Consider the following 72,089-nt stretch of genomic DNA (forward strand, 5'->3'; position numbering starts at 1 on the left):
GCAGAAGCGGTTTGAGGGCTGCGATCAGCGAGCAGCATATATCAGGCGTGAGAGAGAGATGGAAGAGGAGGGAGGAAATGTAGTGGGTTCAACAGCAGGGCAACGACTCCCTTCCCATTCTCCATCACACACATACACAGACACATACACACACACCCTGGGGGCACGCAGCACAGCATGCCGCCATGCATTAAGGTGTGTGTGTGTGTGTGTGTGTGTGTGTGTGTGTGTGTGTGTGTGTGTGTGTGTGTGTGTGTGTGTGTGTGTGTGTGTGTGTGTGTGTGTGTGTGTGTGTGTTTGTGTGTGTGTGTGTGTGTGTGTGTGTGTGTGTGTGTGTGTGTGCAGATATACCAAATGAGCACCTTCTGGTTGCTCTGGCTCTCAGAGAAAAGCGAACGTGGAGAGAAAAACATGAGAGCTGTATAGAAGACAGCAGAGAGGAAAACATGTCCACCTATAGAAATTTACAAGACTGCACGTTACATGTTAGAATACATTCAGTTCCTTTACAGAAACTTAGGTTTCATAATCAGCACGGAGAAAAGAAGAAGAGGAGGACATACAATTTAGGAAGGGTGAAAGACATTGGACACAAGAAGGAACAGAGGAGAAATAAATAAATGTATATACAGTGTGTGCAGAATTATTCAGCACAGTCTCACGGCGGTTCGTGAAATAGTCACCAAATTTAATGTATTTGATTCGTCTACGTACACACGAATTCCCCTTTTTTTTCGTGCGTTTTCCTGGGAACGTCCAGCAGCACGTGTCAATTTTCACTCCAGTCTTTTCAAAATAAAACTACTTAGTTTAGGTTTAGTAATAGATCGACTTGGTTAGGCTTAGGCAACAAAACTACTTAGTTAGGTTTAGGAAAAAATCGCAGTTTGGTTTTAAATAACACCTGAAGTGGCATAACTTAAGTACGAAAGTTACGTGACAATTGCATACAAATTGATTTTGTGCTGACCATCACGAAAATAAAGTGAAATTCATGTCTATGAAAAAGGCAGCAGGAATGTTTTCAGACACACCGGAGGTGAACGACAGACGAGAACAACACGGATGTGTGGCGAGACATCGAGGTGCGGCAGCTGCTGGCCCTCCCCGGTGAGGAAGAAAATAGCGGTTGATGAAGGGACGGTGAGGGAAAACTTAGTGTAACGTTAAACAAACATAAAAAGGCTGCTGAATGAGAGAGATATCCGCCGTTACGTTACACGGACACAAACCGCGTTAGTAATAAGCCGACCTCCTCACGGTACCGCCAGCTGTACGCGCATCTGTTTTTAAAGCGTGTTTGCACATCTTCTATTTGTAACGTTACCTTTTTTTGAACTTTTCATCTTTCAAAATAAACCTGCGTAAAGATCCATCTGTCGCCTGTTCCATCTGTCATAAAGTCACAAACCCAGTCCCAGTTCATTACATTATCAATCAATTTCAAACTAAAGGAAATATAAACAAATTGTATTATCTGATTTTCCCGCTTCTCAGCTTCAGCCACGCCCACCTCATCAAGGCAACTCTGTTCACCTGGTCCTGATTGCTCCCAGCCTGTATATGAACTCCAGCCTCACACACACTCTTTGCCACATTGTTCTTTACCACCCATTCAAGACTCTCCAGCACTTTATTCCGGACTGAGTTTTAAAGGGGTCCCTTGACCTCTGACCTCCAGATATGTGAATGAAAATAGGTTCTATGGGTACCCACGAGTCTCCCCTTTACAGACATGCCCACTTTATGATAATCACATGCAGTTTGGGGCAAGTCATAGTCAAGTCAGCACACTGACACACTAGGCTCGTTGGAGATGAGCCTGGAGAGTAGATGAGATCAGGGGGCGGACACAAGAAGCTGCGGTCAAGTCGGACAGTTTCCAGCAGCCTTCATAGAATTTCCAGGAAGTCAAAGGAAATGTTACATCCTGTTAGATCCGATCTGTAGGATACTTGTAGTTTTCAGACCACATTCAAATTTATTTATATTTGTTTGTATCTAAATATATGTGTAAATGTGCCTGTATCTGGCATTGGATTCTATCCTTTAATATTTTATGTCTGCCTTGTAAAGCACATAGTGAGCACTCGTTTTGATAAGTGCTATATTTAGATAACCTTCATTATTATTATTATTATTATTATTATTATTATTATTATTATTATTATGATCAACCACACAAGATATTTTTGTCAACAGATGAAACCGTCATTGCACAACATGAGACTAATGTCCTACAATCTAGCGTTAAATATTACAATTACACAGAAAGTTCAGACTTTCTACTACACTACTGTCTACTACTACGATCAAAGAGCCAATCAGCTCTTTGATCAGGCGACAGCCAAGCATTTCCCATAATGCCCTGGGTCTTGCAGTCGGTGGAGAGCAACTGCGGCGCCTGGCTCCAAAAACTGCGGACGCCTCGATCTCGTAAGGTTATCATTGCCCACGTGTGCGTGACGTCAGAGCAAGTCAGCATCAAGTCGGACACAAATCTAACCGGCATGCATTGGGCGGCGATCACTGATGATCAATTCTGTGCAGGACTGGCTCATCTCCAACAAGCCTACTGACAGCTGTTGTTGCCTGTTCGGCTTCAGTTTGCCATCTTATGATTTGAGCATATTTTGTATATACCTGTGAGGGTTTCTGGACAATATCTGTCATTGTTTTGTGTTGTCAATTGATTTACAATATTAAATATATACATACATTTGCATAAAGCAGCACATTTGTCCACTCCCATGTTGATAAGAGTATTAAATACTTGACAAATCTCCCTTTAAGGTACAATTTGAACAGAAAAAAAAATTGCGATGTATCGTGATTAACGAGTAATCACAATTAAATATTTTAATCTATTTACAGTCCTATAATGTCTGAATTATAATAATAATCTGAAATTCAATGTATCTGTGGTTTGCAGAAATGTACAATCCCAAAAAAAAATTCTGACGACTGGGTTGTGTGTTTTTTTTCCCAATTATAAAAGAGAGAGTTTTTACAGCAGTGTCCTAATTATAGAAAAGAGGTAAAACAAAAAGGAAGAGGAGAAAACAAGGCAAAAAAGAAATAAGAGAGAAGAAGAAAAAAGGAGAGAGTACAATGAGACTGAAAGAAGAAGAATGACAAAACGAGGAAAGAAGAGAGCAAAGGAGAGAAAGGAAAGAGAAGCTGATTTGCATGTCATAAAAGTTCAGACATGCGCAGTATAAACTTATACACACGGACACACAGTTACCCTCCGTCTCCCCGAGGCTAAACACATGACGTCACATGTGTTGTCATGGTAACTTGTGAAAGACTGACACGCCGCTCTCTCTCTCTTTTTTCAACGTTCTCGAGCCAGTGAGTGTCTTCATTAGGGTGGAAACATGACAAACAATAACTACCTGTGTGTGTGTGTGTGTGTGTGTGTGTTCATTCTCTCTCTCTCTCTCTCTCTCTCTCACTTCAACACTGTCTACCTCTCTCTACCTATCTGTCCTCCTCCCTTATCTCTCTCTTTCTCCATCCATTGTCGGGTCATTGTGAGGTCGAGAGGAAAAATGAGGCGCCTCTCTGCCACTGATGACAATATCTCTCTCTCTCTCTCTCTCTCTCTCTCTCTCTCTCTCTCTCTCTCTCTCTCTCCTCTCATCCCTCCATCACTCTCTCTGTGTGTTCTCATGTATCTCCCATGTTTCCTCCCTCCTCCCCTCTGTGATGTTTCCTTCCGATATTTTATCTCATTCTTGTAGCTCTCCCTTTCTACATGACAGTTTTGTGATCCTCAGAGTTGCTTCAAGCAGAGATATATTGCATATTTTCTTTTTGGGGTTTAAGCAAGATTAATTTGGACATGAAGAAATGTTTGATGTGAATAGTTCCATTTAAGATTTTTATGGGTTTTACATCTGTGTAGAATTTGGCCTCGACCAGAGGTTCTCAGTCTTTTTTCAGCCAAGGACCCCTCACAAGATAGAGAATATACCGCTATACAACGCAACGTAACACAACACAACGCAACACAACAACGCAACACAATAACGTAACGTAATAATGTAATGTAACAACGCAATGTGACAACGCAACTTAACAATGCACCGTGACAATGCAACGTAACGACGCAACGTCACAAAGCAACGTGACAACGCAACGTAACAACACAATGTAACAACGCAACGTGACAACGCAACATGACAACGCAACATGAAAATGCAATGTAACAACGCAACGTAACAACACAATGTAACAACGTAACAATGCAACCTTACAATGCAACGTAACAACGCAACGTAACATAACAACACAACATAACGCAACACAATAACGCAACACAACAATGCAACACATCAACGCAACGTAATAATGTAACGCAACAATGCAACGTAACAATGCAACGTAACAACGCAACGTAACAAAGGCAACGTAACATAACAACGCAACATAACGCAACACAACAACATAACGTAACAATGTAACGTGACAACGCTACGTAACAATATTCAATATTCAGACAGACAATATGAGAAAAATTTACAGTTTTTTGGAACATTAAAGCATGTAAACATGTTTTAGTAGAAACCCAAAATACAAGTATGAACCTGGAAATGAGCAGGATCTATCCCCTTTCAGTAGAAGAGAAATTACTGATTTTTTTTTTTTAAATAAAGTAAAAGTACACAAATAAACAAATTTGTTACAGTAACAAGACTAAATGTCATTTGTTTTTCGTCATCTCCTGAAAACTGATATATTATTCTTATCCATAGTAGGGTAAGGGAGTGAGCATATAGAGGAGAGGAGTTTCCTTCTCACAGCAAATCCCCCATAGTCCTCTGCTTACAGCTGCAGGGTCAAGGTTCGAGTCAAGAATTTCACTCTGTGTGTGTGTGTGTGTGTGTGTGTGTGTGTGTGTGTGTGTGTGTGTGTGTGTGTGTGTGTGTGTGTGTGTGTGTGTGTGTGTGTGCGGGCGTGCGCGCAGGCGTGTGTGCGTTTTGATTATAGAGACTCATTTCACATAATACCCACCATTTACATTACACATGTCAATATTCACAGCACCTCTCTCTCCACATTACACAGTAAGTGTGATGGTCAAACTGATCATTATTATTGATCACGCTGTCAGAGGTCACATATGTTCAATTGAGTGAGAATGATTGTTCATGCGTGCATGATTGCGTGCATGTGTGTGAACATTGCAGATAACTGCCTTTACTCAAGTGCAGTTATTAAGTACAATTATTGAGGTACTTGACTCGTTTCCTGTGTATGCTACTACGTCTTTATTATTATGGATATTGTTTTGTCCTTCAATCAGACGGTAGCCTCCGGTTCTGAGAAGTGAAGCCAATGCTGAAGAGCCTTAAACCTACACTCTCTCTACCAGCCAGCAGGGGGCGACTCCTCTGGTTGTATAAAGGTCTATGAGATAATGAGCCTACTTCTCACTTGATTTATTACCTCAGTAAACATTGTAAATATGAGATTATGGTCTCAATCACTAGTTTCAAGTCTTCTTCAGTACAGCATGATGTTTTGTATTTAGTAAATTATGGTCCCATTTAGAGTCAAATAGACCATAAATCAGGGGATGCTTTAGGGCGGGGCTAACTTGTGATTGACAGGTCGCTACCACGGTGTTGTACGGTCTGGGAGTTGTCCGTGTTTTCATCTTAGAGCTTTAACCCTTTCACCGGGTGTTTTCAATGGTCGCCTAAAAAAGTCTTATTCAGTGTTGGGTTGTATTTAGTTCCACCCTCTCGTGTCACTTCTGGTTCCAAAAAAACAAGATGGCGACGGACGCACTCGAGGCTTCAAAACGGCAGTGTTCAAATCAATGGGTGACGTTACGGTGACTACTGTACGTCCACTTCTTATATACAGTATAGGCCTACGGTCTATAGCCTTCAACCAACATGCTTTCATGTTGAAACTTCCTTCAAACTTAAAGATGTTCAGCTTCTTTAGGAATGTTTTTTCTGCATTTTTCTCATTCAAAAGAATCAAATTGAAACGCTTTCTACTCATTCATCATTTAAGCTGGAAAATACATCATTCACACATTACACCCAGTAATGTCAACTTTAACCATTTTCAAAATATTGAACCGCCGTTTCCACCACAGGAACTTTCCCTCAGAACCAAGAACCTTTTGAGGAACTCCAGGGTCTAAATTATGTTACGGGGACATTTTACCCCCAAATAAAGGCCCTGTGTGGGGAAGTACTTTCTGAAAGGTAAGACACACACAGCGCTGCTGCTTAAAACGGCTTCGACTTGAATACTACTTCATTCATAAAGCAGGAAGTAGTTTAGTATCGATTTAGGAACATTTTAGGACGAGGGGAGAGTATTTCTCTTTGTTTGAAAACTTGAAAGTAAAGTTAGGCTCTGCTGTCGTTCTCCCAACTCATTATAAAAAAAGACAGAGGGAAAAAGAGAAAGAGCGGTAACATTAGAAGAGGGAGAAAGCGCGGCATTGCTGTGAATGAGAGAAAGAAAAGTTATTTTCTGATAGTTTCTCAGCGGGCACGTTCTTAAAGCAGAAATAAATAACCATCAAACAGATGATTTACAGTGCAGACAGACCCTCTTAGTTTCATTTTCGTCCTCTGCATTTCATAAATTCCATCCAACCTGCATCAGTAAATATATGCAGCAGTAAATATTGTCGCAGTGAGACAAACCTATTTTATTTGCAGCCCTCGTCTCATGTCATGTTTTGTTTTTTCATACGTCAGCGGACTAATCTTCGCGGGTCTTTAGACCGCGGTGGAAACGCAGACAACAGTGGACTGAAGGAACCTTTTAGTTCCTTGAAAAGTAGTTCCAGGTACCCGGCTTTTGTTTGGAGTTCTTTTATAATGGAAGTGAATGGTGGAGTCTTCATACCCTCGTCAGCCCTTTCATACTATATGTTTCTGTGTACATTTACCACACGTGCAACTTTCACACCTTAATTCAGCTTTTCAAGTTTTTGTAATCACACGTTTATTTATATTGTTGGAAAGTTCAGACCGAGTGATTTTGTGCACTCGCACTTCAACGGACACATCAAAGTCAAATTAAATTGAATCACATAAATTGCTTCCACTTCAAGTGCATCTCAAATAATGAACATTTGAAGACATTGTAACCTGTTTACAGTGTTTGCATTTGCAATTTTCAGCACAGGCAAGCTGATATTTCTCAGCAAATGTTGCCTCTTCTAGTTTGGAGTTATTTTGCATTAACTTGGTTAAGACAGTAGTTAAAATGTCTCCACATTGACCATATAGACCCTTAAAATGCTGCTTACATATTAATGCATCAGTAATAATAGTCCAATAATGTAATGTATAATAATGTAATATTCTGAATAGTATATTTGTTTTTTTTTTACTTTTGATGCTTTAAAGCTGCATTAGGCAGATTGGACAAATATGATTAAAAAAAAGTAACTTTTATAAAACGGTCACTATATCCTGACCGTGCTGACACACCTGCGGCTTCTTCTCTGCTTTTTCACGTTACTTTAGTTCTTACTCTGTAATGGATGTGACTTGAAATGTATAGCGAAGTACAATACTTGAAATAAAAAGTATTATCATGAAAATCTCACTTTTTCAGTGCTTGTGTACATCCATCTGGGTATCTGGAGTTCCTACCAACCCACGAACTGTGAAACAACCCAGTCAGTTATTTATGGGCTGCCTGGATCAGAAAACAGTGCATGAGACAGGTAGTCTGAAAAACATTTGCGTGCCTCTGTGTCCTCCGGTGTCCTTCTGTGCTCCTAATGACATCTGCACGATTTCACAGACTGGAGGAAAACAACCAATCAGAGCCAATCTGGAGTCAGCCGTCTCTGAGCAGCTGTCAATCACTCACTAACTCTGATCAAACGGTCAAACTAGGCAGCACTGATCAAATATGAATCAATATTCTGTTACTTTCACAAACTTTTTCATTTTACAGCTAAACAGTACACTACAAGATGTTTCTGAACACATTTGAGGAGAGGAATAGGCATTACAGTAACAGAATATTGATTCATATTTGATCAGAGTTGGTGAGTGATTGACAGCTGCCTCTGTTAAATAAACAGCCAATAGGAACTCTCTCTCTCTGAAATGACCTGTGATTGGCCAAAGTCTCCCATCACGGGCTAGATTTTCTAAAGCCTGAAAACAGAGACATGAGGAGGTGCAGAAGTCTAGTTATCTCTCAGAACACTTGAATTACAATGTGCTGAAATGTAAAATATTCAATGGATGACTGACTTGTAATGTAGTGGAATTTTTCCACTGTGGTATTTCTACTTTGACTTAAATAAAGGATCTCATGGCCGCCCTCTGAAGTTGACTTTCCTTTGTTGGGACAAACACAGAGAACAGACGGAGCTGTGCACCACTGCACCCTCTGCTGTCACAATATGACACTACACCAATGTGCTGTCAGTGTTTAGCAGGTGCCATATACAGTACATCATGTCGCCTGCAGACTGTGCTTTAACCGTCTTTTATGCCAGATAAGAGACATTTCATCCTCCACTGGGGAGCATGATGGAAATAGATCCCCATTCTTTCCTCTGGAGTCAAATATACATCATATTTTCTCAAAGTTATCATACCGTATTTCCTAAACCAAATGAAATTCATGCATTTTCCACACCGTTTAAAGAGGTATTATATGACAGCGTTAACACTTGATTCAGGTTCTTTTATAGTGGTAAAATCCCCCGCTGATCCTCCGGTACTGTTACATACCACCAGTCTGTGAACACCTCCAGCAGTTATTTAGTGTTCTCACTGACTTTATAATGTAGAAGCAGATCTACCCACACACTTCACTTCTGCACTATCAGTCTGCCTTTAACACATGTTGCTTACTCTAGTGTACTGTAGTGTAATCACTCAAGTCACGGTGGGCAGGCATGGAGACTCATTTAGCGATACAGTGGTAAAAGTAATGTGGTTGCTAGTGGTGACAGTTGTGTCTAACAGCATTCACTTTAAAGTGAATTATGCTTGTGATGTTACAGGGTTGAATCACCTTAGAATGGAAATTAAACTGGCTCCCAGGCACCATCTGATGGTTAATAGCAGTACCGCAGCCACAAGGCGAGATGAGAACATTAGCTATCATATCAGCAAATAGCTTGAATGAAGTATGGTAAAATAACATAAAATTAAATGAATAAAAATGAAATAAAATAAAATGGCATGAAATTAAATTAAATTAAATTAAATTAAATTAAATTAAATTAAATTAAATTAAATTAAAAATAATAAGAAGATATGAATCTGTTTGTGCTGTGAAGCATGAGACCAGTATAAAAACCAACCTGTCCCCAGGGTAACAGCAGTATAGTTCCACTGATACAAACCAATATGTCTGGAGAGGCATGCTAACAGGCTTTACTTTCAAATTTCACATTTAAAAAAATATTAAGAAAATACCCAATTTATTACTTAAATTGTTCAGAGTACTGCGTAGTAATCAGTGTTTAAGTAATGCACTTCCATAGATTTGAGGGATTCACAAGAAAAAAAAAAATGCGATATCCTGACTCTCAGTCCCTGATGTGGGTCAAGATCTCAAAATACTGGATCTCTACATTTAGGGTTTAGCATCTTCCAATTAAATACTCCCTGCTTCCCACTTCTTTGATGATGATGATGATGATGACATCATCAGGGTTATTTTTTCAGACTTCAGAAAGCTCCTCCAGAGCCTCACAGGACATTCTGCTCCTCATGACGAGTGAACTCAACGCCATGTGTGAACTCAGCGGAGTGTCCCTTTAATGGCACTTCAGTTCTCTATGAAATGAATACTACTATTACTGCTAGTACTTGTACTATGTAAATGCTACTGCTGCTACAACTACTTGTACTGCTATTAGTACTTTATAATATAGTATTGCTATTACTACAACTACTTTTGCAGCACTATTTTTCTGACCTTAATATAAAGTACACACCAGCCCTGGGGCAGCATGTATTAAAATTTTCTGAGTAAAATGTTGTTATTCCTATTTAAGAATGGTGTAGTGGTGTTGGTGTTAGTGGTTTTCTAAGCCAGTTAGAAGTCGCCAGCAGATGGCAGCGTCACACAATCAGAAGCAGGAGACACACTGTCAGAGTCAACATGTTAAATCTTTCATAAATGATCCAATTCATGACCTGAAGGAGTCAGCATGAATACAATTAAATGTTAACATTATTCTTACTTGTGTTCACATGACACACATGTATATCAATAATACAAATATTATATTATTATAAAAAAATATATATATCATTTTAATGAGTTTTCAACTTTTTACAACAGTAGATGGCCCATTGAAGTGGTGTACATCATCTGAAAGCTGGGAACCTGAAGATTAATTTGAGATGCAGCTCAGCACTGTGTGTCAAGTTGTTCTAGTCATTAATAAGAAATACAAAGTAATTAATTAATTAATTAATCAATTAATTAATTAATTAAAAAATAAAATAAAATAAATTGTGAAAGTGTATCAGATCTTGAACATCATGATAGAAGTATATGACAGTCATCCCCATGCTCTATTATGTCTCGTAAATTGTTGCAGCAATTTTAGGGTTGATACCATTTGTTACACAGATTTGGTGCCAAATTTACCATTCAAGAATTGATAAAAATGATCAATAATCCCTCCAAAATACCACATTAACACACCAAGACCTTGAGAATTGCATTTTTCAGTGATTGGATGGTGATCACGTCTGTTGTGTAAACTGCTCAGAAACCCCCTCATTGTCAATCTAGCTAGGAAAGCCATCCTCTAAATGCTCTAGGTCTCTAGTTTGTGGCTGTAAAGTTTCATGAGGCTGTGATTATCCTAGAGGTCACCACAGGTCATTTTATACTGTGAAAAAAATGGTCTCACTGCAATGAAATGTCTACTATGGGGACTAAAATCATCAGACATGAATACAGTTAGGCTCATTGGATCCACAAGAGTCTCAGCTTTACAATTTATGTAATTCAACACTGTTTAGAGACCCCAGTATGCAGAAATATTCAGATACACCATTTTAGAATAGAAGACAATAACACATTTATACTGCATGTGATTATCATAAAGTGGGCATGTCTGTAAAGGGGAGACTCATGGGTACCCATAGAACCCATTTTCATTCGCAAATCTTGAGGTCGGAGGTCAAGGGACCCCTTTTAAAATAGACATGCCAGTTTTTCCTTATGGCTAAAATTTAGCGTTAAACTTGGAGCGTTATTTCGCAACAACCTCTTAATGACAGAATAGCAGCCGGCGGACCGGCGGAGGGTTAAGGGGTTTAATAGGACCAGCTCACTATATCCTTCTTCAACTTACTAAAGATTGTAATGAATCATATCCCAAACTAAGATTTATTTTCCTCAATAATTATCTTGATGATGACAAGGTGTGTATGAAGCTGTGATGACTGACGCGATGGAGCCATGAAACAGCACCTCTGGAGGCTTTCTATTGGCAGTGTTACTGTGAGAGGCCACTGTGAGTAGACAGGCCTTACTTATTTTAGCTTCCTTAAAGAAAGCTCCTAAAAACTTCTCTTTACAAATTATTTTTTGGAGTGAAAGTTTAGGACATTTTCTACGAGCATTTCTCAGAAGTTTTATACACCTCGGCCCAGATTTTGTGAAAACGCAGACTTTGACCTTAAATCTGCACCTTTCTCATTTGGCCACTAGATGGCGGGATTGTGTAAATTTCATTCAGCTACAGATTGCATCCTCAACAGTCTGGACTTAGTTGGCATTGAATTAATATTATGAATATTAATATTATTATCAGTAGTATAACTGTAGTATTAACAGGATGAATAGACTTGCTGCACCATGGTAAACTTTAGCCTTTACTTTACTAGTATTCATAAACAGTATGGAAACATGTAGCCGTGGCTTTTAACACTCTTTAATGTAGTTGCAACAGATATAGATGTTTCTTGACTTCTCAAACCAATATTACAATGATTTTCACCAAACAAATAAAATCAATCAATAAAATCAACATGATAGAAATCAGTTACTCAGACAGAACATTAAAAAAATCTGTGGCAGCATGAAAACTTAATAAGATGCCAGGTATAATAGACTAATAGGCTAATTGAAGAAGTTGTTCAAAAGAAGATAATGATTTGGCTCAATACCCTCTTCGTGAACAAGAAATAGTTTGAGCCTGTTGAGTGATTTCTGGTTTCCAGCTGTTTAAAGACCACTGCAGGAGTCCAGATGTGTGGAAATAAAGGTGTGTAGGACAACTTCTGTATCTTTAAGGGGAGACATAGGGTAAACATTTTAACTAGTAGATATCCACATGAAACTTCCGCAGTTGATTACTGACATTAAGACAATTATTTTTTTGTATTGCAAGTTTTCTGAAATGGTATGTTTAAATATGCAAATGAGGGAATATCTTATTAAATATGTGGTTATTTATATACATTTCCAGTACAGAAATGTAAACATTGGATAAAGTCAGGTTCAACATTCTTGTTTCATTTAGTTGACATATTAGAGTCAAAAGTTTTTACTCAGGTGATTTTGGATATCTCTTTGTATCACTCCATAAATCAGAAAATATCAACAGCAATAAAAAAAAATCCATTTTACGCCATGTTTTTAGCGATAAAATGTTGTATAAATCAGACGTTGAATGAAGAAAAAACTCAATTTGAGAAAACAGCATTTAAAGATATGGATTGTAATATTCCATAGACACTATGTGAAGAGGGTAAAACAATTAACTAACTGATATACGTAACTATGAAACTACCCCAGTATTCCAAGTTTTCTGAAATTGTATGTTTAAATATTCAAATGAGGCATTATCTAATGCTAACTTCTGCTGAATTTAGGAGAAATCTACAAACCTAAATAGACAAAGTTTTTCACCATATAGACTTGATGTTGCTAACAATGGAACCAGGTTATGGCTGGATTTGTGCATGCAGGGACCAATGATAACGTCTGCTTTTTCAGCATTAATTGAATGAAATGTATGTATGTATGTATGTATGTAACTAAGTATATTTACATTATTTATTTATATTTCTCAAGTACTGTACAGAAGTACAAATTTGAGGTACTTTATACCTCGACTCCCCTTCATTTCTCAGGGAAATATTGTACGTTTTGCTTCACTACATTTATTTCACAACTATAGTTACTATACATACTTTGCTAATTAAGATTTTACACAGAAAATGATCTTGTAAAATAGGATGCATAGATTAACAATTAGCTCCACCTCGACCTACTGCAACAGTAAAATGCTGCTTATAGATTAATGCATCAGTAAGAATAATCTAATGATATAATACATAACAGTCACAGGGGGCATTTTTACTCATTGAGTACTTTTATCTAAATACTTCCTACACCACTGGATAAAGTCTGTTTATCAGAATGCCATGAGCTAAACTGAACAGAACAGTCTCTGGCATCTGCATTCATTAAAGCTAGGGTTGGTAATCTTTTTTTCTTTTTTTGTATTTGTTATATTTATTTTTTGTTTTAGTTGTTGAAATTCTCATTACATCCTGACTGCCTGTCTACCTGCATGCACTCCAACCGTGCACTAATTGCGCGTCACCTGAGTCTTCCACAGCCGTGTTCGTTGTTTCCGTTCATTATGCTATGTTTGTGTACATAATGGTCATTTTTGGGGGAGTGGCTTTGGAGGGAGGCCTAACGGATGGGCTGTTAGTGTTACCGACTTGGCAACTTGTGGACAGTCACTAAGACGTACACAATAATGCAAATGAATCAGAGCCGAGAACCATCAACCCAGGATAGAGGGGTTCAGTGAATGTGGTGTTGAAGGTGTGGAGGTGGGTCAGTATGTCAGAGGAGACTCTGTAGAAGGACAGAACGCCAGCAGGCCAGTCCAGATACACCCCTAATCTGTTGAAAGCACTGAAGGATTTTGTAGGTATGACTTTGCCCTTTCCGTTGTGCCAATCAGTGTTCTTGTTGCAGTCTAAGCACCAGGACTTGTCGTTAAACCCGAGCAGAGAGTCATCCTCCCGTCCTTTCCTGCAGATTCCTCTGTATGTCACTCCTACAAAAACTGGTCCTTTCCACTCCACCTCCCAGTAACAGCGCCCAGTCAGACCGTTTGTACACAGAACCTGGTAACTGTGTTGAAACCTCTCTGGATGATCAGGGTAGGGCTGCTCCTGTCTTACGTTTGTGACCTGTCTGTCACCATGAGACAGGAGGAACCTCTTGTGTGCTGTGTTTGGGTCTAGTGTGAGGTCACAGGCGTCTGCCAGGAAAAAAAGAGACACAGTTTGTAATTGAAGTGCAACTGTCAAAACCGACATGCTTCTTGCATGGAAATCAGGGACGATGCAGGTAGATTAAGAGTCTACAGCCATGCTAATAGCTCTAAGGCTGTAGTTGGGCTCAATGATGCTTTGAGCTAAATGCTATAATCTTGTTCATTGTTCAAATATCTCCGTCCACACTCGGACGCAAAAACGACTCCAAACGCTGGCCTTAATATTTACATGTCACCACAAGTGAGATCACAAGTTAAGGGTCAAGGAATTTTGTAACCACCCTTCTCTCTCCCTTTACTTTGGCTTCATTACAATCAGTGTGATAACAGTTACTGTTGGTGGGGGGGTTGCTGGATTCCTGTCATCACTCCACTGTCATCAACTGTCTCTTTACATGTATAAATGACGACAGGGAGGTCATTCAGGTTTACGTCCATCGCCCTTATGAATGCTCCAAACCTCGCCTTCAATCGCCCGAAAACACATTCAATCACCATTCAGCCTCCACATGTTTAATTAAATCGGCCTCCTGTGACTGGAAAATTTTTCTAAGGTAAAGCAGTAATCTGTCCGAGCAACACTAGCAAAATGTAAAAAAGTCGGTAGTGATGATGTTAGTCCCCATAGGAGCCATTTCATTGACCTCACTGTATAAAATGACCTGTGGTGACCTCTAAGATAATCACAGCCTCATGAAACTTTACAGCCACAAACTAGAGACCTGTAGCATTCAGAGGATGGATGGCTCTCCTAGGTAGATTGACAATAAGGGGGTTTCTGAGCAGTTTAAACAACACAAGTGCTCGCCATCCAATCGCCGAAAAATGCAATTCTTGCAGAAATCTCCAAATGTCAAAAGTCTTTGAAACCAAATCACAGCATGGCTTTTTCTATGGTGTTCCTCTAAGTCTTGGTGTCTCAATGTGGTATTTTGGAGGGATTACTGATCATTTTTATCAATTCTCAAGTGGAAAAAATTGTTAAATTTAGCACCAAGTCTGTGTAACAAATGGTATCAACCGTTACAGTTTCATAATTTATTCTAATTGATTAATTCATTTATTAATTCATTTTTATTTCTTATTAATGACTACAACAACTTGACACACTACCCCTTTAGAAAAGAGGGCGGAATAGTAAGGGGTCAAAAGCATTCTTTGATCCACATAAAACAGATCTACTTATGTAGAAAAAGACTCCCAAGGAAAAAACTTGAAGTTCTAGATTGTTAAAAATACAGTATAATTCAATCAGTGATGGCGACGCACATCGATAGACAGAACAGATGACAGATAACAGATGGAACAAATATTCCTGTGACCCCATACAAGTGATCATGGATCACTCAAGAGAGGAGCTTTGTGTTTATGTTTGGGTAAAGTGGAAAAAGAACTTACATTTCCTCAGCCCAGGCAAGATCATGGACTCTCCACGAGGATCAACACTGAAGAAAGACACAGACAGACAGACAGACATGAGGTTCCTTCAATATGGTGCACATCGACAAACATGTGTGAACATGTCTGTGTATGCAGGCAGTCAGTATAGTATATACGTACCCAGGAAGAGGGCCGGGGCCGGGAAGCAGAAGAGACTAATGCAACTAACATAATTATAGCTTCTAATAAAAAAGAGCCACTGATGATCAAGAGCTGAGAACATCTGAAGTAGCCACTAAGCAGCTTGTTATGTTACCAGAAAGCTCTGCATGAGAGGCAATCTGCGAATGAACTGTTTATACCTGAGAGTGTCCAGTCTCCACCGTGGATCCTCCAGTCCAGCAGAGAGGAGATTCACCCCTGAGTCTCCTGGATGGTTGTAGCTCAGGTCCAGCTCTCTCAAATGGGACGGGTTAGAGTTCAGAGCTGAGGCCAAATAAGCACAGCCTAACTCTGTGACCAGGCAGCCTGACAACCTGCTGAGAGAGTACATGCTAAATCCTCCATGGACCACTTTCATGCTGAAATTAACATTTGATCATCTTTATGTAAAATCACAGATTCAGGATTACTGACCTAAGTGTTTCCAGTCTACAAGATAGACTTTCCAGTCCTTCAGAGAGCCGATTCACTCCTGTATCATACAGGTCATTGTTACTCAGGTCCAGGTTTCTCAGATTGGAGGACTTTTCGCTGAGAGCTGAGGCCAGATATCCACAGCCTCTCTTCGACAGGTTACACCAACTGAGACTGAAGAATATTTAGTGATGACTAATTCTTTTGTATGAGAATACCATTTTGGTTGGGTTGAGACATTTTTAGTAATATTGTTATACATAGAAACAAACAAAGAGACAGTGGCAGAACAGTCAACAGACCTAAGAGTTTCCAGTCTACAGTGTGGACTCTCCAGTCCAGTAGAGATCAGCTTTAGTCCATCATCCTGCAGGTTGTTGTTACTCAGGTCCAGCTCTCTCAGACTGCAATATTGTCCCAACTTGTGACAGCGCACGTCTTCTGTACTCCGCTCAGAGTAGTACATTGGTCTACGAAAAAATGGCAATACAAAAAATGCCATTGTCATACTACATAGTAAAGTATAATGTACTATACAGCAAGAAATATGTAACATATGTCAATTGTTATGAATTGTTGTATAGAAGTTTTGTTGTTATGAAATTAGAATGGGAAGATTATGGCATAGCCTATATACAGTCTTCCTGAAAAAGTAATTCCTGTGGAATTAAATTAATTAAAAACAACAACACAACAATATAATTAAACTCACAGTGTTGTATTGGCAGTTTTCCCTGAACTGCAACTCAAACTATAATCACGCTACATTGTAATATTTTTTGTCAAATACTAATGAAGACACTCATTTTAAAAGCCACTAAAGTTAAAATGTGAGTAAGTTAATAATAAATGAATAATAATATACTGTACATGGAATTTGTGATTGGCACCCTTTTCTTTGTCTTGTACTTATATGACACATTCCCATCTGGTATTCTTGGTGATTGTAGATTGTAGATCATCAGGTACAGCTCTGTCTGATGGGAGCAGTCGGCGCTCAGGGATAAGGCCAAAGAACCGCAGCCTTCCTCTGTGACCTCACAGCTTGACAACCTGCATGTGGGAGTGTATCAATAATTTGTACAATACTTTTCTATTTTCTTCTTAATTCTGAACTTAAGGTGATAACTCTGTTTTTTTTTGTTTTTTTGTCTTTGTTGCAACTGGCCTATTTTACTTTGATATCCATTGTTCATATAGACGGGTTTCTTGTATACAATCTGGCTGTTACCAGATACCATGAGGTATTAGTGTGAGAATTATTTATTACTATCACCTGTTATGAAATGGGTATAACGTTAGATCAGACAGAAGTTTTGACTTGGGGGACCAGGGTCTGTTCGGTTGACATTCCGGTCGAAGTTCAAGTGAGTCACGTGAGACCCTCTTGATGACCGCCGCCAGACACTTTTTCATCAGCGATTCCTCAACAGGTATAACCTCAATATAAAACTGGAGACAACAGTCACACTGCAGCGCTTTGTATGTCGGGCAGGTGAACATTAACATTAGACCCCTGACGGCTGTCTACTAAATAGCGTGTTGCTGGTTGCTAGCTAACGTTAGTGTTTGCCATCAGTCGGAAACGTAACGCCAAAAGTCAATACAGTATTGCTGATATGTGTGATTCAAATTTAAACAAACGTTAGCTGATGTTAGCTTCCACGGCCGCTTGTAGTTGACACGCAGCTGCCCCGGTAGACTACCAGACGTCTTCCCTTCAAAATGTAACATACGGCGTACTGGAGTGATCTTTCCCCCGCTGTAGTAGCCTAATATTACAGCAATTTAAAGATGTAATGAAGTCTTGCATCACTTTTAAGTTTTAAGGCATATTCGCTAAATCTATCTAAATATTTCCTCAGAGTGTGAGTCGATGAACCTGTTGTTGATCAGTTCATTTCTATCGATCTGTGGAGCACGACAGCTCGCTGTGACCACCCGCTGCTTTGCTAGCGCTGTGTGACTAGAACGCTTTGGCCCACAAGGCCTGGATCCATAATCTCCTTCTGTTTTTAGGAAAGCCATGTGATCGCCTCGGAATAATACAAATTTTCAATCTATTTTTTCTGCGGTTGGTGCAGTTTACTGCAGAACAACTCCTCGTCATCTCTGCTTTAGAGCTTGGCTCCGCTAGACATGCCGTGCTTTCTGCCCCCTGGCTGCACGGACATCTCTGTGATGACGTAGCACAGAAACCCGTCTATAGAACATGTTCCAATTTTAGAATTTTACGTCATAGTGTACATTAAATAGCTAATTAAATATTTCTTAAACCTGAAATCTTACAAAATACATATTGCAAACCCAGGGCATACTGTGTAGATTAGCTGGAGTACAGGAAGCATCCTAAGGAGCTCCATGAAAGATCTCATGAGATTTATTTTCTAGAGGCTTAACTGCCAAAGTTACACTTTCTGTTGCGTTAAGTGGATTATTATGGGGTGCAATCAGTTTAGGCACTCATGTTATTGGCCTCAACAGTCTATTGCTTCAATCACAGTATTTTGCAGTAGTAAAATACAATAACAGATGCATCAGCGAGAGCAACTAATGAAATACTCATGTAAAGCAGGTCAGATGAATGGATAATACACTGGAGTAATTATAGCAATGGTTAGCATTTAATAAGCAGATGAAATTCTGCACATCTTTTGAATAGGTTCAGGTATACTGACCTTAGATTTTCCAGTTTACAGTGTGGACTGTTCAATCCAGCAGAGAGCAGATTCACTCCCGAATCCTGCAGGTTGTTGTTACTCAGGTCCAGCTTTCTCAGACTGGAGGACTGCGAGCTGAGAACTGAAGCCAGAGCTTCACAAGATAGGTGTGAGAGCTCACATTGGTTCAGTCTGATTTACAGGTAGACAGAGCGGAATAAGAAAGTTATTCTGTTTTAAGATCAAATATTATATCATAAAATATGTTTCAGAAGGCAGATGAATTAAGATGTGCACAAAATATAAAATTCAGTCAGTCAGCCATCTCACAAGACATTGGCTATCATGTGACTAATGGATATGTACAGCATTGATATTTAGCGTCTTGGGGAAACTGGAGGAGTGACGATAATAAACATGGACTCAGAACCAGCTAGTTGATGTGGGCAGACGCTAAAATATTTTAAATCAAAACTCACTTTGCAAAGTGTTGGACTGTGTTGGAACAAAAATACCCCATCTACATAGAATCCCAAGGACCAGTCATTTCATTCAATGGCATTAAACAAATTAAAGCAACATTTTGCTATGATGTTATCATAATAAAGTAAAATATATTTTAGGGCTGTCAACCGATTAAAATATTAAATCGCAATTAATCGTATAATTGTCCATTTTTAATCGCGATTAATTGCAAATTAATCACACATTTTTGTATCTGTTCAAAATGTTCTTTTAAGGGAGATTTGTCAAGTATCTAATCCTCTTATCAACATGGGAGTGGGCAAATATGCTGCTTTATGTACAGTAAATGTATGTATATATTTATTATTGGAAATCAATGAACAACACAAAATAACGACAAATATTATCCAGAAACCCTCACAGGTACTGCATTTAGCATAAAATATATGCTCAAATCATAACATGGCAAACTGCAGCCCAACAGGCAACAACAGCTGTCAGTGTGTCAGTGTGCTGACTTGACTATGACTTGCCTCAAACTGCATGTGATTATCATAAAGTGGGCATGTCTGTAAAGGGGAGACTCGTGGGTACCCATAGAACCCATTATCATTTACATATCTGGAGGTCAAAGGTCAAGGGCCCCTTTTGAAAATGGGTATGACAGTTTTTCCTCGCTAAAATTTAAAATAGTTTGGAGGGTTATTTAGTTGATACCAATGGATTCATTATGTTTTCTAGTTTCATATGATACCAGTATCTTCACTCTAGCTTTAAAACTGAGTCGCTACAACCTAAAAATCACAAGTTGTGTTAATGCATTAAAGAAATTAGTGATGTTAAAACATATTTGTGTTCACAAGTTATTATTGCGTTAACTTATATATATATATATATATATATATATGTATATATATATATATATATATATATATATATATAATACCCTTGTTGTGATAGATATTTAGTGTGGTTGCAGTGTACACTACCTTGGGGTGTATTTTCACAAGCTATAGTCCGTTTGGCTAGTCTGAATCAGAGCGGTTCAAATGTTTAAAAGAAAAATTAGGTGTACGAAGTAGCAGATCCAAAGTGTTTTTTTACTTTGACTCGGAACTGATCTACTACGCGCACTAATCCCTTCTCTTCCAGTTTATCTCCAATGACTTTATAAAACATCACTGTTTTTGTGGACTTTATTTAGCATATTCTGTATGTTCTCTTTAGTCCAAATGTCAAGCAAACATCAGACTTCTGCAGAAGTCCAGGTCAGTTGTGATGGAAACTGTGGTATTAAAGGTTAACATGCATGCAATCTTTATGAAAGGAAGTCTTATAGTTTGGCAATCTCTGACCCCTTTATGACGTGTTGAGTGACAGCCCCCTCATTTGCATAATGAGGCAGAAATGTAAAAAGAAATGTATAAAGAAATGTTAAAGTAAATGTGTAAAGAAATGTATAAAGAAAAGAATACAAAAATAAATAAGTTGGAAATGAATAAGGGGTGAAATGCAAAGGGAAAATTGTGCATGAATAAATAAATGAATAAATGCAAAAATACAGAAATAAATACACAAAATAATACATAAACCTCTCGCAAGCAGTCTCAGACCGGTGGTTTTTCACACCAGGGTGTGATTACTGCATTCACAACTGCCCAAACGGACCGCACCAGAGTTTGTTTAAAATGTTGGCTTGTGAAAGCGCCTGTAGGTTGCAAGATCCCTCTGTTGTATGTGTCAGAGACCACATGAGTAGTTGTTCTTTTAATGTTTTCCAGATCCCTCAAAATAATGTGAATGCATAAAGTGATACAAATATTGTGTATGCAAGTGTTTAAATAACTTAAAACAAGTACTTACAGTGCCGTTGTTGAGGCTTTGACCAATGGCAGCATTCTCATCAGAACCTCCTCTGATTTGGAGTATTCCTTTAGGTCAAACACATCCAGGTCTTTTTCTGATGACAGTAACACATAGACCAGGGCTGACCACTGAGCTGGAGAGAGAGGGGCTTTGGAGAGGCTTCCTGTTCTCAGGTAATGTTGGATCTCATCTACTAGGGAACTGTCCTTCAGCTCACTCAGACAGTGGAAGAGGTTAATGCATCTCTCTGGTGAGGGATTCTCCCTGATCTTCTTTTTGATGTACTTCACTAGCTTCTGGTTGGTCTCTGCGCCTGTCCCCGTTTGTTTCAGCAGGCCTTGTAAGAGATCCTGATTCGACTTCAACGAAAGGCCCAGGAGGAAGCGGAGGAACAAGTCGAGGTGTCCATTTGGACTCCGCAAGGCCTTGTCCACAGCTTTCTTACAGATCTCCGTTGCGGATGCTTTTCTGAAAAGCACCCGCAGATGTTGGAGAAGTGTTTGCGGTTCAGCCATCACATCCTTTCTGTCGTTAAAAAGTGACAGGACCACAAAGAGAGCTGCCAAAAACTCATGGATGCTCAGATGCACAAAGCAAAACATCTTGTCTTCGTTCAGCCCGTCGTCTTCCTTGAAGATCTGTGTGAACACCCCCGAGTACACCGATGCTTCACTAAGATGAATGCCACTGTTGTTCAAGTCGGTCTCATAGAAGATCAGATTACCTCTCTCCAACTGGTGAAATGCCAGCTTTGCAAGTGACTCGATGATCTCTATGTTCTTATTTGTGTCATACTTCAGTGCTGTCTGCTTCATCTGAAACACAAGGAATTTTGTATACATTTCGGTCAGAGTTTGAGGAATTTTTTTTCTCTCATCTTCTCCCAATATTTGCTTCAGAACTGTAGCGGTGATCCAGCAGAAGACCGGGATGTGGCACATGATGTGGAGGCTTTGAGATGTCTTAATATGGGAGATGATTCTGTTGACCATCTGCACATCTCTGAATCTCTTCCTGAAGTACTCCTCCTTCTGTGGGTCAGTGAACCCTCTCACCTCTGTCATGATGTCAACAAAGTCCAGAGGGATCTGATTGATTGCTGCAGGTCGTGTGGTTATCCAGAGGCGAGCAGAGGGGAGCAGTTTCCCCTGGATGAGGTACGCCAGCAGATCACTCACCAACAGTGGCTCATCAATAGAACAATCTTTCATGCCACTGAAGTCGAGCTGAAGGCGGCTTTCGTCCAGCCCATCAAGCACAAACAGAAGTTTGAATTTACTCTTGTCGTAGTTGGTGTTTCCTGAAGCCTGTAGTTTTGTGAAGATGTAATTAAGAGCCTCCTCTTTGATATCTTGACTTTCGCAGATACATTTGTGAATGAACTCTGCCAAACGAAACCTTTTGCCCTTCAGTAAATTCAGCTGGCGGAAGGTGAACGGGAACATGAGATGCACATCTTGATTGGCTCTTCCTTCAGCCCAGTCCAGGATGAATTTGTGTACAAGGAACGTTTTTCCGATTCCTGCAATCCCAGTGGTCAGCACCATTCTTACCGGTGTGTTTTCTCCAGAAGGGTGTTTGAAAATGTCGTTGTGCTGAATCGATCTCTCGGTTCCTTCCGGTTTTCTTGAGGTCATCTCAATGTGCCTGACCTCATGGTACCTGTTGAAATCTGCATCAGTCCCATCTATCATGTAGAGCTCCGTGTAGATATCATCAAGATGTTTCTTATCCTTCTGCTTTGACAACCCCTCTGGTATACACATGTACTTGTTCTGGAGGTTTGACTGGAGAATGCATTGGTATGATGTGATGGATCGTGAAGGCTTTGGTCTTGGCACCATCAAATCTGTATGGAATAAGGTCACATTCTTCAGTGTAGCAGGGCTGTGCAACTCCTGGATCCTACAACATCCTTTGTCTCATGTGTTTTTATGTTTTCAGTCACTAAAATACATGGTTATGGTTAGGGAAAGATTGTGGTTTGGCAATATTCTGAAAATTTGATAACGTCCTGTTTTGTGCTTTTCAATATTTAACCAAAACTACAGTTTTCCCCTAAAGGCCCAGACACACCAAGCAAAAATCTAAGAACTAGTGGTGATGAAGTCCGACTGTTGAGTCGTCCCACGTCGCCTTTGTCTTGGCCGACAAGTTGCATTTGAACACACCGCAAAAACTACAGCCGACGGCCAGTTAGCACGTACGTTCTGCACCTGCGTGAGATGAAATAACATTCCACACCAGCAGGTGGCGGTAGTCTGTATTCATCATTAAAAAAAAAACAGGAAGACCGAGGACGGCAGATATACAAGCCGTTGTTATGATACGTACATGAAACAAAGCGGCGTTTGCCGAGCATTTTCACACCACTTTCACTCAACACTTAGCTTCATTCCAGATGTTCATGTCGCTTTGAAAATATCCGTGTGTTGGAATGATCAGATGAGATGAAGATGGAAAATGAGAAGAGTCTTACTTTACTCGTTGGTTTGCTTTCCTCACTTCCGTTTCTCTTCTCGTGCACTGATTGGTTTAAGCTGAACAGCCAATCAGAGTGATTTCTTTCACCGACGGGGGCCGCTGAATCAGCCAAAAAACCTCAGGCAGACTAGAGCCGACGCTGCGGGACACACTGCAAAAACTAGGCCGACAGACGCTCACCGACGGCCCCAAACTGTCCGACGGCCGACCGTCGGCTTGATGTGTCAGGACCTTAACACTAATCAAGTGCTTTGAATTGCCCATTGAACAGTTGGCATTAGCAGCAAGCTGTTACAGATATGTTAAATATAAAAGGTTTTTGGTGTTATTTATTTCAAAATATAGTCCAGGTGGCATTACATTTCCTACGAAGCTCATTTTCTATGAAATTGCTATTAAAATATTTCTTAAGAGGTTACAATGAATGAAATCATTAGTGGCCAAACTGTAAACTGAAATAGCTTCACCTTCATCCTGAGCCCCAGGCGCGGTGGCAGGGTGAGGAGCTGCCTGTGCCTGTTGAATGGAAGAAGCTCCTGTGTTCTCTGAAGTCTCTCCAACATCAGTGGCATCCTCTGAGAGAGATAAAGGGAGAGGGAGAGGATGGTTTCCTTTTTCTATGGAGTCAGATCACTCTCAATATTAATGAATGCACACAGAAGGATTCACAAATGCATAAATGACTCTCTCCACAAAAATATCGTTGAATGCACTCAAAAATAATTATCGTTGCATATAAATGTAAAGAAATACATATAAAAAATGAAGGCTGAGAAATATATTTCTGATGCACACACAAATATGTCTTGTTTTAAATAAATATAACAGAAATCCACAAATATATGTATTTAAAAGTATTTGCAATTTTCATCAAAAACATATTTGGATGTTACATTGATATACAAACTGTTTAACCTACATTTATAAACTGCTTTTCATGTGTGAACTTCATTGGATTGTGTGTGGGTTTTATGAGACGCCCCTGATGTCGCTTGATCCACACATTTTTTTCAACAGGGAATTATCTGTAGCCAATCAGATGTGATCAGATCCCTCCTTATCAGCCAATCAGAGTGAGCCCCCACGAGGGTATGTATGACTTGCAGGAAGACCTGCCCCTACTCTGCTGGGCTAACGGTAGGTAGCCTAGCTATGATGCTAACCACAGCTTTGAACTAGACAGGCTCAGGAGGAGTGCTTTTGTTCCCGCAGTCCGAAGGTAGGCTACCTGGTCCGAATAACAATCATTATTTTTGTGGCGAGAGTCATTTATGTATTTGTGAATCCTTCTGCATTCATTAGTATTGAGACTGATCTGACTCCATATTTTTGCTCATAATGATGGAATTATTCAGTTGTTTTGGCTTAGTGTCAGATTGGCCTATTAAAGATTCAATATAGTTCATGTCATTAGCAGGAGGCTAATGTGAAATTAGATTCCAACTCTGTCTTACTGTTGGGTTCAAAACCACTTTTGGAGAAACGCTCCACTAAATCATTCCTGGGGATCTTCTTCAGAACTTCCACTGTGATCTGCAGAGCTCCAGGAAGGCCGTAGGTCTGCACCATCTGGTCCACCGTCTCCAGCCTGTTGGCCTCCTCCAGCCGGCTCTTTGGGATAGCTGGGAAGTCGTCTACTTCAGCCTTCTTTAGGAGCCACCTGAAATGCTCGAACTCCTCATTCCCCAAGTCCTGCAGTACTCCCAAGAGGAGCTCCTCATGTGATGCCATCAGTGCTCACCTGATCACATGAGAGGACAGTTTGATAATCAGTCACCTAACTTCAGGTAGTTGATTGATTGATCTCAACTAAACCAGAGCCTGGTTCTGCCCAAGGTTTCTACCTGTTAAAGGGGAGTTTTTTCTTGCCACTGTTGCACCTGGTGCATGAGGGATCTCTTACTGGGTCTCTAAATTATAGAGTACGGTCTAGACCTGCTCTATACGCAAAGCGTCTTGAGATAACTTCTGTTATGATTTGATGCTATATAAAAACAAGGCAAAAGGGAGCATGGCTCACATACCCCCTGCTCACTGCTTGACCCCTACTGAAGTAGGTCCAAAGGTTTTGCCCAAAGGTTTTGCCCTGTTGGAACTATTGATTTATTGATAAGTTGTCAACTATTAAGATATTGATAATTGATTAATCGGTTTGAGTACTGACTTATGAAAATGAGGTCAAAATTCTCAGAATCACAGTTTTTGGCCAAAATTTCACAACATTTGGGCACCCTGGACTTCAAACCCCCAAAAGGCAACTCGAGCACACTGTCAACCATCGTACAAGCCTGGAGAATGAGACCTCTCGGTCACTGCCAAAGACATCAAGAACTCCCAGCAAGCATGCTGGTGCTGTGGGAACCAACGCACGGGCATCGATCACAGGGACGTCCCACACCAACATGCTGGACAGTGCTGGCGAGCTAGCCAGATGTATGGAGGACTGAGATTGCTGGAAGCTCAGCTTGAAAGCCCGTCTGAGGACGACCCAATGATATCATTCCGATAGTTGTATTATCTCTCTTTTACATCCACTGCTATTGATTTTTGTTATTAGTCCTACTTGTATTAGTTATTACAGCTGCTGTGCTATTATTGTAGTTGCCTCTCTCTCTCTTTCTCTCTCCCCAACCGGTCTCGGCAGATGACCGCCCACCCAGAGCCCGGTTCTGCTCCAGGTTTCTTCCCACTAAACGGGGAGTTTTTCCTGGCCACAGCGCGCTTGGTGGATCTTGTTGGGTCTCTAAACTATGGTGTACGGTCTAAGGCCTGCTCTATATATAAAGCATCTCGAGATAACTTCTGTTATGATTTGACGCTATATAAAAATAAATTGAATTGAATTGAATTGAATACCAAATTTGAAATTCCTAAGTTAAATAGTTTCCGAGTTCTGCTCCGGAAACAAAAGTGTAACGGACGGAAGGATTGACGGAAGGACGGACGGAAGGACAGACACACGGAGCGCTATATACCCCCGACTACGTTGTTGCGGGGGTATAATAAATTGAATTGAATTTCAGAGTTTCATGCAGTAGATTTCTTGAGCTAACTGGATAGCTATGCTGAAACTTGGAACTTTTTTTTACCATTCCGCTCTTTCCATTTTACATATCATTTTATGTATGATTAATCTGTTTTATGACACAACCTTCAGTCATTTGACTATAGTTATATTGCTGTAATAGAAACTTGGCTACCTGCAAGTGTTTCAATTGAGACTGCCCATTTGAAGACTATAACTTTCACAGTGTTCCACGTTGCTCTGCTTACAACATGGAAAACCTGTTTTGTCATAAATCAAACACCAGCAACATGGTAGAGCTGGCATTCAGTCATGATGAGCTGAAGTCATTGTCAATGTCATCTTTCATGGCAAACCAAGGATACATGCGGTCTGTCTCAGGACCTACCACAGAGAACGTAAGATTGAACAAACAAACAACCATTATCTTACTGACAGTATATTTTAGTACTCATGACGTATGCAACAACTTATTGTAACAATGGCTTCATGTTTAGTAGTTGCATAACAGTTTGGTCTTCTGCTTTTTGAAACACAAAGCAGAAGCACACCAAAATACAAGAGACATTACAGCAAACATTACATCAAATATATATAAAATAAACATATTAACCTACCTTGATGAACTACAACACGATTCCCCCAAGTCAGAGACATGTAGGTGCCTGGAAAAAAACATAGATTCAATGTGTGCCTCAGGTGGATTACAGAATATCAGTATCATACTTAAGCGCACACCATGTTTCTTGGCTGATGTGCACTAAGCAATCACTCAAGTTTTAGTTCCTCACCTCACATGACGAATCTAAAAATGCAAACCACAGAGGACACAGTATTGGTTGGTTCATAATTTTTTATATTTGAGGAAGCTATCAAAGCACACAGTCACACCACTCTCAGGTGTGTTGCAATGCAGGAGGAAGACCCAGGGGAAGTTTGGAGCTTCTTTTCTGGGTCCTAATGCAAGACCTGCCTACTTTGGACTCTTCCACGCAGGTGCAGCATCATTTCAAATGAAGAAATCAAAGTGCATTATAATTAAATGTGTACATGATTAGTGTTTATTGCTACATAGTTTTTCAAGCCAGCCTTTTCAGCACATACCAGATCCGTGATGAACTGTGATTAGTCTCACTAGGTCTGCCTGGCCGGTCTTGTTCAGTGCAGTGGTGACATGCTTATTCAAACGGAGGAGGAAGGTGTCAGCAAGACATCCTAAAGTGTCTTGAAGGTGTTCAGCATCATCAGATTATCTTTATACCACAACAAGGACAACTGGTAGGGACACAAATGGGGCTTGGAACAAGTGATTTTAGTACCTATTAATCTGGGTGCTTTTGTATGTTGCACTTGACTGATCGATAATTTGGACCCCGGTAATTTGAGTTTAGTCAGGTTTAATCTGTCCCTCACACAATCAAACACAGGTTACTATTACTAAACAAAACAACCCGCGGTAACACCTTACAATAAGGTACACGAAAATATGAGTAGTTACTCGGGAACGAATGAGGAAGTAACTGTTAACCATTAGTTAATGAGTAACTACCATTCACATTTTATGGTGGTTTATTTCCTGTAACTAGGTCTTAACTTCTCATTTATATATTCATAATTGCTTTATCATCCTTATTAAAGGGACTGTTTGTAACTTTCATAAATGCTTGTTAACAGCGACACCTGTGACCGTTAAGTCAACGAAAGTCAGTGTCGGGCTCGCGCTTGCTCGCTCTAAATAGACATGAACAAGCATCGCTCAAAACAGTGAGGCGACACACGTCAGCTAAAACCACAATATCACTCTATATTTCACCTGCTTGGCAGTAATGTTAGCTGACCAGACGAAGGTCTCTCCATGAATCACTGTAAAGAAACGTTATCGTCTCCAACCGCGGCCAGAGGGAGACACCGGAACCTGGTCAGAGACGATAATGTTTCTTGCTGCGGAGCCTCGTCACCTCACCAGACACGGAAAACCTCTGTTGGTCTGGAGGAGCTTCAGCATTTATTTCTGCACAAACGTCCACTGTACATTCACTAGATATTCTCAGAGCTACGAAGTCTTCTGCAGTGTGGCGTGTGCGCGCATGAACGTGAGGTGGAGCGAGCTGAGTGAAGGCAGGCAGGTTGAGGAGCCGAGTACAGCAGAGTCTCCGGCCCTGGAGACCAAAGCTACGGTCTCCCCCGTGTACTACGACCGCCGCCAGCTGTTTTGCAAGACGGGCTTCACTAGATAGAACTTTGCGGTTTTGGTACTTCTGTGTAGTTTGTGTTGGAGTCTGAGTCTGAGTCTGAACAGCGTAGCCACACCCGAGCGCGCATATGCGAGCGTGCATGGGAAACCGACCCGTTAGATTTATACGTGTAAAAATACAAACAGTCCCTTTAAAGGGGCACAAAATATTCAACAAATTCCAATCAGACTTTCGTCAAAAACATAGCACAGAAACAGCATTACTCAGAATAACCAATGACATCCTCATGCATGCAGACAAAGCTGAACATTCCATGTAGCGAACCCCAGCCAGACAATGGTGAAGCGTACTGATGTTTCAGAAGCCTTTTATTTATGTTCAGCCGTTAGCCATATTTTGAACACAAATTCACCTTTTCTTCTTTAAACACCTTTTCTTCCTTAAACACCGTAAGAGCTAAAGGACAGACAAATAAAATACAATGAGCTCTTACTAAAAATGTAAACATTACAAACCTTATCCATATACTGTATTTGCCATACACATTAACACCAATCAAACCTTAAGCCCAACATGTGCACATGAAAAGCTAGAAAGCTAGCATTACAGCAATGTCCATGAAAAGCTAATGTTAGCAAGACCGTCAGAATGACAACACAATTAAACACACACACTGTAAATGCGTTCATCTAAATCACAATGTTACTGCATATAATCATAAAACATATTCAACACACAATACCTTGTTCCCGTACTGGCTAGGCGCTTAATTATCAGTTTATGATGACATAAAGCAGCGCAATTGCGTGCTTTCCCTCCTTCAGTAAATCTCCGTAGCACTATCCTTCTTCCGCCAGGAGGTGGCGTCAAAATAAAAGTCACGTAATGTAAAAAGGCGACTTTCAAAATAAAAGCTTGCAGAAAGTAATTACCTTATAAACAGACCTTAATACACATTTAGGAGTCATTTACACTCCCACCAATCATGAGTGCATAATAGAACATTATACAGTTTGTTTTAATCACGAATGATTTATAACTGAAAATGACCTTCACCCTTAAAGGAGCACAGGTAACTTGTGCTAAAACTAGAAAACCTTTGTTAGCTATAGAAGATTAAGAAGTAGGTATTATGAACTATATGGAGGGGGAGGCAGACTTAGCAAGTCTCCAGCAGCAGGACAAGCTTCTGGATTGGGCGCTCGACTTCTGACATCTTGTGGAGACGCTCACCTTTCTTGCCAAGCTTCCTGTCACCGAGGCAGACTTTAACTCTCCTTACTAGTCAGTCCTTGTCAGTAGTGGTTTCTGAGACTCTACCCAGTCTCCACTCATTCCTGTGTAAATCATCTTCCTTCATCATGACAATATCTCCAACTTGCAGATTTCTTTTTGGGGTATGCCAACGCTGTCTGAGAGCAATGTTGGCAAGGTATTCCTTTCGCCATCGACTCCAAAACTGTTCCGCCAGGTATTGAACGTGTCGCCACCTTTTTCGGCCATACATGTCTTCTCGGACGAATTCACCTGGAGGAGGCAAGGCCTTGACAGACTTCATAGTCAGAAGATGATTAGGGGTGAGTGGCTCGAGACTATGGGGATCACTGAGATTGTTAACGGTCAGTGGACGACTGTTGACGATTGCCATTGCTTCATAAAAGAAGGCTCGTAGCGAGGCATCGTCCAGCCTACCACAGGAAAGGTTAAGTGTGTGCCTCAGGATGCTTCTCACTGTCCGAATCTGTCTTTCCCACACCCCTCCGACATGGCTTGAATAGGGTGCGTTCATCTTGAAGTCGCATTGTTTCTCTGCGAGAAATGCAGCCAGCCGGTCTGCATTAACTTCCTTTAAAGCTTCTTTGAGTTCATTTTTGGCTCCAACAAAGTTGCTTCCCTGATCAGACTTGATCTGACGTACAGCGCCACGTATGGCAATGAAACATCAAAGGCCATTAATGAACGCGTCAGTTGACATGTCGACAAGCATCTCAATATGAATGGCACGGGAGCTTAGGCAAGTGAAGAGAAGTCCGTACCTCTTGTTCTCCTTTCTTCCTTGCTTCGTGAGGAACGGGCCGAAGCAGTCCATTCCGCAGAAAATGAATGGGGGTGATGGTTCCACACGCTCAGGAGGTAAGTCAGCCATCCTTTGCTCCTCCGTTGGTTTCCGATGCCGTCTACATGTGACGCATTGACGAATGTAGGATGCTACTGCTCGGTTGATTCCTGGAATCCAGTAGCCGTTGAACCTGATATCATTAATGGTGAGACCTTTACCTTGGTGCTTCATCCTGTCGTGGTGATGAGCGATAATCATCCTCGTGATGTGATGATCTTTGGGAATGATTGCAGGGTGCTTGATGGATTTGGAAAGAGAGGCGTTGCACAGTCTTCCTCCCACCTTGAGGATACCATCTTTGTCAAGGAAAGCATCGAGAGAGTATAACTGATTGCGAGATGGCAGGGGGATCCCTCTGCTCAGCAGTTTCAACTCTTCTCGATAAACGTTTTCCTGCATGTCTTTGATTATGCATCTTCTCGTTCTGTTACAGTACTGAGACTGTTTGACCTGTTTTTCCTGATGCACCTTAGAATGCGTGCAACAGATCGAGTAGCCAGTGACCAAGATGAGATCTTAGACAAGCGATCAACGAGGCTTACTCGTTCTGTGGTTCTTGTGGTAAGTGCTAGAGCACTTCTGACTTCAGGATCACCGATTGTTAACTCTGGAATCTCATCTGCTGGCAGCTTCATTTCCTTGTTCCATAAGAACTTGGGTCCAGTGAGCCAGGTGGATGACAGAAGCTCACTGGGAGTCAAGCCCCTAGAAGCGTGGTCAGCAGGATTCTCATTGGTTGGGACATATCTCCATTGTTGAGTGGCTGAGCTGAGCTGAATCTTCTGAACACGGTTAGCCACAAAGGTGTGGAAGCGGCGTGCTTCATTTCTTATGTAACCTAAGACCACTTTGGAGTCGGTCCAGAAGAACTCTTCAGCGTCAGTAGGTCCAAATTCCTCCTTTAGCATGTTGCTCATCTTCACAGAAACAACTGCAGCTGTCAATTCCAATCTGGGAATGGTTGTGACTTTGGTTGGTGAGACGCGTGATTTTCCCACCACTAGGGTACAGTGAACATCTCCCTCTTCGTTCTGAAGTCTAAGGTATGAACACTGACCATAACCTTTCATGCTGGCATCCGAGAAATGATGCAGCTCTGTCTTAGAGACCTTTCCAAATCCTACAGGTGCATAAGTGCGGGTTAGGGTGACCTTATCCAAATGAGCCAGATCACTTATCCACTGTTCCCATTTCGGACGAAGCTCTTCGGTGAGAGGATCGTCCCAGCCCGTGCCACGCCTACACATCTCCTGAAGAACGATCTTCCCTTTTAGCAGGAATGGCGCCACAAACCTGAGAGGGTCATACACGCTGGCCACTGTAGCCAGAATGCCACGGCATGTTGCAGGCTGAGCTTTGAGGCTGACGTTAAGTTGGAGGCGGTCAGACTCCACGTCCCATTGAATCCCGAGAGCTCTCTCAAGTGGCTGATCGTTGAATGCTAGGTCCATGTTCTTACCCTCGGTTGCTCGCTCTGAGGGTGGTAAACTCTCCAGGACTTCTCTGTTGTTTGATACAAATTTGTGTAGACGTGGACCGCCCATGGCACAGAGTTCACGTGCTTCTCTTGCAAGCTTAATAGCATCATCAGTGCTTTTGACACTTATGACTCCATCGTCAACGTAGAAGTCCCTCATGATAAACAATGAGCCTTGTGGGTAGAGGTCGCTATTCTCCTTAGCTAGATGCTTCAGCCCGTAGTTTGCACATCCAGGAGAGGAGGCTGCGCCGAACAGATGCACCTTCATACGGAACTCACTAGGCTTTGAGTTCAGATCTCCTTGCTTCCACCAAAGAAAGCGCAGGTAGTTGCGATCAGCATCGTCGACATAGAACTGATGAAACATTTTTTCAATGTCGCACATCAGTGCAACAGGGTGCTGTCGAAATCGGATGAGGACTCCGCTGAGGCTGTTCAACATGTCAGGCCCAGAGAGGAGGTGGTCATTCAAGCTGGTTCCTTTGTATCTGGCAGAGCAATCGAACACCACACGAAGTTTATCTGGCTTCTTCGCATGACGAACACCATGATGCGGAATGTACCATCTTTCACCTTCACTCCCTCCATCTTCGATTTGCTCTGCTTCTCCATTTTCAATGACTTCCTCCATGAACTTGACATATTGCTCCTTATACCTTTCGTCCTTTTGCAATTTCCTTTTTAGGTGATTGAGGCGTACCATGGCTGAGTCTTTGTTGTCAGGCAAGCTGGGTCTGTTTTTGAATGGAAGAGGCATTTCATAATGTCCATGTGTATTCTTCCGTATGCCTTTATCTAGCTTGTTTAGGAATGTGATGTCATCTTGTGACACTGTTTTGCTGTCACTGTTGCCATCCTTGAAGTCAGATTCCAGGATTCGAATAGCATCGGCAGTAGTTAATGGAGGCATTTCCTTAACAGAGACTCTGTGACACAGACCTCTTGTGCTCAGCGAATCATCGCCATGTGATGAGCGGCCTACAATACTCCATCCTAAATCCGTCCGTACAGCATAGGGTTCCTCGTTTCCTCCTAGAATGACTTGCCTAGGTGCCATTGCTCTGGAGCAGTTGTAACCTATCAAAAGGCCTACTTCACAGTCCTTCAGTGGTTGGATTTCACCTTCGATTTCTTTGAGATGACTCCATTGTTTAGCCGTCTCACAAGTTGGAATGTGAGCCCGGTTCACCGGTATGTAGTCCTTTGTATAAACAGCTGGCAGATTGATTTGAATGGCAGAACTGTATCCCCTTACACAAAGACCAGAAACTCTCTCACTTGTGACAAGCGTGTCCTTTCCACTCAAGGTGGTCAGCTTCAGCTTCACAGGATGCTTGTCAGCAGTAAGACCGTCGCTCACTTCTTGGTCGATGAAAGTCGTATCACTTTGTGTGTCGAGTAGAGCATAGACAAGTTTCTCAGCGGTTGGATTGTATTTAGATGACACCCACACTGGTACCACCATTGATGTACTGGATGAGCCTTCGCCTGCTACACTGAGTGACGTGGCAGCGGCACTTTGATTTGTCACTGTAGGCCTTTCCTTTCTATAGTTGTCGTCATGGAGAGCTGTAGGATGCTTTCCCTTGCAGGTGTCACAGAAGTGACGATGACGACAGTCTTTTGCATTGTGGCCAGGTTTTAGGCATCCATAGCAGAGTTTTTTCTCCTTTACATAGTTCCGTCGTTCGTTCAACAGCATCTCGGTGAACTTGAAACATGTATTAAGCTGGTGTCTATTGTCTTGGCACAAAATACATGGTGGTTTGACCTTTCTCTGGTCTGACCTTTGACCTTCATTGTCTGTAACTGTTCGAGTGGTGAGAACACTGGCCTTGTTTCTCTTCATGTCTCTGAAATTTCTTTTGTCTATGCCAGAGTCTGATGAATGAAGAGCATGAAATGACGTAATAGGATTGCAGGCAATCTCAGCTTCAGTCGACATCAATCTGGCAAAGTCCTTGAAACTTGGAAATTCTTGCTTCTCGTTCAGCCTTTGCGTGACTTGTCGGTTCCAGCGAGAAGCTGCCCAGTCTGGTAACTTATGAATGAGCTTCTGATTCTCTTCGCAGTCATTTAATATGTCGAGACCCTTGACATGGGGAATGGCATCTTGGCAGATGTTCAGAAAATCTGAGAGATTTCTGAGTCCTTCTGCGTCCTTAGGTTGAATCTTTGGCCAATTTGTGAGTTTCTCTCTGAATGCTCTCTGAATGGTGAATGGCTGGCCATAGCGACTATTTAGCCTATTCCAGGCATCTTGGTAGGCATCATCGTCGTTTCGGTAGAAGGTGCCATCTAAAACTTTGCGTGCTGGGCCACCAACATATTTCTTCAGATAGTAGAGTTTTCCAGCTGGAGCAATTGACCTTTGGTCAACGAGTGAGGTGAACACTGCTTTCCATTCAATGAACTGTATTGGATCACCATTGAAGACAAATGGCTCTGGAACAGGGAGCCTATTTAAGGCTATGCCGTCTTGAAAGACCTGAGCGAGAGCGGAAATGTCAGCATTGGAGTGTGGTGCAACATGGGATGGAAGTACTGCAGATTTAGGCATATTTTTTGCTTCCTTGTTCCTTTCGTTGTTAATGTGGGCAGGAACTTCGCGTCTTGTCTCCTTGTCGTAGACATTCAGCTTAGCTTGAGCTGCCCTCACTTCCTTCTCTGCCTGTAGTCGCTCCAATTCACATTTTTGTGCCTCCAATTCATGTTTTTGTGCCTCCATCGCTTTCCGTTGTTTTCCCTCCTCTAGCATCATCTCATACTCCACTTCCTTCGCAGCCAGTTCAGCTGCTGCCTCTACACGTTTGGCTACCATAGATGAAATCACTGAGTGATGGTCGGACTTACTGTGAGTTGTTAAGGAAGCAGAAGATCCATAGACAGACCTTGCAAAGTCATGGTGGAGCAGATCATGAAGGCGGTGTCTTTCCTGTTCCTCATTAAACTCATCCTCCTGGTCTATTGTTCTGTTGTAGGCGATGGTGACGATTTCTGTGGTTACTGATTCACATGAGTCAATCCGTCTTCTTATGTCATTGGAAGGTATTGCGAGATCTCGAATTCCACAATACATGCTCATTATGTTTTGCTTACTTTGTTTGAGTTCATCGATGAGAGGTGAAGGAATTCCCCTCAGGGAATCGTCACCTTCATGCGTGTTGGTTTATCTTCTAGGCAGCTGCAAGCTCAGAGTAAAATCATAAAAGATTGCAAATTAGGTTAAATCAGTATCAATTTATTCCGCAGATATATTCATCAAAGTTGCACAGAGTTATTCACAGAAGTTCTGGATTCATCAATGTGTCCCTGATACCATGTAATACAGTGTTCAGTTCGCAGTGAATGAACCCCGAGCTTTTCTTTACATTTGCCTTTATACACAGCAACAAACATTCTCTGAAAGGAGGGGCAGGGTTTTGATCAGTCTTAGTACTTTTCCACAATGTCACTGTGACCTTCCTCTTATCTGACTCCATCCTTACACAACGCTGTCTACTGTTCACAACATTCTGTCCTCTCCCCCCCATCTGTTTCTTCCCTAAGGCTGTGTCCTTGAGACTGTTCTATCTACACAAAAGTATGTTTATGCCGTCCCACCCTTGTGACTCTGCACGAGAAGTCCCTCAGGCGCAACAGTATTCATCTTATAATTCTAGTCTAAACATCTTTAACCCAATGAACTCGTAACATAATAGTTTAAGCATTGCCATATTATTCTTCATGATATATTTCCAACAGAGGCCAGAGTTGACTCTCTGGCATGTACGCCTTCAGTTGATCTCGTGCTTTGCGTACAAGAACCTTCCATTTCTCATACATGGAGAGCAGCTTCTTCTCCCTTTTCTTGGCCTCTTCACATTGAAGTGCTTGCATCTTTTCCGTAGTGTGCCGTGTACGTTCAGAGCGTCGGGGACCTTCAAGCGGCTCATCAGATGTGTCTTCTACTGTGTGGAGCTCATTCTGCAATTCTTGAGGTTCACACTGCAAACTAGCCGTCTGCTCCTCTGACTCCCCCTCACTAATTGGCTCTGCCATTATTAACTTAAATAATGAGATTCTTAAGATAGAAGAGAACTGATAAACTCAGATATAATATGGTAATATGGCCTTTGCAATAAACAGCATAAACATAGGATAGCAGAGCATTAGTACAAAACAACTAGCACAGATGCATTGATGTAGAAACACTCAAATAACTGTATATAACAGTGTAAATACACAATAAACACAATTATCAAAGTACTTGAAATATAGAGCCCAAAAGGTGTCAAATGTCCTTAATTATTAATAGTCCATTGATCTTGTAAGGATTTGTTCCGTGTAACGATTGTCCTTTAATGTTGCTGCAGATGAGGTGAGTATTAAACGTTCACTGGTTCAGTCCAAAAAACTGTTCGTCCGTGATTCAGTCCAAAAAACTGTTCGTCCGTGATTCACCTTGTTGGCAATCTCAAAGACTGTATAATAGGGTAATACTCACAGTTCTGCATCAATGTCAGTGAATATGACTGTACTTGACCATTGCATCGAAACTATATTGCAGAGTAGATCAGGCTGCTAGCATGGTACCATGTTGCTGCTCCATGAATCCACGTGGACAGCTAGCTAGTGGCCTTGTAGCAGCAGCAGGCACGCTGTGAAGACCCTCCGTCATGGCCCGTCGTTGATGCAAGATGTCGTCAGGATCGATGAGGGTCAAGCTCTTACTGTAGCAAACCCCAGCCAGACAATGGTGAAGCGTACTGATGTTTCAGAAGCCTTTTATTTATGTTCAGCCGTTAGCCATATTTTGAACACAAATTCACCTTTTCTTCTTTAAACACCTTTTCTTCCTTAAACACCGTAAGAGCTAAAGGACAGACAAATAAAATACAATGAGCTCTTACTAAAAATGTAAACATTACAAACCTTATCCATATACTGTATTTGCCATACACATTAACACCAATCAAACCTTAAGCCTAACATGTGCACATGAAAAGCTAGAAAGCTAGCATTACAGCAATGTCCATGAAAAGCTAATGTTAGCAAGACCGTCAGAATGACAACACAATTAAACACACACACTGTAAATGCGTTCATCTAAATCACAATGTTACTGCATATAATCATAAAACATATTCAACACACAATACCTTGTTCCCGTACTGGCTAGGCGCTTAATTATCAGTTTATGATGACATAAAGCAGCGCAATTGCGTGCTTTCCCTCCTTCAGTAAATCTCCGTAGCACTATCCTTCTTCCGCCAGGAGGTGGCGTCAAAATAAAAGTCACGTAATGTAAAAAGGCGACTTTCAAAATAAAAGCTTGCAGAAAGTAATTACCTTATAAACAGACCTTAATACACATTTAGGAGTCATTTACATTCCATACTCCTTTTACTGGATTTAACTGCTGTCTTTGATACCATCGATCATGCTATATTATATTAGATAACACAGTTATTGCATCTGACAGCTTTTCAGCACTAAAAAACATGAGATCTGGCTGCTCATCATTTAGAACTATTCCTTATAATGTACAGGATGAAGAGCAAGGGTACACGCTTCCTTTGGGTTCCTGCTCATGTTGGTGTGGAGAGAAATCAGCAGGTGGATATTCTGGCCAAACAAACACTCAGAAGTATACATGTAGACCTACAAGGTCCATTATGCAAAAAGACATAATGCACAATCAGTACGGCAGGAGTATTATTGGGATGATAATAAAACTGGAAGACATAAACATATACAAAGACATGTCGATGCTGGAGGGATGGTGGGCTGGAAACGAAGGGAAGAAAATATCATCACTCGTCTAAGAATATGTCATACAGGTCTCAACCATACATGATATAAAATAGGCAAGAACCCAACCGGAAAAATGCTCACACTGTAGCCGACCAGAAACAGTCGAACATGAATAGAAAATACAATATCAAGAGAAACCGCCCTCTTAATAGGGAGGGGAAACTGTGAGCTATGACTATTCATAGAGTGCTCCTGGTTCCCTCCACTAACAAACAATGGTATTGTTCCATTGGGTTTTGGATTATTGCAGAAAATAAAGTCTGTGGCAAACACACGTTTATGATACTGACACGTTTTTGTTCAGCAAGATAATCTTCACAGTTGAACACCGCTTTCATGATTTATGAAGTGTGAATGCAATCACCGGAAGTAAAAAGCTAACGTTAGGATATAAACAAACTACACCACGGTCACATGAGCGCGAGTATACACAACGAGGCTGTAAAGGAGGACGAGTCGGCATCATGACGTTTAGTAGTCTTATTTAGCCACTTGTTAGCAACCGCCTTTTTAAAATTCACCTGTGGGGTATTTACTGACGTATTTTATGTCATAGCACAAAACGTGAAAATCTTTTCAGCCTGTGTTAACCACAGACCTTATTTCAGGGATCTAACTAAAAATCCATTGACTTCCAGACGAGGGAACAGGAAGTGATGGAATGCTAACTCATTTCCGGGTTTTAGGCAAGGCCTATGGAAGGAGGCTGGGACACGGGTCTTTAGGTATGGGGTACAACACATGCGCAGTGTAACTCAAGCTGCGGTAGTGCGTTACGATTGGTTCAATTACGACGAGTGCAGGCCAGATTTTACTGCGCATGGGCTATACCCCCGGAGATATGACGCGTTGATGACGCGTGACCCAGCCTCCTTTCCATGGGCCTTGGTTTTAGGACTCATTCCTGTGTGTACCACTCTATTGTCAGATCTCTTGGGGAAAACAGCAAGCAAGATATAGGCTAGGCCTACAAAGTTTTCATAAGAAACTGATTTAGCTAAATTAATCACTTTTTTTTTCTTGAATTAAAGGGACTGTTTGTAACTTTTTACACGTATAAATCTACCGGGTCGGTTTCCCATGCGCGCTCGCGTGTGGCTACGGTGTTCAGACTCCCTGTGGACACGTACCATTAGACTCCAACACAAACTACATGGAAGCACCAAAACCTCAAAGTTATATCTAGTGAAGCCCGTCTTGCAAACAGTGTTGACCGCAGCGGGAGGACGCGGGGGAGACCGTAGCTTTGGTCTCCAGGGCCGGAGTCTCAGCTGTACTCTGCTCCTCTGCCTGCATTCACTCAGCTCGCTGCACCTCACGTTCATGCGCGCACACTACACACTGCAGAAGACTTCGTAGCTCTGAGAATATCTAGTGAATGTACAGTGGACGTTTGTGCAGAAATAAATGCTGCAGCTCCTCCAGACCAACAGAGGTTTCTCGTGTCTTTTGAAGTGACGGGGCTCCGCAGAGAGAAACGTTATCGTCTCCGACTGGGTGCCAGTGTCTCCCTCAGGCTGCGGTCGGAGGCGATAACGCTCAGAGCCAACACTAGGATCAGCAGTGATTCATGGAGAGACCTTCGTCTGGTCAGCTAACATTACTGCCAAGCAGCTGAAATATAGAGTGATATTGTGGTTTTAGCTGATGTGTGTCGCCTCACTGTTTTGAGCGATGCCCGTTCATGTCTATTAAAGCGGGGACAAGCGTGAGCCCGACGCTGACTTTCATTGACTTAACGGCCACAGGTGTCGCTGTTAACAAGCGTTTCTGAATCTTACAAACAGTCCCTTTAAGTTATTTATTTCTCTTGTTATTCCAGTCCAGTTGGTGGCGGTAATGCGCTCTAAAACTGGTTTACCAACCGCCAATAAACACTAAAGAAGACTTAGAGGAAGAAGACTTCACCTCCCATAATGCCTTGCCTGCCATACTATCCCCTGACGTAACTTCCGGCGGTGCTGTTGGCGGGCAGAACGGGATCGGTGCTGGTTGTTAGCGACGCTGAAAGCTATTGTGTGTTTATTCACTAGCAAAACACACAGAGAGCCAAAGCCCGCCACTCAGCCGTCGGGTAGTTGTGTGGTCGCCACTGGCGCGTCTTCGGCTTGCTACTCGTCTACAGCAGACGGGTCCAATCACGGTGTTTTCTCCCGGGCCTACCGTCAGCCCATACAACCGCTCCGACGCTTTCTCCGTGAAGGTAAGAGGCTCTCGTTACGTTACGGCAGCTAGCTGGAGCTGGAGAGAGGAGCAGCGCCAGCCATGTTGCTCTGCTGTGGTTGAAGGGGGCTGGCCGCCTGGACCCGTGTGCTCGCTCAGGTTTGGGCTCATTGTAACACATTGCGACCAGGTCAAGTTGAACCACATTGTAGGAACTTATTTTCGGCATTCGTTGGACTATTTAATGCAGCTGCTGCTCGTGCAGGCGTGATGTAAAGACGATGTGCAGCATGCTGGCTGAGACGATGCTCTTATGCAACTGGACAGACGGGCTTTGTGTCATCTCACTGTAACCTGTAGACCTGTAGACCCTTCTACTGAGGAGCTGTGGTTCTGATCTGACCAGATGTTGGTCCAGCTGCGGCTGCCGCAGTGTGTTTTCTGTGGATGCAGTCTGCAAATCACCACCACGGTTATTCGGTAGACATGGGGGAGGGGCGGCGGGGGGGGCGTTTTTCCTCCCCCGCGACCCAACATTACATCTAACCTGCAACCTGAGGACTGTTTTATTGGCACCAATTTGTGCTCTATTTTGCATTAATTTATTGCAGGAAATGTCGTTATTTATGTAAAGGAAAACATCATTCACTTCAAAATACAACAAATATATAATGCAGTCATGCAGTCTGTATTCTCCAGTAGATGAACTTTTCTCATTGATGTTATCCCTGCTGAGTTAACACACACATGTAGGGATGCAAAATGGTACTAGGATCCCACGTTCCCCATAATTCATATTATTTTAGCTTTTACATAGTTAACCCCTTAAAACCCACCTGCTGAATACAATTGGACTCATTTCCAGTCATACCCAATTCATGCATTCACGTGACACTTCAAAATAAAATAAATATATAATGCAGTCATGCATTCTGTATTCTCCTGTAGATTAACTTTTCTCATTGATGTTATCCCTGCTGAGTTAACACACACATGTAGGGATGATATACCATCATCTTTTGTTTGGGGAAGTAACCTCTTCCAATCTGCACTTATTCACAACAATGATACATTAATTTATTTTAATTAATTTATAGACCCCTTGACCTGTTCAGATCTCTGGAAGTCGATGGTGGGCCAGGGGTAAACATTTGTTTTGTATTGTTAAGATGCAAAATGGTACTAGGATCCCAAGTTTCCCTAAATTAATATTATTTTAGCTTTTACATAGTTAACCCCTTAAAACCCACCTGCTGAATACAATTGGACTCATTTCTAGTCATACCCAATTCATGCATTTCCAAGACCGTTGAGATGGGCATACACTGTATGATTTAAGCCTGTTTCCGGCCCAAATTTTGAGCAACATAACTAATTTTAGACTCAAATCAAATTTCAGCTTCGTTGTGCGTCATTAGCCGTGCACAGGGGGGACTAAGCACCGAATAACTCCTCCCGACCGGCCATCGGACAGTCAGATGAATTTCTGACATGTCAGAAATTTTGGTCGGCCGTCCACAGGCTTTCACACAGTAGAAGCAGAGCCACGAGCCGATTCCCCAAAGTCACGCCTTTTTTAATTGTCGCGAATTCCAGTCATGGTTGGGGCTTAGGCTTCATATCAGACAGAGTTGAACAATTTTACAAACACCGGACTGGACCGACATACTGAATTTTACCACTAGGCCACAGCTACCAAGTGGAATATAATGATACTGAGAGAGCTCATGAAAGAGTGTTAACATGTGGATTTCACTTAAACACAAACTCATCTGACTCAAAACAAGTGTCTGCACCTGGCTTCCTGTTTACAATAATTTACATGATGTGTTAAAAAATGACCAACGTGTATGGGAACTGACAAAAAATTAAATGCTTAAAATGTGCGTCACCTTATTATTATTGCGTCACCAAAAGGTACAGTGAAAAGTGTTGGGTGCACCTAAATTATGTGCTGGTGCTCCTCAATGAAAAAGTTGTGCCCACCAGTGCAACCAATGTAAATATAGGTCCAATTGTTTTAATTAATTTGCAAGGGGCTATTAATTGTATCATTTTTGTTATAGCAAGAGACAATTAATGACTAATGTGGGCTAGGCCTGCACAATATGAAGAAAATCTGAAATGATAACATTGTTCAATATTGCAGTGACGATATGACTTGGCAATAAAAAAGCAAATATTGAAATGTGCATATTAGCTATTACGGGTGTCTCGATTCTCCAAATCCACGTTTAGAAAGTGTTACAAAAATTAGACTACAACAGTCTACAATGTAAAAAGCTGCATCTTTTCAATACCAGTGTCTGTGTGACCTACCTCAGTACGTAATCATTATTAAAATAAAACAAATCCTTTTGCAGTGTGTGGTATATTTTCAAGTCTTGCACATGACCGAGAGGCCCTAAGGGTAAACACATGGGTAAGAAGCATAAGTGGAGAATATGGTCATAAGATATGACCAGGGGCTGAAAGATAAACATGTAGGACAAAGGAGCCATGCATGGTTATACGCTCAGCTCAGATGTTGCATGACATGAACCCGATATAAGGAGGCGCGAGAGCTCCGAAGTGGAGGACTTTCAGATTTGACTTGAGACCTCCGGACGTTCTAGGCGTCCGTTATGACTTTGTTGCTTGTTTGTAATAAACTCTATTATACCAGCAAGAACAGTGTCCACGGAGCATCCTTCCTCATCACTTCAACAGCACTGTCGCAGGAAAGATACGACAAGTGCATAACAAGTCTGCAGTAATCTACAGAAATACAGTTTAGTTGTCATTTACTGTCATGCTTGTTTCTCTCCTCTTATTTCCCCTCTCTTCTCTGATCGCTGTTTGTCACCGAGAGCGGATGCGGAGCTTTGGACACAGTCTGCGTGCGCTCAGCAGTCCCGCTAGCTTGTTGCGCTCGCTACCAATATCAGCTGCTCTGATTCAACAACGTTGAGCAGAAAAAACTTGCATGTAGGCTGAAATTCATCCTCGGTGTTGTTCTGTCGGGAGATGCAGTGACTTCATGTTAAACCACGTAAGAGTAGAAGAGCTATGAGTAAGGAAACTAACTGACTAAAGTCTGCTAGTGGCTAGGCAAATTCATGCAGTGTAATGTGCTACAGATATGCAAGGCCTATGGAAGGAGGCTGGGACACGGGCGGACATGGGTCTTGGGGTATGGTGTATGACACATGCACAGTATAACTGAAGCTGGGGTCGTTCGTTTCGATTGGCTCAATTTCGGCGAGGGCAGACCAGATTTTACTGCGCAAGTGTTATACCCCTAAAGATATGACTCGTTGATGGCGCGTGACCCAGCCTCCTTCAACAGGCCTTGCAGATATGCAGGAAGTGCCCTGAGTATCGTAGCGACAGGGGCGGCCCACATTTCCAATCATGCCTGCCTTGTCCCGAGTGCTGGACTGAGTACTCTGCTGTTTTATGTTCCAAAATGCAAATGTCCCTTTTGTAAGTGTTTGTAATGTAATGTGTCTGTTCAGAACATGGAGGCTTCTGTTGGTTATTGTGATTTCTGTTCTGGTTTATAGTTTTAACCATGAATGAGGTGGCGGTTACATTTCTTGAGTCCAGCTGTATTATTCCTTCGGATGCATGTGAGTGGGCGGGGGTGGAGAGAGAGAAAAATAATCTTGCTTTTGATTTCAATGGTTGAGATCGGAAACTAATTTCGATCGATTTCTGATGTAGAATCGAAATCGTGACGCCCCTACTAGCTGTACGTTTCTTGTGTCAGCCTGGTTGTCTTTAAATTCACAACCAGATTAAAATGTAATATTTTAGATATAACTAGGCTAAATGTTGTTTCTAGAGCAGCAACAGCATTGTTTACAACAGCATAGTCACCATAAAAAGTCATTAATATCTCACTGGAAACAATCTTCACGTTAATAAAATAAATGATGTTCCTGAGTGAAGTTAAGAAGGGTTGACGAACACAGACATCAGTCTGTAGCCCCTTTCACACAGAGATTCTGCTGTACTGCCGTAAAGAAGGTCCGCCGTCCCGGTGTGTGATTTTTAGACAGCACAACGGCATCACGGGAGCAAAAGGGGCGTGACGTTAAACACAACATCGTCTAGTGTGTGTGTGCGCATTTAGTCTCGCCGTGCCGGCTGTCCCTTTCACACAGACATCGGCTGGCTCGGCGCTGTGACTACCTCCGCTGCCAGCTCATCGGCGGAACAACTCTGCCCCCCCATTCCGTCTCCATACCTTTCATACAAAACAGCGAAGCGGAATAACAGCGCAGCATTCCCGCCTTGAACCATGGATGTATAAAGAGAACTGGATACAGCGTCGGAGGCGGGCTCCCATTAATTTGCTATGAGAGTTGCTCAGTGGCGCATGGAGCCAAAATGGCTCAACTGTTGAGTGATAAAGTACCCGGATCATCCGGCGATCTTCCGCATCCATTGGGCCCATAGAGCAGGCGCAGTAGCGTTTCCTTTAACTCCGCCTCCCAGCCCTCGGACCAGCCTTGGTCTGGGTCTCATTCACATCAACGGAGGAAGGGAAATAACTCTGGATTCAGCTAATAGTACATTCACATATTGGTGTATCAGTGATTCCTTGGTCCACAGCCAGCTAATCAATTTACAAGAATTTGCAACAATTTAAAATAATTTCTTATCCTTATTCATCACGTTTCAGCCAGTCTTTTTTTTATCGCACATATTCAAACCTTTATGAAAATACGATTTATCGGTCAGCACTAATGTGGGCCTGTCTCCGAGAGCGTAATGTCTTGATCTTATCCAAGAAGGGACAGAGGACAATGCCATTGTCTTATGTCCTCCTCCACAGACAAGCACTCCCTTCTGTTTTTTTCTTGATGTAGTATGAGAAGGCCAGCTTGCATAAGTATGTGAATGGTATTAAAATAGAAACTGCATGCTCTGGCGCTCTTCACACCTAGTATTAACATGCATCCTGAGTGATCTGATCACAAGTGGACAGCTTTAAGTACATCTGCTCACACCTGGCATTAGAATGCATCTCCAGTGACCACATGTGATGGGTTCTCATTTCCCCGCTCTATATGCAAATAAACACGTAGTAAACTCATGGCTAATACAACAGACGTTGTGACCTAATAATACAGGAATGTCAGTAGTAATATCCTACATATTCCTGAATTCAGGTACATTTTATTAACATCGAAATAAGAGGTTATTGTACTGGAGGTTATTGTATTGGACCTCCGCTCCGCCGGCACCGCTGTCTTTGCCAGACAACAGTGGGTACATGGCTTCAGAGAGCCGGGGAGGAGGGCGGACGAACGGACAGGCGGGTGTCAGCTCCGTGCAAAGCAGCGGAACAAAGACACAGACACATTTACGACAATATGATAATAATACACTTCCCATGCCTAGTCTGAGAGTCTGTAGATATGTAGCCTATAGATAAGATATATTTTAATAAAATACAGTTGTACTGACAGAATACAGTAGAGCACAGAAGACGTTTCCATGCAGCGAGGCAGACAAGCGCTCACGTCTGTCTGTCTATTCACACGAGGAGCTCAGAGACCTGCGGATCCAAGCGGGACGTCAGATGAGTAGGCGATTCCTAATGTGACCCAGGACATATTCACTACACACTGCTAAAAGAATGTGGCCCACACCACCTCTGAATGTGGTCTGAAAGATTAGATCTCAATGCGTCCTCTGTGCGTCTTGAGTGCGTTCACACCTGTTCTTAGAGCTGTCCACTTCTGATCCGTTCACTGAGGACGCATTATTTGGGTGTTTCATTGTTTTTAAAATAGTATTTGTTAATAACATTTAAAATCTTTTCTTGAAATTTGTACTTATGAAATAGTTGAAAAGGTCATTTCAGGGACAAAATTCCATAAGAACCACTGGTCTAGATAAGAATAGTGGTTTAAAAAATTTTTTATAATGTTGATAATATTTCGGATTCTGAGGCCTTTTACAGACACCATTTCCCATAAGCCCTAGACATTTGCTGGCTAAACGTCAGGGGCCACGACCTGCTCAGACATGTCTGTAATATCAGCAGGACAGACAGGACTGAAGCTGTAGAAGCTTTCAGACAGAAGAGATTACAACAAGAAAGGTGAAAATATGACTTTAGAGGAGAGCACAAGTTCTTCTACCAACTGGAGCTGATTTAGCTTAGGTTTCTGTAGAGTAACAGAAGTACATGGAACAGATGCTAGCGCGGATGTGGTGTCATGACTTGGGCATTCTTCAGTGGTTTTACCTGCCAAAATGGCTGCTGGTGTTGAACCACTCCGGAGACACAGTCCAGATGTAACAGTGTTTGCCGGAGCCAGTCCTTTGAATGGTGCAGCTCTTAATCTGGTGACCCCTCCCCCTTTCTGTCCCTGCATACTCAGGTTTCAGCCTCTTTTCTCTCTCTAGCTGGGACTAACATGGCTTCCCCCTGGCTTTTGATCTGGGTTGGATGGGGAGTCTGCAAGTCCAAGAGGAGTCTGTAGTTTTCTCCAATCATAAATTGAAGGACTTTGGGTTCTCCTGATGGGCCTCCAATCCAAGAGTCATCACAAATACACAACTTCACAATGTGAAGACGGCTGGGGAGTCAGGGACCATACTAATTCAGATTGTGTGCAACCCCTTAGTCTGCTCAATGTGTTCTGTCCAATCGCTGATGTAGGTAGCAAAAATCAATTCACGTAACGTATGTGGTGTCTAAATACAAGGTGCAAATTCTTAGTATCGATACAATCGATTATTTACCCTGCAAATCAATTTTAGATCGATATACGTTCCCCGTGAAGGACAACTTGCCGAGTACCTATCGATGCAGTTGGATCGTAGGAATATAAATCGATGTAGTAGACGAATCGTTACACCCCTAATCTGTAGGTATCCTGAGCTGAGGTATCAGAATCAGAGAGAAAAAGATTCATGGGTGAGCAGCCTCAAAGAAGCTGAAGCAAATATGAGTAATACACAAGATAATTAGGATTTTCTTTTTATGCTGCAATACATGGACAACTATGAGCCCAAATCAGCATTCAGTTTCAGTTCATCTGTTTCTGTGTTCTATGGTGCCATTACTGTTCAGAAATACTACTCTCTCTCAGGTAGGACCGAACAATAGCACTGTGTCAAAAAGGGAGGGTTACTCATTCATTTCAAAAGGGATCACTGTGTTGGTACAGCTGCAAAGCTTGTTGATCCTCCTGTTTCAACTTTAGCTGCAGCACAGTCCATATCAGGAAGAATTTTGCTATTAGCCTTGAACACTCTCGGGTGGTTTATTACCATCATTCAGCCATTACATCCCCTGTTAATCTGTGTGTGGATTTTGTTGTATGGAGTTAAAGGATTGGCCGCCTCACCAGCCCATGTGTTTTCTCCATTCAAGCAGAACATTTGAATTAGGGCTGGGCGATACGGCCTAAAAATAATATCGCAATATTTTTAGGCTATATCGCGATACACGCTATATATCGCAATATTTTCAAATATCCTCTAAGCACTTCATAAATGCTCAATTTAACCCTTTGATGCATACAATCACACCAATATGATGATTCATGTAGTCACTGCAGCATATGTCTGCATTAAAACATTCTTGTTTATATTCATTAGTGGTTTCTATTGGAACAATTTTAATCTCGTGCTCTAGCAGTGGTGGACTGTAGGCTACTCAAGTACTGTACTTAAGTACGGAGCAGGGTACCGCCCCTCCCCGCAGCGAAAGTGGGAACAGCGAGCCCTCACTCAACGGCTCCGCGGAGTCATGTGCGTTTTTGTTAGAAAATAGTGTTTTCCACGAAGACACCCGCCGGAGCTTTATCGCGAGAGGCGGGGCAAAATTTGACGGAGGTGGCCGCCTCGTAATGCTCTGAGCAGGAAAAAAACCTACACACACTCGCCCAGAAGAGAGGCCTGGATGGGGGCGGAGTCTGTGACGTATGAGTGTGTGAGAGGGAGCCGTAGGAAAGAGGGAGAGAAGGAAATGCCAAAGCGAGTCTCATGCCGGCGGGGTGGCTTAAAAACATTACATGACAATTTGTAGTCGATGTTCGCGATATAATCATTTTATATTCCGCGCGTGAGACAAGTCGCGATACATCGACTATATTCAATGTATCGCCCACCCCTAATTTGAATATTAAAATATGTTAAACTACACCTATCAGCCATAACATTCAGACCACTGACAGGGGAAGTGAATAACATTGATTACCTCGTTAAGATGACAGCTGGCAGTGGGTGGGATATATTAGGCAGCAAGTTAACATTTTGAACTTTGTGTTGGAAGCAGAAAAAATGGGCAAGCGTAAGGATGTGAGCGACTTTGACAAAGGCCAAATAGTGTTGTCTAGACGACTGGCTCAGAGCATCTCCAGAACTGCAGCTCTTGTGGGATGTTCCCGGTCTGCAGTGGTCAGGACCTACCAAAAGTGGTCCAGGGAAGGAAAACCGGTGAACTGGTGACAGGGTCAGACCCCGAGGCTCAATGATGCACGTTGGGAGCGAAGGCTGGCCCGTGTTGTCTGATCAAATAGAAGAGCTACTGGAGCTCAAATTGCTGAAAAAGTTAATGCTGGTTCCGATAGAAAGGTGTCAGAACACACAGTGAGGAGCAGTTTGTTGCGTATGGGGCTGCGTAGCCACAATCCGGTCAGGGTGCCCATTAGGGGTGGAACGGTTCACAAAATTCACGGTTCGGTTCATATCACGGTTTTGGGGTCACGGTTTTCGATTTGGTTCGGTACATTTATGTTACAGCAAGGAGGTCATGTTCTGATTTCAACATGCTTTTCATTTATTTGGCAAAAATAAGTTTACAAATGTTTGCCTCAACAAAAGTATGGCTTCCATAAGGAACATAAACACTTCTTCATTGTCAAATCTTAATTGAAAGAATAAGTCTTCTACACTAATAAGTGCAAACAAAAAATGCAGCTTTGTTATTTTCATATAAATATGATGTAATTATCATCAGGTCATCAACATAAATTGAAGCATAAGCTCAACCTGAACTATACTAAAAAACAACATCAGTATAACATACAGTATGTCTCAATTCCCTGATTATCAGCTCTTAATTGAAAGATTAGTTTTTCCACTCAAAAAGTGCAGTATTTGGAAAGGAATTGGATTTATGTACCACTGTGTTATTTAAAAATAATGAATAAATATAAAACACATTACAGGGATTGTGCTGCTGGAGTAACTCTGTTGCTTAAGAGTATAGCCTGGCTCACATAACGTTACGTTAATCATATGCTGAAATCCAGTGTCCTCCGCGATTGCATATCTTTCACCATAAACCTCCCCAATGCTGTAGTAATGTTTTTTTCCCTGTCTTAGTCTGCATGTAGAGGCTGTTCAAATGCTGCGGGGAGAAGGCACCGCTGCTCTTTCCTACCCGGAGTGTTGCCGCTAGCATAAACCACACGTGTTGCACAGTGCTTACACACAGTCGACGTTTTATCCACCACTTTTTTCCATCATTTTCATAGGTAACACTGAATCCGTAATGCTCCCATACAGCAGAGCCAAACGATGCTGGTGGATCCTCTAACTGTACTTTATCGTGTCCACTCGCCATTTCCTTAACTGACTGACAGCCACACTTCATCCGTGGAGGGGGCTGGGTCACGCTTCATCAACACATGCGCAGAAAAATCTGCTCTGCACTCACCGAAATTGAGCCAATAGCAACGCACGACCACAGCTTTAGTTACACTGCGCATGTGTTAAACCCCTGTACCTCGAGACCCATGTCCGCCCGTGTCCCAGCCTCCTTCAATAGGCCTGGATTTCTACAAAAAATACACAATCGGCCTCATAACTTATTTCAAATGAACCGATCAATTCATACACGAGCTGAACCGCGACTAGCGAACCGTTAGTCCACCGTTAACAGTTCGGACTTTTTACCTGAACCGTTCCATCCCTAGTGCCCATGCTGTCCTAATTTCAATCAGTTATGGCTGATCGGTGTATAATTCACCTATCACTCTTATTAGTTATTCTAACCCTTGTATCGTTATCTCTGTGTGTTTCCTCTTGGGTCCACCAGAGGCACCCTCAGCAGACGTCAAGCTGGCGACCGTAGCAGGAAAGAAGGGTAAGAAGGCTGAGGAGGAGGAGCAGCCTGCAGCCCCCGCAGCAGCAGCAACAGCAGCAGCAGCAGCAGAAGCAGCAGCACCACCAGCACCTGCAGCAGGACCAGCAGCAGCAGCAGCAACAGCAGCACCAGGACCAGCAGGAGCAGCAGCAGCACCGGAGGAGGAGGAAGAGGAGGAGTATGTGGTGGAGAAAGTTTTGGACCGCCGAGTGGTGAAGGGCAGAGCAGAGTTTCTGCTGAAATGGAAGGGGTTCTCAGAGTGAGTACGAGTCTGTAATTATACTTAGAGATATACGTTTCTGTTGTACATTTAGGGACTAGTTTAGCGTTTACAAATTAAGATTAGAATTAAAAACTGCTAATGTGCAGCATAAAGTATCAGCGTTGTATCATGCTCTCAAAGTTGTTTTAACATTAAGTTACAGCCCTGCAAATAACCTTACAAAATGGTATTTAAAAAAAGGAAAAGAATGGGTAACTAAGTGGGAGAATGTATTGCCTGAAACAAGGACTGAGTGAGATGTAACTAAAACATCTTCCATTCATTTCTTCTGTCTGCACCCACCTCCACAGTGAGGATAACACATGGGAGCCGGAAGACAACCTGGACTGCCCCGACCTCATCGCCGAGTACATGCAGAAACACAAAGAGAAGGAGGAGAAAAAGAAGGAGGGCAAGAGGAAAGTTGTCAGTGAGGCCTCGGGAGACTCGGAGGAGCGAAGTAGCAAGAGGAAGAAGGAGGAGGTGAGCGAAGACTCCCAGCAATCAGCCACCACCAAAAAACAAATTTAACACTTTTGAAGTAATCCCAGTGCTTTAATGACCATCGCAGCATCATCATCCGATCAGTCTGTTGTCCTCATTTGGTCATCGTGTTCCCTTGTTCCTGTACTTCTTGTCTCCAGGGAGAGAAGGCCAGAGGTTTTGGCAGAGGTCTGCAGCCGGAGAGGATCATTGGAGCGACAGACTCCAGTGGAGAGCTGATGTTCCTCATGAAGTGGTGGGTCTTCACCGTCTGTTTATAAAGGTCCAGTGAGATGGCTGTAAAGTGGAATTGCTGCTCCTCTGGGGTGATTTTGAACTTCATTGGTACGTTTAACACACAATTAGGGCTGTTTATGCCTCCGTGCCAGCCACGGTCGGTCCGTCCGTCCGGTCCATTCTCGTGAACACGATATCTCAGAAACGGAACAAAATACATATATGGAAATAAGATTGATAGGATTATATTCACCAGAAGTATAAAACATTACATGTCCCTTATAAATTAGAAAGAAAATACTTCTAATTTGTCTTTCTTCTTTGTTTTTTGGGTTGCTGGAAAAAAATACAAATAAATAATGCCTGACAATGACTGATATATTTGACGTCAGGACATCTCTGACTACATACAGGCTGAAAATCAAACATTTTTACTGAATTAATTTAGTTAATTTCCAAAGTAAAAGTCTCTAGAAGTGTATGATTTAAATTTTCCCCATGGTCTAGTGTTAAAAAAGTTAACAAAAAATCACAATAATTTGTAATATTGACTCACAATTCTTGTAGAATCGCGATACTTAAAAATCGCAATACATATAGAATTGGCACCCATGTATCGTGATAGTATCAACTCGGGAGATAGGCGTATCGTTCCAGCCCTAGTCCCTGTGGTACTGTAGAAAAACGAGTACGTCACGTTTTTCAGAATTTTGGCATTGACTTGATGCCGAAGTATCGGTTCTCATGACACCCTAATGTTCACAAGCCAGAGACATGTTGAGTGTTGCAAACTGAAACATATTGCTTGGTTAAATACATGCTAGCAGGGCCAATCTCAGCACGTCATAATATCACGACTGCCCTTCCCCGGTTGATTGTATGTTTAAAAAAAACAAATAAATGACCAACGCTGAATCATGCTATGTAGGGAAGCAGGAGACACGCAAGCATGAAGTAATACAGGAACTACAACTGGAGGTGGTTTTCCTTGTTGGTTGTTAGGCTAATCCCCTCAATTTGTGTTGATTGTTGGAGGAAATAAATGTGAAGAGTCCATTGTCTTAACACTTCTCTCTCTCTCTCTTTGCTCTTCCTCCCTTTACCTACCCCGCTTGGTTCTCCTCTATTGTCTTTTCCTTTTGCTCTCTCTTTTTATGTCCTCTCCTCTTTTCTGTGTCTCCCCCTTTCTCTACTCCTCTTTCTGTCATCTGTCTCTCTCCTCCCTTTATCCCTTTTTCCCGTGGTTTGAAAACGAACAGGAAGAACTCCGACGAGGCCGACCTGGTCCCAGCTAAGGAGGCCAACGTCAAATGTCCCCAGGTGGTCATCTCTTTCTACGAGGAGCGCCTCACCTGGCACTCTTACCCCACAGAGGAGGAAGAGAAGAAAGAGGAGGAGAAAAAAGACTAGATGAGGTGGAGGCGAAGGAGGAGGTGGAGGAGGGAGGTGCAAAGACGAAAAGAAAAGAAGTGTTGAGGTGCAGGGCGGGAAATCAACTATTTGCTGGTTAACTATTAATTGCTGGTAATTGATTGGAGCAGCTACTTTGGCAGATGGTTGAGATTGAACTGCCACCGTAGCTGACTGAGGAAAGAGGTTCGTTTCCCTGCCGCGCTTTCTTCCCACCTGTATCTCGACTGAAAGTGTAAAATCTGTTCTCTTTGTGCCACCTGGGTTCTCATTATTTTCTACGTAATTCTTCAATCGAGACTCTCAAACGCCAAATGACGACTGTGCATTTCACTCGGACGTGGACAGTTTGACATAGAAGGGTTATAGTCAGCCAGTGTGGCAGCCAACCAGCCAGTGTTCAAATGCCCAAGGCTTGTGCTTTGTTTCCTGTTTAATTCTTTTATTAAAGCTAACAAACACGTCTGTATTTTATCCAACCATTAGTTGAGGTTTTGTGCTCATTTGGTGGCAAACCTGTAGCTTTTCCGTGAACGTAAAACTGTCAATTCACAGTATTTCGTGGAACCCAGTATTTGTCAAGTAGGAAGCCGAACAGGGCTGGAAGCAAAATGACAACTTTCAGAAGTAAAGATGTAAGTGTACAGACTCAGTTCATTCCCTGGCAGCTGTGGCTTGACTCCCAAACTTCTCATGCCATGTTAGCAATTTTATCAAGTTATTTTTTTAATAGAACTATGGTTGGTTGGGTGCCTTGCCAGCTTGGCTGGAAGAGAGTATACACACGGTAGCAAAATCAGCATCTGGCCGGTTGTAATTTTCCACACTGATAGTGACGGGCACACTGGATGACTTCAGGTGAGGAGTTGCATGCTTGGAAAAAAAGCTGAGATGTCCTTCAACCTGTAGATTAGAGAGACAAAGCGTCCGATTGATTCAGTCAAACAAATCCTACGACTAGAATGGACACAGTGCTGAAACAGGCTGGAAATCTGCAGGTTTCCACTTCCAAACAGGTTGACGGCGTGTTCAGCACAGAGCTCAGCTGTGTGGGATGAAACCCTGCAGGCTCTTGGCCTTTCTTTACAAGTCCCTTAAGGCCCAGACACACCAAGCAGACGTCAGAGAACTAACGGCGACGAAGGCCGACTGTTGAGCCGCCCCGCGTTGCCTTTGTCTTGGCCAAAAAGTTGCACTTGGAACACACCGCAAAGACTACAGCCGACGGCCAGTTGGCTCGTACGTTCTGAGATGAAATAACTCTCCACACCAGCAGGCGGCAGTAGTCTGTATTCATCATTCAAAAAGAGAAACAGGAAGACCGAGGTCGGCGGATATACAAGCCGTATTTATGATACGTACATGAAACATTTTCTCACCACTTAGCTTCATTCCAGATGTTCATGTAGCTGTGAAAATATCCGTGTATTGAAATAACCAGATGAGATGAAGATGGAAAATAAGAGGAGCCCTCTTTGTTTTTCCTCTTGACTTTACTCGTTGGCTTGCTTTACTGGCTTCCGTTTCTCTTCTCTTGCACTGATTTGTTTAAGTTGAACAGCTTATCAGTGATTTTTTTTAGACGCGTGGCGCCGCTGATTCAACATGCTGAATCGGCCGAAAAGTCTCCGTCACGGGCAGACTAGAGCCGACGGTGAGGGACAAACCGCAAAAACTAGACAGACGCTCTCCGACGACCCCAAACTGTCCCGATGGCCGACCGTCAGCTTGGTGTGTCAGGACCTTTATCCCCGATGTTAACCTACCAGAGCTGCTAACGTTTATTTTTTGAATGCCTTGCTTCAAATCAGATACATGGTTTTATAAAAAGCAAGCCAGAGTTGATTTGTCCTTTTTTTTTTTATTATTAACAAGGTGGAACTTTTGTTTATGACGCCAAAATTGGCGTCATAAAGTAGGTCAACGATGGCATGTTTCGTATATTGAGCTGCTGTTACAAGCTTTTCTGATGGGTGATCATCAAAACATGTTTCTCTGGGAAATAAAGGGCACCTCCTCTCACTTGTTGATAACGTTCAGTGTAAATGTGCCCCAGTTTGAACCAAAAGTCTCGTTAACAAGCGTTGGACAAGAGAACTATCAGTGTGGGAATTGACGAGCCACGCGTCGGTTGAATTGTCAACCAGCCGACTCGTTAATTCTCCTGCCGCTCTGGCCGGTCGGTGGAGGGTTTTTCCTTGACGAGACCGCAGCTCTGGCAACTCAGTAGATGCATGCTCCGTAACAAAACACAACCAGGTTTTACTGCTAATAGAAGGGCGATGATTGAGAGTACGCGTAATATCATCGTCATTTCCACTCTTGAGTTTTTTTTTTTTTTTTTAAACCTTCACACACACTCCGCTACACGTGTGTTTTTTTTTCTAGACTTTTATTTTAGCTTGCACCGGCCGGGCAACACTCAACACATGATGACTCGGCACGTTCCCAGTATTTCTTTCTCCTCTGGCTCGCAGACCGTCCTACGTTTAACACCTGTTTTTTGGTATTTGCATAATTAAACCGGCATTAGAACACACAAGCGTTCTTTCTCTGCTGCCTCATGTTTCCCAGCGTTTAATGTGTTGAATGGAGCCCGGCTGTGCTTATTCCTATGTATACTGTATTAAAAAAAAATAGCATAGTAGCTTCCTCTGTTAGCAGACCCCGGGTTAGCTAGTTCAGATCCCCTTTCGCTTTGGGTGGCCTTCTGCTGCTGGAGATTTATCAGAGAACTGACATCGAAGAGGGAATTGCATTGTAATGTGACTCCATTCATTTCCAGTGGACATCGTCTTTCTGCTTCATGTCCCAGCCCTCGACACAGCAGCTATTTTTTTAAATATTTGCCTTTTTCTCGCAGAATGTTTTTCATTTTAATGAACTGACCCTCGGTGACATGACATGTACAAAAACGCAAAGCAGCAAGCTGCATTAAAACAGTCCCATTTGTTAAAAGGTTGTGTAAGCATATCAGAACTCGGCTGTAAATACTTTCTAGCATTTGAAGTCAAAGCCCTCCGACTAGCTGTGCTAATGCTGTTCCTACTGTATGCTAGTTTCTCTATATGCTGGGTCCCTTCTACCTTGTCGTGTACATCAGTATTATGAGTATAATGTCCTGCACCCTGACTGCCTTCTGTTGTATACTTCACCATTGACAGGGAGGGACTGAATTAGCTGCTCCCGGGTCTGCTACTTAGCTTTTTTCTATATCGTCCCTGAAACGTTTCTCTGTATTTAGCGGATTAGCTTGTGTTGTCCAGTTGCACGTTTATTGGTTTCCCTTGAAAAATGTCACTGTCATGGCGAATCTACTTTTAATTGTCTGTTTTGAACAATAAAGGGTTTTCGTTTTCGTAACAGTTTGTACTTTTGTCTCAATTGGTCCCGTTGTGTTTTAATGGCACACAATAGCACACATGTAACTACCACAGCTGTGTGAGCATTTGGACAGCTGTGTGATGGCTAAAACCAACGGTGGCCTTTATTTTGTTTTGTCAGTTTTTTTTGTGTGTGTATTATAGTAAACTAAAACAAAAAAATAAACAGTGAAAAATATTTTTTGTAAACTGAAACTAAAAAAAGTACATATCCTTTAAAGGGGACCTATTATGCTTTTGTGCTCTTTCCTTTTCCTTTAGTGTGTTATATGTAAGACTGTGTATGTGTTATATGTAAGACAAAGATCTGCAAAGTTACAAAGCCTAAAGTCCACGCCAAGGAGAGTTACTGTCCCCCACAGAAACACTGCTCCTGAACTGCCTGAAACACCTCGCTTGAAGTCCTGCCTCTTCTTCCGTAACATGGTGATGTCACCAAGTAACACACTTAAACAGAGGGTGAAAAGAGGTGCTGCAGCACAGCCGGTATGAGAAAAGTTAAGCCTTTTTTTAACATTAAAGCATGTAAACATGTTCTAGTAGAAACCCTAAATACAAGTATGAACCTGAAGATGAGCAGGATGTGTCCTCTCATGCATGTTACTAACTTGATTTCTTTCCCGGAGTTTTTGTGCTTTCTTGTCTCGAAGGTATCCATGGATCGGGGTTACACCTGGATCGCTGCCGCATCTGCTGCCTGCTTGACACCCACTACTACCGCCATTAATATCAGCCTTTTTATTAATAGTAGTAGTCATTTTCCTTTCTGGAAAAAAATTAAACTAAACTAAAACTAGCAAACCCAGTCTGAAAATTAACTAAATTAATATGAAATTGAAAAGTCAAAACAAAAAAAAATAATTATTGAAAATTCAGAACTATTATAACCTCGGTACAAGCTTGAGAACATCCCATTATTATTGTTGCATATCAGTCTTGAATGTATAGAAACCAAACATGTTAAAACACCCAGTGATGGCTTCGAGCATTTTATTGTCCTTATTACAGCCGACTTTTGACTGCCAACTCCCACAATGCCCACAACTCACTGCTAAGGCTACATTGTGAGATCTGCATCAGAGTATAGAAGCAAAGAGGTGAAACTCCCGCTGCCACCGTTTACGGACTGAAAACGCTTATTATATTTATAATATTTTATTGTTCAACACAGGCCATTTAGGTAGAATACAGTGGAATAGAAATAATTGAGTTTTACTTTTGTACGGCGGACGTTTTACTTTCGTCCGGTAGTTGCTTTCAGTCCAAAATGGCGTAGGCGTAGCTCTGCTGCCAGGCGCTGATGTTGCAATGGAACGAACTATTAACTTTCACTTCTTTGCAATAGATGTTCTTTGTCTGCATGGAGCATTGTTTGTCTAGAAATACAATCTAATCTTAGAAACACTTGATTCAACAGTAAAATGGCTCGAGCTGGGAGCTGACTATCCCGCCCACTCCACCCTCCTCTTTCAACCTCCACATAGACGACGTGTGGATGTTTCTTTTTCTTCAGTCTTTGTACTCTCAACTCAAGTTGACAAAGTGAATCATTATTTCTCTCCCTTTGCACAGAACACTTTTTAGTGAAACTTGTTTTTACAATGTTTCTTTCACATCTCAGGTAGTACTGCACACTTAAAACCAATTCTGACCTCAAATCATTTCATTGGTCCAGGTCATGTGATAAAGAGGACATGTCATACACATTTCCAGGTTCATATTTGTATTTTGGGTTTCTACCAGAACATGTTTACATGCTTTAATGTAAAAAAAAATTGTCTGTCTGAATATACCTCTATTCTTCCTCTGTCTGAAACGCTCCATTTTAGCGCCTGTCTCTTTAAGACCCCCTCCTGAAAAAGCCCAGTCTGCTCTGATAGGCTGCAAAGAAAAACATGCACCTTAGCAAAGGTAGTTCTCATCACATGTTTTCTGATCGGGGATGCAGCTTATATCTTCACTGTTACTGTAAAGGACTAGTGATGTGTTGGTCGCGAACAAGCTGGCTCTTTTAAGTGAACGATAAGAGCCGGCTGAAACGAAGCAGCATGTAAATTATGGTTTTCTGGAAATTATAAGATTTAGTATAATTATATTGAATAATTTAAGTGATATATGTCAACACATACTAATCATAGGTCAAAACAGCGCTAAATTTTGCTGAAATATAAAAGGCAGAGGTGGTAAAATGAAGAGCCGTTTGGGAGCCGAAAGAGCCGGCTCTTCTTGGTGAGCTGAGCCAAATGAAAAGAGCTGAAATTCCCATCACTATAAAGGACTGCTGATAGTGAGTGTCCACAAATGGCTACACTTTATAGCCCTGATATCTGCTATTGTGACTGTGTCGACACCGGAGACTCAAAAACATCTGACTCAAAAAAAATACAATTTATTTTTAGTTTTTTTTTAATATTACAGAAAGCAAGGTCCCACGTCCTTGAATACCAGCAAGCACAAAATGTAAAACACTTAAACAGCAAACAAACAATTAATAAAAGCTTGTTCCATCAGTGGAGATACTAAGCATGAAAGAAGGCAGACAGTGTTTCATTCCACTGCATCTCTTACAGTATTCTAATATGAGTGTGATACTATGTGAAACACTGAACGCCGACTATTTCTTGCTTAAAAAGAATCCAGCAACATTACAAAATGTGTTTGTTTGAGGTCTGACTACACAGTAGTAGCGTGTTCTTCTGACTGCGCTCATTCCTGAGAAATTCAAAATTTGCTTTGCCAATAACACAATCATTTATTACCTGCATGACTTCATCAGAACTATTGGAACAGAAGACTCAACTACAACTCAGAATAATGTAGATTTAGGTCAGATGTGTAAATATATCATTCTTAGCATCAAACCATGTTTAATTCCTTTGTACTAATAGATTCATCCGAATCTCTCTATACAGTGTGTGTCTCACTCAGCTACGTGCACAACCAGCAGAGGGTGACATCCTAGCTTGAAACAATTCAGAAATCAGCCCTGAGTTTGGAGAGTGTTGGAATCCAGAGTTACTGCTCTTTGTAGGCCAAAGCTGTCCTTTTTAACAGTATTAATTAAAGGTACATCCATGTGTATTTGGGGCATTTGACATACCAAATCTTGAAACATTAACAACTTGTATTGTTGTACCCATGTACCCTTCCTAGGCCTTTCGGCCTTGGCGGAGGTAATGAAGCTAGGAATAAATAACAATTCCGCATTCTCTTAGCTGTCTCCTCAGTGGACAGCCTGTTTGCTCATTTGTCCTGTATTAGGGTGTGACATTCATGCAACCTACTAGGGTACTGCCAGCCCTCCAAACGGACGCCTCACATACTGAACATATCGCCGTTTTACTTGTTGGATTTTTCCCTATGAAATATTTCCAAATGGCTGACATTTTCCTCGACACCAAATTTTGGGCAGTATCGGACACATTTCGGATGCTGATATCGGTATCGGAACAACTCTACTCTACATACACAGGTTTGATCCCCATGACCCCCCGTGTCTTGAGCCTACTGATTGTCTTTGAGTGAGATGCACCCCGACCAGCTCAAAGGGGGGTACGATCACGACTTCCCTTCCTGCCTTCTGGCAACCCTTCCTCAGAGGCCCACAGGCATCGTGGTGTCTGCGATTGTTCGGCTGTATCAGCTGACGGCCAGGATCCGGCGTGCTATTAGTCTGTTGTATCGTTCGACTCAGCATTTTCAAGCAGGGTTGTGCATAGGCATTGAACTAGCATTTTAAAGTGCTGGTCCCAGGTCATCTGTCGGTAGCCTAGATGTACCTCAGAGTTACTTGTGCTCAACAATAGTTGAACTTGAGTCCTTTCCCAGTGTAGAAATGTCTTTAAACAAAAACATGACTGTCAGGGATATTTCCTGGTACCTTTCAGCACCTTCCACTGACCCCAGATAAAGTTTCTTCATTCACCACTGCATCAGGATTCCCTGTTTGTATTTGTGGTCAGATCATACTCCCTCCTGAAGCCAGAATATGGCTTTGCTTGTCCACCTTTTCACTTCTTCTTGTCCCTCTGTTTCTTGCTGGGTTTTGTCGGTGGCAGCAGCGCCGCCTCTTGTTGGCGCGAAGCTACCGTGACGCTACCATTGGACTCGAAATGAAGCAGGTACTCAGCGGCGTCCAACGGCATCCCCTCCTCGTCCCTCAGCGTGGAAAAGACATCCTGGTACAGCGTGTCCAGTCGGCGCTTCATTTCCTGCAGGTTCCTCAGGGCTTCCTGTTTCTCTCGGAGCAGCCGCGAACGGTACCGTCTCAAACCTGACACGCTGTCTCCCAGTTCCACCAACACGTCCAGCTTCCTCTTCCGGCAGTTCTGGGCGGCTATTTTGTTCTTACCGCGGCGTCGTATGTCCCTGACGAGCGCGAGCTGCTCGCTGCTGAGTTTGTAATTGTCCAGGAGGTCGTTAAACTCCTCCACCGGCAGATTAACGATCAGCTCGTTGGAGAAAGGGATCTTCCGGGTTCGCGCTCGCCGCTCATCCCGGCCCCACATTTTGGTCTCGGAGATGTGTCTGGAAGAGGAACGGTGGTAAGGTTTGGCGTTGTCATGTCGCACGGAGGATTTGGGGTGTTTGGCGGGCATCTTGCCCTGGGATGGAGAGGAGGCAGATGACCGGGGTTGGTTGTACGTGTGGTCGTGGCCGATATTCTCCAGCCAAGGAAAGCCGTTATACAGCTTGTGATCGCCATAGTTGGGAGGGAAGGGTTTCTTCACATCTTCCGGGTACCCTCCTCCTACTGCACCCATCTCCTCCTCTTCCAGCTCCTCCTGCTTTATGGTCAGCTCCACGTCCATATCCAAACAAACTAACCCTTCCTCAGCCTCTTCGTCCTCGTCCTCATCCTCATCCTCATCCTCGTCCTCACAGAAGGGACTACCCACAGCCGACACACAAGATGAAGAGGAAGTTGAGGAAGAGGAATAAGAGGAGGCCTCAGAAGCACATGGGGAAGCAGGGCTGTGGCTGAAGTCCAGAGAAAGACCAGAGTCTGAGTCTGCCTCGTGCTGGCCGTCTAGGAGGAGGAAACAAGGAAAGGTCAAGGTAAGTTCTACAGTTTTATAGTAAAAAAAAAACTGTTTTGACCGCAGGAAGTAGCCACTTCATTTCCTCTAGGATAATCACAGCCTCATGAAACTTTACAGCCACAAACTACAGACCTAGAGCATTCAGAGGATGGATGGCTTTCCTAGCTAGATTGACAATAAGGGGGTTTCTGAGCAGTTTACAGATCAGAAGTGCTCGCCATCCAATCGATGAAAAATTAAATTCTTGTAGAAATCTCCAAATGTCAAAAGTTTTTGATACCAAATCACAGCATGGCTTTTTCTATGGTGTTCCTCAAGGTCTTGGTGTCTTAATGTGGTATTTTGGAGGGATTCTTGATCATTTTGATCAATTCTTGAGTGGTAACATTTTTTTTTAAATTTAGCACCAAATCTGTAACAATTGGTATCAAACCAAAAATTGCTACAACTTATGAGACATAATAGTTCATGGGAATGGTCATCATATACTTCTATCATAATGTCATACGCTCTTATACAGTTTCACAATTTACTTTAATTAATTAATTCAGTTCAAATGAATGTTTATTTCTGATTAATGACCAGAACACAGTGCTGAGCTGCATCTCAAATTCATCGTCAGGTTCCCAGCTTTCAGATGATGTACACAACTTCAATGTGACGTCTACTGTTGACCTTCTATCTCCACCTTAACATCCCCTGTCCCCCATTCCTACCCCTCTAAAAAAAAGAGGAAGGAATGGTAAGGCGGTTAATTACCTTGCTGATTCTCTGTGACCGCCATGCCGGAGCCTGAGTGGTCATCATCTCTGTCCGTGTCCTGTCGGGCTGTTCCACTATCTAGGAAACCCTCCTCTTCCAGCTTGGCTGCCATCTCGGGACTGAACCCTTCCTCCAGAGCCAGGTCCAACAGTCTCATCTCATCCAAGATGACAGCATCCTCTAAGAGGTCACTGAGTGGGCTAGGGAGGCCATCTTCATCATCTACATCCTCCTCTTCTTCGTCGACCAGAAAGACACTGGAGGGAGATGTCAGAAGGTCTCGGGTCATACCATTCCCCTCTGGAGATGGGGTGAAACTGTAAGGTGTCAAGTCCCGCGAATGAAAGCTAACGTCGAAGGTAGGGGGGGTTTCAGGGGGGTGAGCATACTGTGAACTGGGACTGCCCTCCATGGTGTCCACAAGACTTTGCGTTAGCAGATTTAAGTTAAAGGTGCTTGAGTTATCTTCCGCATTTAGTCCAATGCAGAAATCTTCTGACGGGTCTTTTGCGAGCAGATGTGTGTTGTCAGGAAGATTCACACTAGTGTCCCTTGTGTTGAAGGCTGAACTGTGGTCATCCAACTGTGCACTGGGGGTGAGGGGAAGCAGGGCCGGCTCTAGCTCCGACTGCCTTGGAGGCTCCAACAAACCTAGAGACAAAATATTAAGAATTATAGGATAGGCAACAGCTTTTAGCGCAGTCATTCACAGAACAAGATTTTTATGGTTTTATGATTATTTCAGAACCTTATTTAACGGTTTTAAGTTTGTCATAAGCAGGGCTGTCAATCGATTGAAATATTAAATCACAATTAATCGCACGATGTGTGCTGACTTGACTATGACTTGCCCCAAACTGCATGTGATTATCATAAAGTGGGCATGTCTGTAAAGGGAAAACTTGTGGGTACCCATATAACCCATTTTCATTCACATATCTGGAGGTCAGAGGTCAAGGGACCCCTTTGAAAATGGCCATGCCAGTTTTTCCTCGCCAAAATTTAGCGTAGGTTTGTAGCGTTATTTAACCTCCTTCACAAATGGATTCATTAGGTTTTTGTAGTTTCACATGATGCCAGTATCTACACTCTAGCTCTAAAACTGAGCCGCTACAACCTAAAAATCGCAAGTTGCATTAATGCGTTAAAGAAAATTAGTGGCGTTAAAACACATTTGCGTTAATGCGTTATTATGGCGTTAATTTTGACAGCCCTAAAAACAATAAATCCCATGTAGTTCAACATCCACTCCTTTATTACTGTTTGCATACTGGTTTTTGTTTGGAAGTTAAACAGGTCATAATTCCCTCTCTAATATCTATTTTATATTGCTGCTGCTCAAGTTTCTTGCCAAAAAACTACATTTTCAACAGACGTCGACTTCTGAAAAGAATTACCGTGCTGCGGGGGAGTCTCCATTAAAAAGACCTCCTGATCAGCCTCCGTTACGCTGTTGTCATGGTTGTTACAGTTTTGGCGTAGATCTTCAGACCCGACACCCTGAAGGGCCCCGGTAGCTCTTGAATTCTGGGTGTGGTCAAATGAAGTCATCATGTCAACATCTGTGTTCTGGAGAAGGAGTAAAAAAAAAAAAAAAAGATTTAGATTTATTTTATCTTTGCATACTCATCGTCGTCATTTCATCTTATTCTATTTTGCTAAATGTAAATTCATCTACTTTCATCCTCCCACCCCACTCACCTCAGGCTCCATGATGGCCAACAGGTCCTGCCAGTGGAGCTCCAGGTCCGAGGAAGGGTTACCGGTGGGGATGATAGGGGACAGCAGGGGTTCCCTGTTTGATGGCTGACGCTCCAGATCTTCCCTTCTACCGGCAACATCACACAACTGAGGGACAAGAAAGAACTGTTCTAGGATCAAGAAGGAAGGACACAACAGAACGGACAGAGAAGAGAAGAGAAGAGTAAAGGTGGTACCTGTTGTTCTTCTGAGAGGGGAAAGGTTTCCTCCAACAGCCTCAAACACTCCTGGAGGGACAAAGAAGTCTGAAAATAGAGAGAAAAGAGGAAGATGGGTTTAGAGGGAAAAGAAGACATTAAAGTTAAGTTGCGTTTCACTTAAAGCTTTCAGGCTTTAGAAAATCTAGCCCCGTGACGGGATACTTTGACCAATCACTTCACAGGTCATTTCAGAGAGAGAGAGAGCGTTCCTATTGGCTGTTCACTCGCCAACTACGATCAAACTGTCAAACTAGGCAGTGCTGATCAAATATGAATCAATATTCTGTTACTGTAATGCCTATTTCTCTCCTTAGATGTTTTCAGAAACATCTTGTAGGCTTCTCTGAAGATCGGTCCTGAAAACCAACAACAGCACTACAACATACACAACCCCATATTTGATCTTTTTAAATGCCACTATGAAAGACAGTATGTCAAATAAGCAAATTGTCCTAACTTTCAGTTTCATTTCATCTTTCATTTGTCACACACACACACACACACACACACACACACACACACACACAGCTGTGCATGTTACGTGTCAGAAAGCACACCTGGGGTGTAACAGGCACCCTGGGGTGCAGCTGCTAAAGTGTGTCTCCCATGCTTTCCTTTCTTATACTGCACTATATATTTTACTATTGTTTGTTATACTCTATTCTAGCTTTTTATTTTTTATCTTGTTTTTATTTTCTAATCTTTAACGTTTTTATGACTGTTTTAATTATTTTTTTGGCACATGTTCGTGAATGTTTGTGTAAAGCACTTTGAATTGCTGAAATGTGCTACACAAATAAAGCTGCCTTGCCTTGCCTTGCCTATTCTGCTGAGCTGAGCAGCAAGCCAGCGTTTAAAGATGAAGCGTTCAGCTCAGATTCCAAGCATGACAGGCGCTCTGGTCACCTTACCCGACACTCACATCGGTTTACAGAATATACAGTATGTCAGGCACGTTCTACTGATACAGGACTCTTTAAATCATTCACTATTTACTGCTTAGCTGAAATCTAATATACACACTTCCTGTTGCAATTTTCATTGGAGGGTGACGGCCAATCCCATCGTTATCCTCACATCCTCTTAACCGAGCCATAAAGGGGCAGTGTGTAGGATTTGGCGTCATCTAGCGGTGAGGTTTCAGATTGCAACAAACTAAAAGTACTTATATGTGGATAGAAACGGCTCATTCTAAGGTAACGAAAACACGACAATTCTTTATTTTCAGGTGATTATGCACTAATGAAAACATAGCTATCAATATTATATTTCATTTCTACCGGTAGATCCCCCTAAATGCTCCATCCAGTAGTTTTGTAATATTTTAAACTGGACCAAAGCGTTAGCCCAACAGGCCAACATCATGCTGTTCGGGGTGACTCAGATTTCAAGTATCTTCCTGAATATTAAAATCTTCAAAGGAGGAAACATGAAATATGGTAGCATTTTATTATCATGATGAAATGATAATGAATCAGATTCTTTCTATGTCTTACCTGGTCTACTTCATTCTGAGTTAGCTCCCTGTTGTCAGTACGGCGTTGGGAACCTCCTAGTCTTCCTCTTCCATCTGTGCTCCTGCCCAGGTCTTCCTCCTCTTCCTCCTCCTCTTCCTCTCTTCTCTCCTCCAGAGCACCGCTGTGATGAAGTACATGATGCGTTCCTTCCTGGTTGCAGAGAGGAAAAGGAAGAACAATGTAGTGAGAGCAGCCATTACACCACAGGGTCTCTGAAAACTCTCCAAAGTGCTTGAACACCTCATGGTGAGTACTGTACTGTCTCTATAGACAGTAACACACTGGTTACACTGGGTTTCCATCTCAGAACCCTCTGCATGTAAAGCACATGTGATAACCACAACATGGTTCAGTTTCATGATATATGACTTTAAAGCAGCATTCATTGATTTTAACTTTGGGACAACAGAACAAGATGTTAACACAAAATTAACATATTACCACCAGTAACTTGCACCGGTACCTGCTGGTTGCCTGGCAAGTAGTCTTGGCCAAGAAATAGTCCGGTACATAATCCAACCGTAAAATGTTTTTACAGATATGAGCGTGGCGTCAATCTTCCCATGAAAAGCCTCAGCTACACTATCAAACGAACACGTGCACAGACTGCTGTGAACACCACGGACGCGTAGTAGTTCTGTTTGTACCACAGACTGTATATAACTGTAAGTTGACGTAGTCACATTGACATCACCCAGTGGTTTGTGGACTACGGTTTTGAAGCTTCAAGTTTGGCATTTTGGCCGTTGCCATATTGTTTTGTTTGCAACCAAAAGTGACACGAGAGGGAGGAGCTAAGTACAACCGAACGCTGAATAGGACATTTTCACGTGACCAAAATGTTATAATTATTAACAGTGATGAACACGGACAACTCCCAGACCGGACAATGCTGTGGTAGCGACCTGTCAATCCCAAGGTAGCCCCACCCTAAAGCATTCCCTGCTTTATGGTCTATTTGACTCTAAATGGGACCATAATTTACTAAATGAACATCATGCTGTATTGAAGAAGACTTGGAACTAGCGATTGAGACCATAAACTCATGTTTACAATGTTTACTGAGGTAATAAATCAAGTGAGGAGTAGGCTCATTTTCTCAATGACTTCTATACAACCAGAGGAGTCGCCCCCTGCTGGCTGGTAGAGAGAATGCAGGTTTTCATACGCTGATACGCTTTTCATATAGAGCAGGTCGAGACCGTACTCTATACTTCTTACATGTGGACCCTCGCCGACATGGAAAGTATAACTTTGGTTTAACTCTCATCAAGAAAGCGAATAAGCATACTTCCAAAAATGTTTAGCGATTAATTGCTGTAACAAGCTCTGCACCCAGCAAATATAAAGTACTGGTTCTACTGGGTTTTGAACCCAGGACCTTGCTATACCTTGCGCTACTCTTGTCACAACAGTTATTTTATTAGTATTCAACTACAGATCCCATAATGCTTCAACAACACGCCAGCGGGTAGGCCTCATGGGACATGTTGAGACTTGATTAAGACTAGGTAGACTTGGTCAAGCCAAAATATATGATCACATTTTAGTGGGTGGTATTTAAGTTATAGTATAGTGTATATATATGTATATATATATATATATATATATATATTTAAGTTGTAAGGAGAACGTGTTGGATCTGTTGGAAAAATATGTTTTACCAAGTATTTGATGTAAAGATACACCCGGGCACATACGGTTACAGCACAGAAAAAGCATTCTTGGTTTGACTCTATTTTACCTTTATGTCACAGAGATTTAACAGAAACAAATGGTGTAGCGATAAAGGCATCGCCACGTGAACCACTGGAGTTAGTGTACTGTCTTCTTCCATACTACCAGACTAACAGAACGTAAAGGCTCCTGTTTACCCAGAGACAGACAGCCAGGCTCAGAATAGCTTTAACATTCTGCTGACCTGGCTGGGGGCTTACAGACAAACCCAGAGACCCTCAACAGCTGGCCAGCAAGGACACGTATGTAGCTATGAACATAAATGGGTCAGGCCTGGGCACATATCCCTTACTTTACTACACGAGTGAAATTGAGAGCCCCAGGAACTAAGGAGTCACATGAAAAATGTACAGCAGTAACCTCAGGCAGGTCAAGTGCATTTTAATAGTGACATCTCAAAAGATGTCACAGATTCTGGGAGGAAAACAAACCTGTTCTCCCAACTCGTCAAATACCAACGCTTGGTCAGTGCCCCTTGCTGTCTGATACTGATGCACCCTTTGGCGTCTGTATGAGCGAGAAAGTCCACTCAGGGCGGGTGGCTGGGGAGGTTGGACGAGTCAAGAAAACACAGGACTTTCACCCAGGAGACAGCTGTTCATGTTTCGTGTGAAACCAAGTCAACGTATTTTAACCCTTACTTTAACTAAACCTAACCAAGTAGTTTTTTTGCGTAAGTAAAACTAAAAAATAAGTAAACCTACATTGGAAGTTTATTTTGAAAAGAAACCATGTAATGTCACGAGCGGAAACTGTTATGGTACGTGTCCACAGGCTCCGTGCTTTCCACGCCCCCCATTCATTGTCTGTGTAAGCAGCCGCGCAATGCATTCTGGTAGCGTGGCGTCGCGATTCCAGAGACTAGGCGTCACAACGCCCGCTCCTCATTTGCATAAAGTTGAGGGCTCGTCTACTTTTATTATCTCTTGCCTCAAATGTTTTCAGAAACACATTTCAGTGAACTATTTACGTGAAATAAGAGAAGAAAGTTTCCAAACGAGCCTCCATACTGGTTCCGGTTTGAAAGCTGGGAGCAGCAGCCAACGGCGGGAGAGCGTTCGTCCAATCAGGAGCCGAGTGCCTTGTTTCTAGGGACAGCATACCAAGCGTCCAATGTTGGGAAACATCGCGTCCCCTCGCGATAAAAAACGCCCCTGTGGACACGTACCATTACTGTGAACATGTAAGTTTATTTTGAAAAGACACGATGTACGTAATGAGCGGAGCTGACCCGCCGACCGTGACACGTCCTAAATTGATGCTAGAGGAAACCGAGAGCGTCATAGTTTGAAGCGTAGGGCCACTGACCAAGTTTCGGATAATCTAGATACCATATACCATACTACTACTACTACTACTACTACTACTACTACTACATGGTCAGTGTATGTGTATATTAAATGGATTTAATGCGCATCCTGTGGCCTATCAGATAAGAGTATTCAAGCAGTGACCGACTGTCTACATTGCTGTGATTAAAGTTTTGCTACAGAGTAACAATGTATGTTAGGTACAGATATTTTTATGGTACAGTCCTGCTACAGAGCAGCATGGATGCAAGCTACATGCTTTTATAGTCAAACCAGAACACTGTGAAATGACTTAAGCTCGTAATAAAATCTTTTTCAACTAATATTAGTATATATGTTATGTAGCTAATAGGGAGGAACCCGTTTGTCTAGGATTATTTTTCCATTGACATACTACTAGACATAGCTTTTACATAACAACACAACTTTTAATATGTACAGGTCCATCATTACAGACTGTGCATTTACACTCTCCTGCAGTAGAGGGAAGCACAAGTTAGCACCTCATGCATTCGTGTACATTTGTTTTCATGCATGCCTCTGGCTCTTTGCGTGTGTGTGTGTGTGTGTGTGTGTGTGTGTGTGTGTGTGTGTGTGTGTGTGTGTGTGTGTGTTGATGCAGTAAACAGGAGGGATTGCAAAACTGGGGGATGTGTGTCAGGACGCAATAGTCCAGCGATCAGGTTTCAAAACAAGCCAGTCGGTCACAAGCTAATAAAGTGCTGTGTGAGTCTGTGTGTGTACGTGTGTGTGTGTGTGTGTGTGTGTGTGTGTGTTTGTGCGTTCGCGTGCCATTTGATACACGAGGAGCATTCATAAACAATGTTATATTCACTTCCAGTTTGAAGAAGAGAAAGAGGCAGTCCGGCATGTAATTAGATCTCTATGTGTTATATCAAGTTTGTAATGTAAATGTGTGTGTGTGTGTGTGTGTGTGTGTGTGTGTGTGTGTGTGTCCAGATTGGTCAATCTGTGGGCTATTTATATATTGTCCACTTTGTTAGCACTGGCGTCTGTGGTGTGTCTGAGTGTGTGTTATGGAGGCTTTGAGAGTTTTGTTTTGTCACAGTGTTGTTTGTGTGATTCCACATAAAGTGATGGAACTTGAAACAAACACAGGACTTTCACCCAGGAGACTGTTCGTGTCCTGTTTGAAACCAAAACTAAACGTTGACTTTACACTTGTTACGTTGTGCTAGTTGCGTAATGTTACTTGAGAAAGTCCGCTAAGGGCGGTTGTTGTTTATTTATGGTGGTTAGGCTGTTACAGTTGTTACGTTATGCTAGTTACGTAAGAAAGTCTGCTAAGGGCGGTTGTTGTTTATTTATAGTAGTTAGGCTGTTACGGTTGTTACACAATGCTAGTTACGTAATGTTGCGTAAGAAAGTCCGCTAAGGGCGGTTGTTGTTTATTTATGGTAGTAAGCCTGTTACAATTGTTACACAATGCTAGTTACGTAATGTTGCGTAAGAAAGTCTGCTAAGGGCGGTTGTTGTTTATTTATGGTAGTTAGGCTGTTACAATTGTTACACTATGCCAGTTACGTAATGTTACGTAAGAAAGTCCGCTAAAGGCGGCTGTTGTTTATTTATGGTAGTAAGCCTGTTAAGGTTGTTACACTATGCTAGTTATGCAATGTTACGTAAGAAAGTCCGCTAAGGGCGGCTGTTGTTTATTTATGGTAGTTAGGCTGTTACGATTGTTACACTATGCTATTTACATAATGTTATGTAAGAAAGTCCGCTAAGGGCGTTAATGTTTATTTATGGTAGTTAGGCTGTTACGGTTGTTAAGTTATGCTAGTTACGTAATGTTACGTTAGAAAGTCCGCTAAAAGCGGTTGTTGTTTATTTATGGTGGTTAGGCTTTTACGGTTGTTACACTATGCTAGTTACGTAATGTTACGTAAGAAAGTCCGCTAAGGGCGTTAATGTTTATTTATGGTAGTTAGGCTGTTACGGTTGTTAAGTTATGCTAGTTACGTAATGTTACGTTAGAAAGTCCGCTAAAAGCAGTTGTTGTTTATTTATGGTGGTTAGGCTGTTACGGTTGTTACACTATGCTAGTTACGTAATGTTACGTAAGAAAGTCCACAAAGGGCAGTTGTTGTTCATTTATGGTTGTTACGGTTCTTACATTACGCTTGTTACGTAACGTTATGTAAGAAAGTCCGCTAAGGGCGGCTGTTGTTTATTTACGGTAATTACGTTACATGGTTACGTTATTTGACCATAAACAAATTATGTTTTTTCTGACCTTAACCAAGTAGTTTTGTTGTCCAAACCCAACCAATCGTTTCACAACGTTAACCAAGTGGCATTGTGCGTTTCTGCAAGCGTGATACAAGACTACTATGAAATATATTCATGAAATGTTTTTTTGGTTCAGAAATGTCAACATTCAACATATCCCATGGTTTATAGAAACATACGGTACAATGCCAAAAAAAAAATTCTTTCCGACTGGGTTGCATAATTCCTGCCCAGCCCCCTAACGGTGAAGTATAAATCCTGTTTCAGTCATTAGAAAAGATTTCTGCTCAACTCTGTGAACTGTAAGCCTCAGGGGCCAGAGTGGCCCCTTCAACTAGTGCATGATGTGCTCTACAAATTATTTTCAGTTTCAACATGTCTGTGTCTGAGGTGAAGGATCTGACAGCCAGGTATTGTATGTGCTTCAGTCTGTCTTATGGGCCAGAGCTTGACCAAGCACGCCTGGGTGTTGCCATTAATAGATGAAGCCCACAGCATAAGTTCATGCAGGCCAGAACATGAAGCCAGTGCTGCCACCCAGATCAGTTGATGATTCTCCTTACCGATCTTATCTGACTTAAAGAAATAGTTAACATTTTAGAAAATACCCATATTCACTTTCTTTAGATGAGATTTAGCATAAAAACTAGAAGCTGATGGAAAACAACCACCTTGCTCCCTACCAGCACCTCTAAAGCACACTGATTAAGATAATGTATCTTGTTTAAAACACGGACACACCTTTGCACTTTACACTGGACATGAACAGATACTTTAGGTGCCTTTTAAAGCGGTATAAATTATTTATTTTTGGCCTCTTCAGGGCAGCAGAAAAAGCTCTAAGAACAACACTGACATGTTATCCTTATAAAGTCGTTCATGCCTTGATATACACTGGGCAGACATGTAGCAACATTAGCATTAATGTAGAGTTGTGCTTCTGGTCACTTGACAAATAACAGTCCAGTATTCACTCTCTTTTAGCTCTGTTTTGTTCTCCACCAACAAGTTTTTTTTTGCTGAACAAAACGTGTCAGTATCATAAACATTTGTTTACAACAGAGCTTATTTTCTGCA

The 72,089-nt window shown here is 42.1% G+C and overlaps 3 protein-coding genes across 3 annotated transcripts in view; 1 reads left to right on the plus strand and 2 right to left on the minus strand.

Moving 5' to 3' along the window:
- Positions 1–11,901: 11,901 nt before the first annotated feature.
- On the minus strand, positions 11,902–27,686 carry LOC141780056 (NACHT, LRR and PYD domains-containing protein 3-like). Its single transcript, XM_074655121.1, has 11 exons — positions 27,421–27,686; positions 25,233–25,519; positions 24,246–24,353; positions 21,292–23,143; positions 18,982–19,155; positions 17,213–17,356; positions 16,606–16,773; positions 16,304–16,477; positions 16,030–16,203; positions 15,686–15,732; positions 11,902–14,272 (listed from the first exon to the last, which is right to left on the minus strand). Exons 2-11 carry the CDS (start codon positions 25,507–25,509, stop codon positions 13,743–13,745), a joined length of 3,648 nt encoding a protein of 1,215 aa, XP_074511222.1. The 5' UTR covers positions 25,510–25,519; positions 27,421–27,686; the 3' UTR covers positions 11,902–13,742.
- A 12,651-nt stretch (positions 27,687–40,337) lies between these two features.
- On the plus strand, positions 40,338–53,079 carry cbx1a (chromobox homolog 1a (HP1 beta homolog Drosophila); the record flags this gene model as incomplete). Its single annotated transcript, XM_074657227.1, has 5 exons — positions 40,338–40,596; positions 50,608–50,914; positions 51,229–51,400; positions 51,562–51,745; positions 52,897–53,079. Coding segments are annotated over 4 exons (858 nt in total), but the record flags the coding sequence as incomplete, so codon positions are not given.
- Positions 53,080–58,799: 5,720 nt separating this feature from the next.
- Positions 58,800–72,089, minus strand: part of nfe2l1a (nfe2 like bZIP transcription factor 1a) — a 20,191-nt gene continuing 6,901 nt past the window's right edge. Inside the window, exons 4-9 of the mRNA XM_074655122.1 lie at positions 65,692–65,862; positions 64,172–64,240; positions 63,936–64,082; positions 63,632–63,803; positions 62,232–62,885; positions 58,800–61,459 (exon numbers count right to left, since the gene is read on the minus strand). Of these exons, the coding sequence (XP_074511223.1) occupies positions 60,441–61,459; positions 62,232–62,885; positions 63,632–63,803; positions 63,936–64,082; positions 64,172–64,240; positions 65,692–65,862 (2,232 nt within the window). The 3' untranslated portion in view covers positions 58,800–60,440. The remainder of the gene's footprint in view (positions 61,460–62,231; positions 62,886–63,631; positions 63,804–63,935; positions 64,083–64,171; positions 64,241–65,691; positions 65,863–72,089) is intronic.

This window comes from Sebastes fasciatus, chromosome 13, assembly GCF_043250625.1.
Source record: "Sebastes fasciatus isolate fSebFas1 chromosome 13, fSebFas1.pri, whole genome shotgun sequence".
NCBI lineage: Eukaryota > Metazoa > Chordata > Actinopteri > Perciformes > Sebastidae > Sebastes > Sebastes fasciatus.

Coding starts and splice junctions, on each gene's coding strand:
- LOC141780056 (XM_074655121.1), bottom strand. CDS start 25,509: ATGGCATCACATGAGGAGCTCCTCTTGGGAGTACTGCAGGACTTGGGG. Junction 23,144..24,245: donor GCCTGGGGCTCAGGATGAAG/GTGAAGCTATTT, acceptor TATTCCATACAG/ATTTGATGGTGCCAAGACCA. Junction 16,204..16,303: donor TGTAGACTGGAAACACTTAG/GTCAGTAATCCT, acceptor CTCTCTCAGCAG/GTTGTCAGGCTGCCTGGTCA.